This window comes from Cherax quadricarinatus, chromosome 8 (assembly GCF_038502225.1).
Source record: "Cherax quadricarinatus isolate ZL_2023a chromosome 8, ASM3850222v1, whole genome shotgun sequence".
NCBI lineage: Eukaryota > Metazoa > Arthropoda > Malacostraca > Decapoda > Parastacidae > Cherax > Cherax quadricarinatus.
In genome coordinates, this window is record NC_091299.1 from 37960877 (window position 1) to 38032965 (window position 72089).

A 72089-nucleotide genomic window follows, 5' to 3' on the forward strand; every position below is an offset into this window, starting at 1 on the left:
TTTATATTTTGTTGTTAATACATAAAATGTCTTTAGATTCACTCAAGTTCGACAACACCGATAAGCTATTTATTTATTGCATTGCTCTCTCTGTTTATACTATATTCTCAATTAAATATTTGTCTCTGGACTGTGTGCTAGAGTTGTTTGCAATACTTATGAATAATGTGTCCGAAATATTAAGAGTTTAGGGCCTAGCCATAGATGTGGATCAGGTGTCTGCGATAGATGTGAATCAGGTGGCTGATGTAGATGTGGATCAGGTGTCTGCGATAGATGTGAATCAGGTGGCTGATGTAGATGTGGATTAGGTGTCTGCGATAGATGTGAATCAGGTGGCTGATGTAGATGTGGATCAGGTGTCTGCGATAGATGTGGATCAGGTGTCTGCGATAGATGTGGATCAGGTGTCTGGAATAGATGTGGATCATGCAATTGAGGTAGATGTGGATAGTTAAATAACAAAAAGGCACAATACCGTGACTGGAACAATACACAAATAACCCGCACATAAAAGAGAGAAGCTTACGACGACGTTTCGGTCCGACTTGGACCATTGACAAAGTCACACTAACAGAGGTGGAGCCGTCCTGCTCCACCTCTGTTAGTGTGACTTTGTCAGTGGTCCAAGTCGGACCGAAACGTCGTTGTAAGCTTCTCTCTTTTATGTGCAGGTTATTTGTGTATCTGGGATAGTTATTGGCAGAATTTTTATATGAGAAATACACATATGCGATAGTTATGTATAGGTGTTTGAAATGGGTGTCCGGAGGTTGCTATGCTTATGGACCACGCACTCGCGATAGTTAGAAATCAGGAGATTATTTTAAGGCCAAATATCTGCGAAAGATCAGATGTTTGATTATAAATACATACATACATACATACATACATACATATATATATATATATATATATATATATATATATATATATATATATATATATATATATATATATATATATATATATATATATATATATATATATATATGGATTATCAGGTGTCTGATAACTTGTCACCTAATGTTTAACAAAGATAAATGAAGTGTCTACGATAGTTATGAGAAGGCCTGTTTTTGCAAATAAATTATAGCACAAGATTAAAAATCTGTTGCACATATCAGTTTAAAATTCTGCTCTGGCTTGATATTGAGAGATTTTAAACTCTAGCAAGAGGAATATCCCATCACGAAGGTATATGCAATAAATAACTGGCAAATGTAGCGGATACGAGGGCCAGAGCGCCTCTTAGGAAGATTACTCCATGTTAAGTATGTCCTCGCGGACTATCTTAGCTTTAGTGTTGTGTGGGTGAGCCCTCAGTGTTGCGTGGGTCTACCCTCACTGTTACTTGCCTGTGTATTTTGTGTTGCTTACACGATACTTAAGCTCTAAAAGGAGATTTCACGATAACATGGAAGCGAGAAATAATTGTGCAATGGATATCGGGTAGTGGACTTGACGTTCCTATCACAAGGCGCCGTCCTCACCACCAGGCGACGAATGTCGTGTCTTCCAACCTAAGAATCGCACTTGCCCACAGATTTTGTGAAACCTTATTGAGAAGACGATTGATACTTTTAGTTTACTTTGTTCAGGAATTTCAACAGATTGAATGCCAAATACTCCTTATATATGAAATGTTAACTCATGCCCTGCCTCTTCAGCTTTAAAGGAGGAAGTTTGACTTGAAACTCAAGCCATCTGAGGATGCATGTTGGGGGCATGAAGGCACTTGAGAACTCCAGACAACATTGCGTTAACAATCACTAAGTAGAGCAGAGAGCTCCAAGTTTCTAATTGAGAGGAGTTTCAAATTATCACCGAGGATCATCAGGAAGATAATGTCCTCAAGTGATCGTTCCCTTCGCAGCCGGAGGGAAGTTCCCTGACAAAAGAGAGGATGGCATGGTAGAGTTTGAGTTATAAACACTTGTAGAACGAGTCTAGTGCCAGTACTGGTACAGGTGTGTTTGAGAAACAATTGCACTAAACCATCCCTTGCTGCTTGTTTGAAACAGTTACGGAGATAAACCGAGCGACATATTAGCATTACGGAAATTCTTCGTTCAGAATATATTTACTTTTTAAGTATTTTGTATCAGATGGAACAGTTGAGCTTCTTTATCAAGCATTTAATGTATTAGGTAACTTATCAACTAATTTTATGACCGTCCTCCACTTTTCCTTTTGCGTGCACTGAGGTAGAAGACTGGATTTACATAACATGGGGATACCTTTCTCAGATCGCGCAGCGATTGAAATGCCCAAAATTTATAAGATTTGCAACCATTCCACAATTTAGAAAGGACATGCCGCTTTAAAAACAGCCCCAGACGGGCCCAAACGTATATAAGTGTCATTAAAATTGCGGGTCTCTCTTGAACTGTTCCCACAAGGGTATCGTGATTTTTTCAAAGCCGTATATACATTTCATCTAATACACAATAAACCACATAGAAATGCAGTGATATAACTGTTGAGATCATCGCTTGTTGAACGTGACTGTGGATTGTGTACCCCAAGAGAGGCGAGCATAATGTATACAGCAGACATCAAAAAGAAACCCCTTACCTGGGTCACAAAGGCTTATCCAAACAGATGTGATGAGGGTTTTAACCTCATACATAGGCTAAACACATTCAGTAGTTCACAAACTGCCGTTAGTAAACTCAAAGTTGTAAGCCCGCTGCCACCTCCCTAACGACTCCCGCAGCTCTGTGGTTGAGCCCTTAAGTGTCATGTGTTTACGCCCACGACACCGTGATGAGTACACGTCCACGGTACCGTGAAGGATACACGCCCACGGCACAGTGATGGGTACACGCCCACGGCACCGTGATGGGTACACACCTACGGCACCGTGATAGCTACATGCCCACGGTATCATGATAGGTACACAGCCACGGCACCGTGATGGGTACATACCCTCGGAACGTTGATGGCACGCCCAGGGCACTGTGATTAGAACAATTGATCTTGTGGTGGTGCTTGTGGCTCTGATTAATTGGTGTGTGGGTGGTAGTATGTGGGTGGTGGTGTATGGGTGATGTGTGGGTAGTGTGTGGGTGGTGGCGTGTGGGTGGTGTGTGGGTGGTGGCGTGTGGGTGATGGGGGTGGTGTGTGGGTAGAGGTGTGTGGGTGATGTGGGTGGTGATGCGGGTGGTGTGTGGGTGGCGGTGTGTAAGTAGTGGTGTGTGGGTGGTGGTGTGTGGGTGGTGATGTATGGGCGATATGTAGGTAGTGGGTTTTGGGTGGTGGTGTTTGGGTGGTGCCGTGTGGGTGGTGGCGTGTGGGTGATGTGGGCGGTGTGGGTGGTGTTTGAGTGGTGGTGTGTAGGTAGTGGTGTGTGGGTGGTAGTGTGTGGGTGGTGTGTGGGTGGCGGTGTGCAGGTAGTGGTTTGACGGTGGTGGTGTGTGGGTGGTGGTGTGTGTTTGGTGTGTGGGTAGTGGTGTGTGGGTGGTGGTGTGGGTGATGTGAGGGTGGTGGTGTGTAGGTAGTGGTGTGTGGGTGGTGGTGGGTGGTGGTGTGTGGGTGATGTGTGGGTGGTGAAGTGCAGGTGGTGTGTGGGTGGTGGCATGTAGGTAGTGGTGTGTGGGTCGTGGTGTTTGGGTGGTAATGTGGGCTGTGGTGGGTGGGTGGTGGTGTGTGGGTGCTGGCGTGTTGGTGGTGGTATGTGGGTGGTGTTGCGGGTGGTGGTGTGTGGGTGGTAATGTGGGTGGTAATGTGGGAGGTGGTGTATGGGTGGTAATGTGGGTGGTGGTGTGTAGGTGTTAATGTGGGTGGTGGTGTGTGGGTGGTGGTGCGTGGGTGGTGGTGCGTGGGTGGTGCTATAGGGGGGGTAATGAGGGTGGTGGTGCGTGGGTGGTGCTATAGGGGGGTAATGAGGGTGGTGGTGTGTGGGTGGTTGTGGGGGGTGTGGGGGTGTGTGCGGGGGTGGTGTGTGGGTGATGGTGTAGTGGTGGTAATGTGGGAGGTGGTGTATGGGTGGTAATGTGGGTGGTGGTGTGTAGGTGTTAATGTGGGTGGTGGTGTGTGGGTGGTGGTGCGTGGGTGGTGGTGCGTGGGTGGTGCTATAGGGGGGGTAATGAGGGTGGTGGTGTGTGGGAAGTTGTGGGGGTGTGTGGGTGGTTGTGTAGGGGTGGTGGTGTGGGTGGTTGTGTGTTGGTAGTGGTGTGTGGGTAGTGTATGGGTGGTGGAGTATGGGTGATATGTAGGTGGTGATATGTAGGTAGTGGGTTTTGGGTGGTGGTGTGTGAGTGGTGCCGTGTGGGTGGTGTGGGTGGTGTTTGAATGGTGGTGTGTAGGTAGTGGTGTGACGGTGGTGGTGTGTGTTTGGTGTGTAGGTAGTGGTGTGGCGGTGGTGGTGTCTGGGTGGTGGTGGTGTCTGTTTGGTGTGTGGGTGATGTGTGGGTTGTGGTGTGTGGGTGATGTGTGGGTGGTGAAGTGCGGGTGGTGTGTGGGTGGTGGCGTGTATGTAGTGGTGTGTGGGTAGTAGTGTGTGGGTGGTGTGTCGGTGGTGGTGTGTAGGTAGTAGTGTGAAGGTGTTGGTGTGTGGGTGGTGGTGTGTGGGTGGTGGTGTGTGAGTAGTGGTGGTGTGTGGGTGGTGGTGTGTGGGTGGTGGTGTGTGGGTGGTGGTGTGTGGGTGATGGTGTGTGGGTGTATTGTGGGTGGTGGCGTGTGGGCGGTGTTGTGGGTGGTGGCGTGTAGGTGGTAATGTGGGTAGTGGTGTGTTGGTGGTAATGTGGGTGGTGGTGTGTGAGTGGTGGTGTGTGTGTATGGTGGCGTAGGGGGTAATGAGGGTGGTGGTGTGTGGGTGGTTGTGGGGGGTGTGGGGGTGTGTGCGTTGTGTGGTGTGTGGGTGGTGGTGTAGTGGTGGTGGTGTGGGTGATTGTGTGTGGGTGTGTGTGGGTGGTTGTGTGTTGGTATATGTGTGTGGGTGGTGGTGTGTGGGTGGTGGTGTGGTTGGTATTGTGTGAGTGGTGGTGTGTGAGTGGTGTGTGGGTGGTGGTAGTGTGTGGGTGAAGGTGTGTGGGTTGTTGTGGTGTGGATGGTTGTGTGTGGTGGCAGTGTATGGATGGTGGTGTGTGAGTAGTGATATGGGTATTGGTGTGCGGGTGGTGGTGTCGGTGGTGGTGTGGGTGGTAGTGTGTGTGTGTGGTAGAATGGGTGGTGTGGTAGCGCATTCACCTAATTGTTGTTGCAGGGGTCGATACTCAGCTCCCGGCCCCGGCTCTTCACTGAGTGCTACTAAGTCCTCTCTCTCACTGCTCCATGAGCTTTATCATCCCTCATCTTAAAGCTATGTATGGTTCCTGCCTCCACTACCTCACTTCCTAGGCTATTCCACTTCTTGACTACTCTATGACTGAAGAAATACTTCCTAACATCCCTTTGACTCATCTGGGTCTTCAACTTCCAATTGTGACCCCATGTTTCTGTGTCCCATCTCTACAAGTCAAGTGCTTCCAAGCGTTCCCAGTAGTTAAGGTGCTTGACAGAACTTATACGTGCAGTAAAGGATCTCTGTACACTCTTTAGATCTGCAATTTCACCTGCTTTGAATAGAGATGTTAGTGTACAGCAGTATTCCAGCCTAGAGAGAACAAGTGATTTGAAAAGGATCACCATTGGCTTAGCATCTCTCGTTTTGAACGTTCTCATTATCCATCCTATCATTTTCTTTGCACGTGCGATCGTGGCACTGTTGTGATTCTTGAAAGTGAGATCCTCAGACATTACTACTCCCAGGTCCCTTACATTATTTTTCCGCTCTAATGTATGGCCAGAGTTTGTAGTATACTCTGTTCTAGTTATTATCTCCTCCAGTTTTCCATAACGGAGTAGTTGGAATTTGTCCTCATTGAACATCACATTGTTTTCCGTTGCCCACTGGAAAACTTTGTTTATATCTTCTTGGAGGTTGTGTGGGTCGTTGTGTGGGTGGTGGTGGGTGGCTGTGTGGGTGGTTGTGTGGGTGGTTGTGTGGATGGTGATGGGTGGCTGTGTGGGTCGCGGTGGATGGGTGGTTGTGTGGGTGGTTGTGTGGGTGGTGGTGGGTGGTTGTGTGGGTGGCGGTGGATGGGTGGTTGTGTGGGTGGTATGTCTCTGTTCTCCCTAAACTGTAAACTACATTGAAAAGTTATTTAATACGTGTACTTATAATTTTGAAATGGTATTACAACCCTTGTTTATGAGAGAGCTTTAATATTTTGCATTTGATTCAGAGAAGAACCTGAGTTGCGTCACACCATTGAAGCGATATGTATTATATATATATATATATATATATATATATATATATATATATATATATATATATATATATATATATATATATATGTCGTGCCGAATAGGCAGAACTTGCGATCTTGGCTTAAATAGCAACGCTCACCTTGCCATATAGGACAACTGAAAATTTGTGTATGCAATAATTTCGCCAAAATCATTCTGAACCTAACGAAAAAAATATATTTCACTGTGTTTGTTTAGTATTAAATTACTGTAAACAAATCTAAAATATATTTAGTTGGGTTAGGCTAAAATAAATTGTTCTTGTTATAATAAGGTTAGGTAAGTTTTCTAAGATTCTTTTGGTGCAAAATTATAAATTTTTACATCAACATTAATGAAAAAAAATATATCTTTAAACGTAAAAGAGAAAATTTCCGAAAGTACTTAATTTTAAATGAGTTATTGCTAATAGACCAGTTTTATATATTCGGCACGACATATATATATATATATATAGATATATATATATATATATATATATATATATATATATATATATATGTATATATATATATATATATACATATATATTTATATATATATATATATATATATATGTATATATATATATATATATATATACATATATATTTATATATATTTATATATATATATATATATATATATATATATATATATATATATATATATATATATATATATATATATATTTATATATATTTATATATATATATATATATATATATATGCAAAACAACCACTCTGAAAGAATAGAGAAATTCCAAGCGCTTTCGTGACTACTCACATTATCAAGGAACTATGAAAGTGAAGCAACCAAGGAAGCTATATAAGGGGTCGGCCAGCACCTCACTATCAGATCCCACAACGGTTAAACACGTGACGCGCGGCGAGCCAACTTGGACAGGTCCTTTGCAAAACTCACCCCCAAGCTATTTATTTGTCCAGTGTATTATTAAATTCTACCCAAATTCTCCCATAAGAACAGTATCATCGGCAAAAAGTAACTGTGTCACTTCCCACTTTGTATTTAATTCCTCATAATTTAATCCCACCCCTCTCCTGAACACCCTAGCACTTACTTCCTCTACAACCCCATCTATAAATATATTAAACAACCATGGTGACATTACACATCCCATCTAAGACCTATTGTTACCAGGAAGTAGTCTCCCTCTCTTCTACACACCCTAACCTGAGCCTCGCTATCCTCATAAAAACTGTTTACAGCATTTAGTAACTTACCGCCTATTCCATATACTTGCAACATCTGCCACATTGTTCCCCTATCCACTTATATATATATATATATATATATATATATATATATATATATATATATATATATATATATATATATATATATATATATATATATATATATATATATATATATATATATATATATATATATATATATATATATATGTATATGTCGTGCCGAATATGTAAAACTGGTCAATTAGCAGGAACTCATTTAAAATTAAGTCCTTTCTGAAATTTTCTCTAATACGTTTAAAGATATATTTTTTCATTAATGTTAATGTAAAAATTTATAATTTTGCACTAAAAGAATCTTAGAAAATTTACCTAACCTTATTATAACAAGAGTAATTTATTTTAGCCTAACCCAACTAAATATATTTTAGATTTGTTTACAATAATTTAATACTAAACAAACACACTGAAATATATTTTTTTCTTTAGGTTCAGAATGATTTTGGCGAAATTACTGCATACAAAAATTTTCGCTTGTCCTATATGGCAGGATGAACGTTGTTATTTAAGCCAAGATCGCAAGTTCTGTCTATTCGGCACGACATATATATTTTATTTTATTATCACACTGGCCGATTCCCACCAAGGCAGGGTGGCCCGAAAAAGAAAAACTTTCACCATCATTCACTCCATCACTGTCTTGCCAGAAGGGTGCTTTACACTACAGTTTTTAAACTGCAACATTAACACCCCTCCTTCAGAGTGCAGGCACTGTACTTCCCATCTCCAGGACTCAAGTCCGGCCTGCCGGTTTCCCTGAACCCCTTCATAAATGTTACTTTGCTCACACTCAAACAGCACGTCAAGTATTAAAAACCATTTGTCTCCATTCACTCCTATCAAACACGCTCACGCATGCCTGCTGGAAGTCCAAGCCCCTCGCACACAAAACCTCCTTTACCCCCTCCCTTCAACCTTTCCTAGGCTGACCCCTACCCCGTCTTCCTTCCACTACAGACTGATACACTCTTGAAGTCATTCTGTTTCGCTCCATTCTCTCTACATGTCCGAACCACCTCAACAACCCTTCCTCAGCCCTCTGGACATCAGTTTTGGTAATCCCGCATTTACTAAAAAAGAGAAGAAGAAAAACGACATATATATATATATATATATATATATATATATATATATATATATATATATATATATATATATATATATATATATATATATATGTATATATATATATATGTCGTGCCGAATAGGCAGAACTTGCGATCTTGGCTTAAATAGCAACGCTCATCTTGCCATATAGGACAAGTGAAAATTTGTGTATGCAATAATTTCGCCAAAATCATTCTGAACCTAACGAAAAAAAATATATTTGATTGTGTTCGTTTAGTATTACATTACTGTAAACAAATCTAAAATATATATAGTTGGGTTAGGTTAAAATAAATTGCGCTTGTTATAATAAGGTTAGGTAAGTTTTCTAAGTTCCTTTTGGTGCAAAATTATAAATTTTTACATCAACATTAATGAAAAAAATATATCTTTTAACGTATAAGAGAAAATTTTAAAAAGGGCTTAATTTTAAATGAGTTCTTGCTAATTGACCAGTTTTACATATTCGGCACGACATATATATATATATATATATATATATATATATATATATATATATATATATATATATATATATATATATATATATATATATATATATATATATATATATATATATATGTCGTGCCGAACAGGCAGAACTTGCGATCTTGGCTTAAATAGCAACGCTCACCTTGCCATATAGGACAAGTGAAAATTTGTGTATGCAATAATTTCGGCAAAATCATTCTGAACCTAACGAAAAAAATATATTTCACTGTGTTTGTTTAGTATTAAATTACTGTAAACAAATCTAAAATATATTTAGTTGGGTTAGGCTAAAATAAATTGTTCTTGTTATAATAAGGTTAGGTAAGTTTTCAGGTAATAAATTCCTCTCGGAAGTATGAAACTCTGGATGATGAATCTTTACCTTTCCAGGCCTCGTCTAGCAGACCGTCTAATAGATGACTTTACCACGACAGTGCTTCAGAAGAAAAGGTCCGAGTAGCTATGGAACCCTACTTTTCCCAGGGGAAGTTCGGACTCTGTAAAGAGAGGTTAGTAAACATCACGACCTTTCGAGATACTAGCAGCTATCTCTCTTTATTAAGATCAAACCTGGTAAAGTTACCTACTAGTAATGAACCCCGGCTAGACGTATTATTAGAGGCTTACGGAGGCACAATAATAAAGGTCCCTATTATAAGGATTTATGTAGAACTGCCTGGATATGTAGGCTGGATCAATGTGGGACTTTCAGATAAACCTTTTCCCATTGCCGGCGTGGATCTATTAATCTGGAACGAAATTGATCAATTGGAGATACCCAGAGAGCCTCTGGTTTTAGATAATCCTTGTGATGTAAATTATGCATTAGAAGCTTCTGAGGCAGGGCTAGATTTATTTCCCCTTAATGTGGTCACCAGAGCCATGGCTAAGAACTCTAAAAATGTGGATATTCAACAGCCTTCAGAAATGTCCGATGAATTAGGTTTGAACTTCCTGTTTAGCGAAGCAATTCAGTCGAGACCCACAGGTGACAATGTTTTACTAGTCCCTGCGGACCTAGCTAGAAAATGTAATAAAGAAGAATTTCTTATAGCTCTAAAGGACGATAAAAGTTTAACCAATAAGGATAAAGAGGAAGGCTACCTTTTAGATGAAGACGGTTTTCTTTGGAAGAGAAATAATGGTAATGACTCGAGTTCAAAGGGAAACTTGTTAGTGGTGCCATCGTCCTTACGTAATATGGTATTTGAAATAACACATGATAATCCACTGGGAGGTCATTTAGGGTCTCGTAAGACCGAGAAAAAGATTAGGAAATATTTTTTTTGGCCTCAGATGAGGACTTATATTGCTGACAAACTACGGAAATGCCACGTTTGTGAAATAATAGGCAAAACGGCGCACAATCCCGCGTCTGCCCCTTTACTTCCAATAAAATGTCCTGAAGAACCTTTTGAAAGATTAGTTATTGATTGTGTAGGACCGTTGCCCCGCACAAAAAGGGGTAACCAGTATATCTTCACTATCATAAATATGGCAATTCGGTATCCTGATGCTATCCCAATGTCCAAAATTAATTCCAGAAATATAGTAAGAGCTTTAATACGCTTCTTTGCTCAAGTAGGCATACCACGTGAAATTCAATCTGACCAAGGTTCTAATTTTACGTCGAAGGTTTTTAAAGAGGCTATGTCTCGATTAGGAGTAAGACAGATCCTCTCTACAGCATATCATCCCCAGTCACAAGGAGTGCTAGAAAGATTCCACCAAACCCTTAAATCTACTTTACGTGCTTACTGTGAGCAATATTCTCGTGAATGGGACGAAGGTTTACCCTTTCTTCTCTTCGCCCTCCGTGAAGCTGAACAAGAAAGTACTAAATACTCTCCATTTGACTTGATTTTTGGACATCAGGTACGAGGACCCCTAGCCATATTACGAGATTGTTGGATAGGGAAGAGAGGACCTCTTCATACCAGTCCTCTGCTTTGGAAAGAACATCTCTCCAAATTAAAAAGCTTAGCTGCCGTGAATCTGACAGAAGCTCAAGCCAAAATGAAGAAATCTTACGACCAAAAGGCTAAATCTCGTTCATTCTCTCCAAATGAATTAGTGTTAGTTAAAAACTTAATTCAAGGAAATTCTTTAAAACCTAGATATTTGGGGCCATATGAAATAGTAGACAAAGAAAATGAGGTGAATTATCTGGTCCGTGAACCAGGACGTCGTAAGAAAATTAAGAGGTATCACGTAGATAACTTAAAGAAGTACGAGTCTAACTTTCTCCCCACTATTATTACCTCTATTCAACCTACATCCACTGAAATAAGGAATGACACTGTAAGGGAAGTAAAAGAATTTAGACTACATAATTCTGAAGTTTTAAAAGAACTAGACCATTTCCTGGAAGTTCTTCCTACCTCCAAAAAATCTCAAATAAAAGAGTTAATCACTAAATATAACTCCATCTTCAAAGATATCCCTACTCCTTGTACCTTGGGTTTCCACGATATTGAATTGTTAGAAGATAGTCCAATAAAGCAATCCCCTTACCGGGTCTCTCCTGCTAAGCAAGAATTAATTCAGCAAGAAATAAATACATTACTGTAATATAATTTAATAGAACCCAGTTGGACACCTTGGGCCTCTCCCTGTTTATTGGTCCCAAAACCCGATGGTACCGTACGCCTATGCACGGATTATCGTAAAGTAAATACAGTCACCAAACCAGATGGGTTTCCATTACCCAGGATTGATGATTTAATAGATGCTGTAGCCGGTGCCAACTTTGTGACCAGATTAGACTTACTGAGAGGGTATTACCAGGTGCCGTTAACTCCTAGGGCCCAAGAGATTTCAGGGGTTCGTAGTTAAGAACGGACTATTTACATATAAGGTTATGCCTTTCGGCTTGTGTAACGCCGCCTCCACTTTCCAGAGAATTATGAACATTTTAGTCCAACCCTTAGAAGGTGTAGAGGCATACTTAGACGACCTGGTGGTTTTTAGTGATGATTAGCAGTCTCATTTAGAAAGATTAGAGCAACTACTGAAGGCATTGCAGAAATACAGTTTCACTGTAAATTTACAAAAATGTGACTTTGGTAAAGCCCAGATTAAATATCTCGGTTTTAAAATAGGGAAGGGACTAGTAGCCCCCGACCAATTAAAGGTCCAAGCTATTTTAAATTTTCCGACGCCTCAGGACAGGAAAGCCCTCCAACGATTTTTGGGAATGGCTACTTATTACAGGCGTTTTTGCCCAAACTTTGCTCAAGTTGCCTCCCCCCTTACTAGATTGACCAGTCCTAAATATAAATTTAATTGGGGCGAGAATTGTGAACAAGCTTTTAAACGTTTAAAACGTTTCCTTTCCTCCGCTCCAGTATTGCGAACACCCAGTTTCCAAATTCCTTTCACTCTCCATGTTGATGCCAGTGATGCAGCAATAGATGCTGTCTTATTGCAATCTTTCCAAAACAGTAATATTCTACATCCAATATGTTATTTTTCCTATAAATTGAAAGAATATCAAAGATCTTATTCAACCATAGAAAAAGAAGCCCTGGCTTTAGTCTTGTACTTGGAACACTTTGACGTATACCTCGGTTATACTCCTCATGTGATAAATATTTACTCAGACCATAATCCTCTAACTTTCATAAATTCTATGAAATCAAAAAATATTAGAATATTACGTTGGGCTTTAAGGATCCAACCTTACCGGATCTCCATATTTCACATAAAGGGTTCGAGCAACGTTTTAGCCGATGCTCTCTCTCGCTCCTAATATATTTCCTAACTACGGAAATTCTTTGCAGTCTAGCAGTGTTTCTGGTCCAGTTCTAGCAAGTGGATGACTGAGCTTGGAGAGATGTACCTCCATCCCTACACCAGCTGGTTGGTTTCTTCCACACCATCAGCATCTTAAACGCCGAGATATTTGCTTGTGGGCCGGGGTGTCATGCCCCTATGTTTAACCTTTCTTTAATATTACATTGCGGTTATTTCCTTTAATAGCTAAATTGGAAATGAACGTCCTTGTATTATTAAGGCTAATTCTTATTAACAATTATTATAATTTATGTAACATGGCCATAAGTTTAATTGGAGGTATAGTAACATGCCTGCCGCCCGGTGTGCCGGTGTATGATTAGCCGTGATGTTCGATGGTTATACCCCCCTTTTCCCCTTCCCCTTTATGTTCAGCTACTCTACTGAGTGTTGGTGAGTCTCGTCACGTGACCCACTTGACCTGTATGCTCAAGGTTGAGGGACGAGCAGTGAAGAAGTAGCAGCCAACGAGAACACTCTTGCTCGTCTCTGGTAACTGGTCAAGGTTTATTATCCGGACTGGACATATTCTGTTTTATTTTGACTGCTTCCAATTGGGAAACAAGATTTTATACATTAAAGTAATCTCTCTCTATATATATGTTATATCTAGGATCTCCTCCTAATCATCTGTTATGAAAGCCTTATATATTTTGGATATAGAACAAACATGCAGTCTTAACTTATATACGATAATTCGTATATTATTTCTGGCTTTTTGTTGTATTATGAATATACTTAATTAAAATTAGTCATTCCGGAGGATCACTATTACCCTAACCTCTCTGACCAAAGTTGTTATGCTCTAACCAGAAGGAAATAGTGGTTACAATACTTGGAGTGTAACACATACACACACACATATATATATATATATATATATATATATATATATATATATATATATATATATATATATATATATATATATATATATACATATATATATATATATATATATATATATATATATATATATATGTATATATCTTCACTATCATAGATATGGCAACGCGGTATCCTGATGTTATCCCAATGTCCATAAAAAACGGCTGAAGCACTTAGAGGAAAGCACCCTGCCAGGGAAACCAGTGGCACCAACAGTTCCAACACCTCTGTCCCCACTATGGAACCATTGATAGTGGAAGACTCAGACATTTACAAAGCAATAATGTCGTTCCCATCTGGCTCTCCTGGGGGTTACACTGGAATAAGGCCACAGCATTTAAAGGAAATGGTTAATCCAGTTATTGGGAAAATTGCAGAGACACTGCTTTCAGAGATCACAAGGTTCGTCAACAATTCCTTGGCTGGTCTGATTCCTGATGAAATTAGACCTTTCTTTTTTGGTGCAACACTTTGTGCACTTAAAAAGAAGGATGGAGGAATTCGGCCAATTGCAGTAGGCAACACCTTACGCCGCCTCGTATCCAAAGCTGCTGTCCGAAGTATTCGTGCACAGGCAGCCATGATGCTTCAACTAAACCAGCTTGGCTTTGGGGTCTCTCAAGGAAGTGAAGCAGCGGTTCACGCAACAAGGGCGTATATCAACAACCTGCTTGAGGACAATGCAGTGGTAAAATTAGATTTCAAGAATGCGTTCAATCTCCTGAAAAGAGACGTGGTATTAGCAGCAGTAAAAGAACATTTCCCTGGTCTCTTCCCTTTTGTTTCAGCTGGGTATAGCAAGGAATCAATGCTTCTCTTTGGAGAGCATGAAATTACATCATCGAAGGGTGTCCAACAAGGAGATCCTCTTGCACCATTTCTCTTCTGTATAGCAGTTAGGGAAATCACAGTCAGACTGACCAGCGAGCTAAACATCTGGTTCCTAGATGATGGCACACTAGCAGGTACAAAAGAGTCCCTCCTACATGACCTTACACAGGTAATGACACGGGGACAGGAAATGGGTCTCATCCTGAATCCATCCAAATGTGAAATCATCTCAGTCAGTCAACAAGTGATAAATGCAGTGAGATCAAAACTACCAGGAGCAGCAGTCATTGCCCCCACAAATAGTGTTTTGCTAGGAGCACCTCTGGGAAGCAATGCCATTGACACAATTCTCAGGAAGAAATTGGAAGAGTTAAGGAGAATGGAACAACGAATAGGCAATCTGGACACCCACGATGCCATGTACCTTCTCACAAAGTGCTTGAGTCTGCCCAGGTTGACATATTTCCTAAGATGTGCACCTTCATATGATAACCCTATACTGCACGAATATGACAGTATTCTGAGGCAGATTTTTACGAAAGTACTTAACCTTACTCTAGAAGACGGGCAGTGGAACCAAGCTACACTTCCAGTCAGACTAGGAGGCATTGGTGTCCGCAAGTCATCACAGATTGCGTTACCTGCTTTTGTGTCCTCGTGTATTGCATCCAGAGAGCTTGTAGCAGCGATTCTCCCTGAACATCTTAGGGACAAGATTGGAGTCCAGGACCAAAAATTCATTGACGGAGCAATGATCTGGGATAATCTAACGGGCTCTGGAACCAGACCTGCTCCCCCCCAACAACTACAAACAATCGCACTGGGATGGTCCAATAGTGGAAAACATTGCCTAAACAATGCTTCAGAGTGTATCAGGGAAGGATAGAGCCCGCCTCCTGGCAGTGAGAGCCCCTCATGCTGGGGACTTTCTGTTGGCTGTTCCCAACTCCAGCCTTGGCACACGTCTCGACCCACAGACCATCCGCATCGGTGTTGCCCTTCGACTTGCCGCCCCTATTCTCGCCGAACACAGGTGTATTTGTGGCAGTGAAGCAGCAGACCGATTCGGGTACCATGGTCTTGTGTGCCGTAAATCCGAGGGAAAGATTGCAAGACATGAGGAGGTTAATAACATTATCAAGAGGAGCCTCACAACAGCTGGATGCCCAGCAGTAAGGGTGCCACCCCAACTATGCAGATCTGATGGCAGCCAGAAGCGTCCAGATGGTATCACCCTTCAAGCCTGGACAGATGGGAAGCAGGTGGTGTGGGGCTATACATGTGCATCTACCTTGGCTGATACCTATCTCCAATACACCAGGGAGGAAGGAGGGGCAGCTGCCAGCTTCAGGGAGTCCCAAAAATCTAGAAAATATGGAGAACTTGCCCATCATTATATGTTTGTTCCCATAGGCTCAGAGACCCTTGGCTCATGGGTAAAGAGTGCATCTAAATTCCTTAAGGAGCTGGGAAAAAGACTCATCAGGGTAACTAGGGATCCCAGGGCAGCTAGTTTCCTGTTCCAGCGGCTCAGTGCTCCTGTTCAAAGGGGTAATGCCTGCTGTATTTTGGGCACACGCCCCAGCTCTGAGGAGCTGGATGAGATTTTCGCCTTATAATCGGTGATACACACGTAACAACATGCACCGTATATGCCACCTTTATATCAACAATGTATCTCTTAAATCTTCTGTACTGGAGTTTACCTGGAGAGAGTTCCGGGGGTCAACGCCCCCGCGGCCCGGTCTGAGACCAGGCCTCCTGGTGGATCAGAGCCTGATCAACCAGGCTGTTGCTGCTGGCTGCACGCAAACCAACATACGAGCCACAGCCCGGCTGATCCGGAACTGACTTTAGGTGCTTGTCCAGTGCCAGCTTGAAGACTGCCAGGGGTCTGTTGGTAATCCCCCTTATGTGTGCTGGGAGGCAGTTGAACAGTCTCGGGCCCCTGACACTTATTGTATGGTCTCTTAACGTGCTAGTGACACCCCTGCTTTTCATTGGGGGGATGGTGCATCGTCTGCCAAGTCTTTTGCTTTCGTAATGAGTGATTTTCGTGTGCAAGTTCGGTACTAGTCCCTCTAGGATTTTCCAGGTGTATATAATCATGTATCTCTCCCTCCTGCGTTCCAGGGAATACAGGTTTAGGAACCTCAAGCACTTCCAGTAATTGAGGTGTTTTATCTCCGTTATGCGCGCCGTGAAAGTTCTCTTGTACATTTGCTAGGTCGGCAATTTCACCTGCCTTGAAAGGTGCTCTTAGTGTGCAGCAATATTCCAGCCTAGATAGAACAAGTGACCTGAAGAGTGTCATCATGGGCTTGGCATCCCTAGTTTTGAAGGTTCTCATTATCCATCCTGTCATTTTTCTACTATATTATGTAATAAAATATTCCTATTAGTAAAAAAAAAATATATATCAAGATGGGGTGGTAGGGGAAGTGGAATATTCAAACGGCTTCAGGAAGAAATCCAAATATTTTTCCTTGAAGCCTTTTTATCCACTTCTCCGAGGCTATGGGTCCCACAATTTAAACCAGAGGTGGACCCCATTTATATATATATATATATATATATATATATATATATATATATATATATATATATATATATATATATATATATATATATATATATATATATATATTTTTATTATTATTATTAGCACACTGGCCGATTCCCACCAAGGCAGGGTGTCCCGAAAAAGAAAAACTTTCACCATCATTCACTCCATCACTGTCTTGCCAGAAGGGTGCTTTACACTACAGTTTTTTAAACTGCAACATTAACACCCCTCCTTCAGAGTGCAGGCACTGTACTTCCCATCTCCAGGACTCAAGTCCGGCCTGCCGGTTTCCCTGAATCCCTTCATAAATGTACTTTTCTCACACTCCAACAGCACGTAAAGTATTAAAAACCATTTGTCTCTATTCACTCCTATGAAACACGCTCACGCATGCCTGCTGGAAGTCCAAGCCCCTCGCACATAAAATCTCCTTTACCCCTTCCCTCCAACCTTTCCTAGGCCGACCCCTACCCCGCCTTCCTTCCACTACAGACTGATACACTCTTGAAGTCATTCTGTTTCGCTCCATTCTCTCTACATGTCCGAACCACCTCAACAACCCTTCCTCAGCCCTCTAGACAACAGTTTTGGCAATCCAGCACCTCCTAACTTCCAAACTACGAATTCTCTGCATTATATTCACACCACACATTGCCCTCGGATATGACATCTCCACTGCCTCCAGCCTTCTCCTCGCTGCAACATTCATCACCCATGCTTCACACCCATATAAGAGCGTTGGTAAAACTATACTCTCATACATTCCCCTCTTTGCCTCCAACGACAAAGTTCTTTGTCTCCACAGACTCCTAAGTGCATCGCTCACCCTTTTCCCCACATCAATTCTATGATTCACCTCATCTTTCATAGACCCATCCGCTGACACGTCCACTCCCAAATATCTGAATACATTCACCTCCTCCATACTCTCTCCCTCCAATCTGATATTCAATCATTCATCACCTAATCTTTTTGTTATCCATATAACCTTACTCTTTCCTGTATTCACTTTTAATTTTCTTCTTTTACATACCCTACCAAATTCATCCACCAGCCTCTGCAACTTCTCTATAGAATCTCCCAAGAGCACAGTGTCATCAGCAAAGAGCAACTGTGACAACTCCCACTTTATGTGTGATTCTTTATCTTTTAACTCCACGCCTCTTGCCAAGACCCTCGCATTTACTTCTCTTACTACCCCATCTATAAATATATTAAACAACCACGGTGACATCACACATCCCTGTCTAAGGCCTACTTTTACTGGGAAATAATCTCCCTCTTTCCTACATACTCTAACTTGAGCCTCACTCTCCTCACAAAAACTCTTCACTACTTTCAGTAACCTACCTCCTATACCATACACATGCAACATCTGCCACATTGCCCCCCTATCCACACTGTCATACGCCTTTTCCAAATCCATAAATGCCACAAAAACCTCTTTAGCCTTATTTAAATACTGTTAGCTTATATGTTTCACTGTAAACACCTGGTCCACACACCTCCTACCTTTCCTAAAGCCTCCTTGTTCATCTGCTATCCTATTCTCCGTCTTACTCTTAATTCTTTCAATAATAACTCTACCATACACTTTACCAGGTATACTCAACAGATTTACCCCCCTATAATTTTTGCACTCTTTTGTACCCTTTGCCTTTATACAAAGGAACAATGCATGCTCTCTGCCAATCCCTAGGTACCTTACCCTCTTCCATACATTTATTAAATAATAGCACCAACCACTCCAAAACTATATCCTCACCTGCTTTTAACATTTCTCTCTTTATCCCATCAATCCCAGCTGCCTTACCCCTTTTCATTTTACCTACTGCCTCACGAACTTTCCCCACACTCACAACTGACTCTTCCTCACTCCTCACTCCCTGCCTTATACATGAAATCACAGCTTCCCTATCATCATCAACATTTAACAATTCCTCAAAATTTTCCCTCCATCTTCCCAATCCCTCCAACTCTCCATTTAATAACTCTCCTCTCCTATTTTTAACTGACAAATCCATTTTTTCTCTAGGCTTCCTCAACTTGTTAATCTCACTCCAAAACTTTTTCTTATTTTCAACAAAATTTGTTGATAACATCTCACCCACTCTCTCATTTGCTCTCTTTTTACATTGCTTCATCACTCTCTTAACCTCTCTCTTTTTCTCCATATACTATTCCCTCCTTGCATCACTTCTACTTTGTAAAAACTTCTCATATGCTAACTTTTTCTCCCTTACTACTCTCTTTACATCATCATTCCACCAATCGCTCCACTTCCCTCCCGCACCCACTTTTCTGTAGCCACAAACTTCTGCTGAACACTCTAACACTACATTTTTAAACCTACCCCATACCTCTTCGACCCCATTGCCTATGCTCTCATTATCCCATCTATTATCCAATAGCTGTTTATGTCTTACCCTAACTGCCTCCTCTTTTAGTTAATAAACCTTCACCTCTCTCTTCCCTGATGCTTCTATTCTCCTTGTATCCCATCTACCTTTTACTCTCAGTGTAGCTACAACTAAAAAGTGATCTGATGTATCTGTGGCCCCTCTATAAACATGTACATCCTGAAGTCTACTCAACAGTCTTTTATCTACCAATACATAATCCAACAAACTACTGTCATTTTGCCCTACATCATATCTTGCGTACTTATTTATCCTCTTTTTCTTAAAATATGTATTACCTATAACCAAACCCCTTTCTACACAAAGTTAAATCAAAGGGCTCCCATTATCATTTACACCTGGCACCCCAAACTTACCTACCACACCCTCTCTAAAAGTTTCTCCTACTTTAGCATTCAGGTCCTGTACCACAATTACTCTCTCACTTGGTTCAAAGGCTCCTATACATTCACTTAACATCTCCTAAAATCTCTCTCTTTCCTCTACATTCCTCTCTTCTCCAGGTGCATACACGCTTATTATGACCCACTTTTCGTATCCAACCTTTACTTTAATCCACATAATCCTTGAATTTACACGTTCATATTCTCTTTTCTCCTTCCATAACTGATCCTTCAACATTACTGCTACCCCTTCCTTTGCTCTAACTCTCTCAGATACTCCAGATTTAATCCCATTTACTTCCCCCCACCGAAACTCCCCTACCCCCTTCAGCTTTGTTTAGCTTAGGGCCAGGACATCCAACATCTTTTCATTCATAACATCAACAATCATCTGTTTCTTGTCATCCGCACTACATCCACGCACATTCAAGCATCCCAGTTTTATAAAGTTTTTCTTCTTCTCTTTTTTAGTAAATGTCTACAGGAGAAGGTGTTACTAGCCCATTGCTCCCGGCATTTTAGTCGCCTCATACGACACGCATGGCTTATGGAGGAAAGATTCTTTTCCACTTCCCCTTTTCCACTATATATATATATATATATTTATATATATATATATATATATATATATATATATATATATATATATATATATATATATATATATATATATGATGGTGTGGGTACCTCAGAGCTAATTTCATTCTACCCCCCGTTTGGTGTACTAGCCTCCACAAGCAGTATATATATTATTGTAACCACGAACGCGTTTTATTTAGTCAATAACAACACTCCAGGCTCCAGGCTGACATCAACCAAATCTTTCAATGGGCTGCAGAAAAGAATATGAAGTTCAACGATGAGAAATTTCAATAACTCCGATATGGTAAACTTGAGGGAATTAAAACTTCATCAGAGTACAAAACAAATTCCGGCCACAAAACAGAGCGAGAAACCAACGTCGAAGACCTGGGAGTGATCATGTCGGAGGATCTCACCTTCAAGGACCATAACATTGTATCAATCGCATCTGCTAGAAAAATGACAGGATGGATAATGAGAACCTTTAAAACTAGGGATGCCAAGCCCATGATGACACTCTTCAGGTCGCTTGTTCTATCTAGGCTGGAATGTTGCTGCACACTAACAGCGCCTTTCAAGGCAGGTGAAATTGCTGACCTAGAAAATGTACAGAGAACCTCCACGGCGCACATAACGGAGATGAAACACCTCAATTACTGGGAGCGCTTTAAGTTCCTGACCTGTACTCCCTGGAACACAGGCGGGAGAGATGCATGATTATATACACCTGGAAAATCCTAGAGGGACTAGCACCGAACTTGCACACGAAAATCACTCACAACGAAAGCAAAAGACTCGGCAGACGATGCAACATCCCCCCAATGAAAAGCAAGGGTGTCACTAACACGTTAAGAGACAATACAATAAGTGTCAGGGGCCCGAGACTGTTTAACTGCCTCCCAGCATACATGAGAGGGATTACCAATAGACCCCTGGATGTCTTCAAGCAGGCACTGGACAAGCACCTAAAGTCGATATCTGACCAGCCGGGCTGTGGCTCGTACGTTGGATTGCGTGCAGCCAGCAGTAACAGCCTGGTTGATCAGGCTCTGATCCACCATGAGGCCTGGTCACAGACAGGGCCGCGGGGGCGTTGACCCCAGGAACTCTCTCCAGGTAAACTGCGACTGGCCGAGGACTCGAACCCAAGGATTCGAACTCTGCTGGGAGTTACCAATTGAATATATATATGTATATATATATATATATATATATATATATATATATATATATATATATATATATATATATATATATATATATATATATATATATATACATATATGTATATATATATATATATATATATATATATATATATATATATATATATATATATATATATATGTATATATACATATATGTATGTATATATACTGGCAAACAATGCCAGACTGGCTGGGTAGGGAGGCCTCCCCGGCTCACACCGTGCTTACGCGTCCCGGACAAACTACTATTCGCGAGTCAACCTATGAAAAGCGAGTCCATGTTTATGCGAAAATACCCCTATGATTGGCGAAATTTATGATTGCCGAGAACTACGAAAAGCGAGGGACCACTGTATTATATATATATATATATATATATATATATATATATATATATATATATATATATATATATATATATATATATATATATATATATATATATATATATATATATATATATATATATATATATATATATATATATATATATATATATATATATATATATATATATATATATATATATATATATGTATGTATATATATATTGCAGAACTTCGTTCTAAAAAAAGTTTGTTCTGAATTTTTGTGGGTCTTCAGTCAGCGAGTTTCATTGTTCTCGCCGCTATAAAGAGTTCCTCTAAGAGACTTGTCTTAGCGCAATTGTCTCTCTCATTTCCTTTGTGTACCTTTACATTTGTTCCCGGAACAGTTGGCAAAAAACATTAGGAAATTCTTTCAAGAATATAATTAAGAGAAGAGGCGATTAATATTAGCGATGCTTAATGTTTGCCAGTAGTGTTAATGTTGTGGAGGTTGGTGATGGATTGTGTTAGTGATTTATAGTGGTGATCAGTGAACGTTATGATGGTTGTGGTTTTTGTAATCTGGATAAGGATGTTGCTGTTATTTCCTTTATCAACAGTGACACTGGTTCTGTTCTTCAGCAGCATCAGTGTCATCACTACAACAGCTATTACCGCCATCATCACCCTTCACTTGCAACATCATAAGCAATATCACCATCACCACCACCGTCACAACCACCACCAACCCCACTACCAATCTCCCTCCAGTAACATTTAAGACAAGAGTGTCTGGGAAACTTCAATATTTTGAGTTCTTCTAGGGCAGCTTTAAGAATGGTCGACTTGATAGTGGTCGGGGGAGTTGGGTGCTCGAGGAAGGAGGCTTGTCTTGGGGAAGGGAGGCTGTGAAAGACGAGATAGATGAGAGAGTGGTTATAGTAGTTGATGGTAAATGGGGTGCTTTTTATAGTTTTGGGTCAGACAAGGTGTTATTTTCTCCGTGGATCATCTCCCCTGTGATCTGGTCTCATACCTGGCGTAGTTGACAGCTTGGTCAGTCAAGCTACTGGTGCTTGCCGTAGATCTCTTCTTCCCTTAAGAAGACAACTTGCGAACCGACTGTTATTTCCATTACATACTGTGTTAAAAAGTCTTGGACACTTTATGCTTACTGAATTATATACGTGTACATGATGAATAACAGCGAGTCCTCCACCGAAAGCCACAATTCTATGTTATGAAGTGAGAATTAACGCAGTAACCGTTTCAGGACAGAATCAAACGAAGGATCAAGGAGATGGCCACCATACATCTTACTGAGACCACTGAGCAGTTCAATTAAATATACAATCTGGCTGGACCCATCGTTCACATCATCCACGAATCTTACATTGAAAATGTTTCCCACCCCTGGATCCGAATCTTGCCTCCCTGACTTCACCTTCCTGACCTTACCTCTTACCTCACTCCTAGACCTTTCCCTTTACCCAACCTTTGATCTCTCCTGCGACCTCTCTCAAGCTTGAAGTCAGGGTGTTTGTTTGCCTTATAAGGTGGTGTATTTTTTTTTTTTTTGTACGTTTAATGAAGTCCAGTCTTGGACACGACATTGTAACAATAACTTAGGTTCCCTTACAACGCAGTGCCTGTGTCTCCACCTGTGGACTGACGCCATCATTTAAGTTTACTGTTTTTTATCATCTCTGCAGGCATAGGTGACTCTACAGTGGACCCTCAACCAACGGCATTAATCCGTTCCAGAGGGCTTGCCGTTGGTCGAGTTAATTTTCAACATAAGAAATAATGGAAATAGAATTAATCCGTTCCTGACACCCCAAAGTTAGATTTTTTTTTTTTACATGAAATGTACATTTTCTTATATATAAAGGAATGGGACATGCAAAATAAACAATAATTAAATGCCACTTACCTTTATTGTGGAGTTGTTGATGAGTGATGTGCCAGTAGCAGGGGAGATTCAGGATTGTCTATTGCTTGGAAGGAGAATCCCCTTCCCTAAAGACTTCATGTACCCAGTCCTTTGGTGGGGTTACCTCCCTTCTTGTTTTTTAATGCCACTAGGACCAGCTTGAGATTCACTGGACCACCCTCTACCACCATCACTACCACCCTCTACCACCCCACAACCAGCACCACCCTCTACCACCATCACAACCAGTACCACCCTCTACCATCACAACCAGTACCACCCTCTACCACCATCACTACCACCCTCTACCACCATCACAACCAGTACCACCCTCTACCACCATCACTACCACCCTCTACCACCCCACAACCAGCACCACCCTCTACCACCATCACTTCCAGTACCACCCTCCACCATCATCACAACCAGTACCACCCTCTACCACCATCACTACCACCCTCTACCACCATCACAACCAGCACCACCCTCTACCACCATCACAACCAATACCACTCTCTACCATCACAACCAGTACCACCCTCTACCACCATCACTACCACCCTCTACCACCATCACAACCAATACCACTCTCTACCATCACAACCAGTACCACCCTCTACCACCATCACTACCACCCTCTACCACCATCACAACCAGTACCACCCTCTACCACCATCACTACCACCCTCTACCACCCCACAACCAGCACCACCCTCTACCACCATCACAACCAATACCACCCTCTACCACCATCACAACCAGTACCACCCTCTACCACCATCACTTCCAGTACCACCCTCCACCATCATCACAACCAGTACCACCCTCTACCACCATCACTACCACCCTCTACCACCATCACAACCAGCACCACCCTCTACCACCATCACAACCAATACCACTCTCTACCATCACAACCAGTACCACCCTCTACCACCATCACTACCACCCTCTACCACCATCACAACCAATACCACTCTCTACCATCACAACCAGTACCACCCTCTACCACCATCACAACCAGTACCACCCTCTACCACTATCACTACCACCCTCTACCACCCCACAACCAGCACCACCCTCTTCCACCATCACAACCAATACCACCCTCTACCACCATCACAACCAGTACCACCCTCTACCACCATCACTTCCAGTACCACCCTCCACCATCATCACAACCAGTACCACCCTCTACCACCATCACAACCAGCACCACCCTCTACCACCATCACAACCAATACCATCCTCTACCACCATCACAACCAGTACCACCCTCTACCACCATCACTTCCAGTACCACCCTCCACCATCATCACAACCAGTACCACCCTCTACCACCATCACTACCACCCTCTACCACCATCACAACCAGTACCACCCTCTACCACCATCACAACCAGTGCTACCCACTACCACCATCACTACCACCCTCTACCACCACCACTACCACCCTCTACCACCATCACAACCAGTACCACCCTCTACCACCATCACAACCAGTGCTACCCACTACCACCATCACTACCACCCTCTACCACCATCACAACCAGTACCACCCTCTACCACCATCACAACCAGTGCTACCCACTACCACCATCACTACCACCCACTACCACCATCACTACCACCCTCTACCACCACCACTTTCGTATTTTTCTACAAACTTTTTCTTGAATTCTATCAAGTTTCCCACGTCCTTTACCAAAGGACTGGCTCTAGAAGCTTTCTTGGGGCCCATGGTGGCTTATTTAGCGGTTCAAGCATTAGAAACAGTGGAATAATCCAAAATGTATTTGAGGCACACGTGGGAACCGACCGTAACGGCTTGTAAACAATGGCACACTTAGTCTTGGAGTAGCTGGGGACATGTTCCGGACGAACGTCGTTGGTTAAGTTTTTCGCCGTTGGTTAAGGCATTTTTTTCTACGGCAAAAAGTGCCGTTAGACGAAATTGCCGTTACTTAATGCCGCCGTTAGTCGAGGGTCGACTGTATTAGCTAAAACTTCGTGTCCTCCATTACGGAAGATAACAAAATAAGCATAAAAGTAGCCTTAGCAAAAGAGGTAACGATTGAAAGTAGCTGTTAACAAAGTCTTCCAGTGATCAAAGGAAAATAACACGATGTTCGATTATGAGATTTTCAACCTGTTTAGATGAACAAAGAATTAACTGAAAACGAGCACGGGATTTGAAATACAATTAAACCAACCATGTTACAGAACGAAAGGAACTCGAGATATAAACAGAGGTTTTTTACTGCCAGCACAAAATCTAAAAAAGGACTAATCTACTAAAAACTTCTCAAAACACTGAAATTGAAGTTTTCTGAAGTAGAGCATTACATGTTACAATGGTGGTAAATTTTGCATATTTCATGTGATGAAATCCGTGTGAAAAAATTACCGGGTAAAAAAAAAAACGGAAACAAAGAGAAAGGAAAAGGAGGGAGTTAGGGAAAAATGGCATCACCCTGATTTTAAAGTATTTAATCTTCTTTTGTCAGTTGATGAATAACTAGCCACCACTAATAGAAACTAACATTTGAAACGAAAAGTAGATGGAAGAAAAGAAAGCGGTGATAAAAGTTTTATGTAAATATATTATTTCACTGAATACGGCGGACAGAAACAATCGTGCAGTAATAATACGGCGGACAGAAACAATCGTGCAGTAATAATACGGCGGACAGAAACAATCGTGCAGTAATAATACGGCGGACAGAAACAATCGTGCAGTAATAATACGGCGGACAGAAACAATTGTGCAGTAATAATACGGCGGACAGAAACAATCGTGCAGTAATAATACGGCGGACAGAAACAATCGTGCAGTAATAATACGGCGGACAGAAACAATCGTGCAGTAATAATACGGCGGACAGAAACAATCGTGCAGTAATAATACGGCGGACAGAAACAATCGTGCAGTAATAATACGGCGGACAGAAACAATCGTGCAGTAATAATACGGCGGACAGAAACAATCGTGCAGTAATAATACGGCGGACAGAAACAATCGTGCAGTAATAATACGGCGGACAGAAACAATCGTGCAGTAATAATACGGCGGACAGAAACAATCGTGCAGTAATAATACGGCGGACAGAAACAATCGTGCAGTAATAATACGGCGGACAGAAACAATCGTGCAGTAATAATACGGCGGACAGAAACAATCGTGCAGTAATAATACGGCGGACAGAAACAATCGTGCAGTAATAATACGGCGGACAGAAACAATCGTGCAGTAATAATACGGCGGACAGAAACAATCGTGCAGTAATAATACGGCGGACAGAAACAATCGTGCAGTAATAATACGGCGGACAGAAACAATCGTGCAGTAATAATACGGCGGACAGAAACAATCGTGCAGTAATAATACGGCGGACAGAAACAACAATCGTGCAGTAATAATACGGCGGACAGAAACAATCGTGCAGTAATAATACGGCGGACAGAAACAATCGTGCAGTAATAATATGGCGGACAGAAACAATCGTGCAGTAATAATACGGCGGACAGAAACAATCGTGCAGTAATAATACGGCGGACAGAAACAATAATGCAGTAACGATTTCAACGACCTTTCCCTCATCGCCCTCACACTGTACACGAATTCCTGAGAGCCAGAGTCAAGACATACTGCGGCTCAGAATGAGGTGTTTACCCTCCTGGATAAGCCAATGGAAGGTGGGTGTCAGTGGTATGGGATCCCTTGCGTATATTCCTGGGAGAGATGGTATACTTCCACACCTGATCCGCCTCTGCGGTACATTGTGCATTGTGCTGTTCTGACGCTCTGCTAGAACTCTTTGATATTACAGGATAACAGAATTCACTTGGGCCTAAATTTAGCATTAATTTGCAAAGCAAAATGTTTTAGCAAAGGCATATATATATCTTAAAAGTTTAGAATAAAAATAAAATGTATATTTCATTCTAATTTTTTAATTTATAAAAATTATGTATAATATTTCATCTTAATATTATTCCAATATTAAAATAAATTAAAACTGTCCAAGCATTTTTAATTAATTTTCAGAAGTTTTCTGTATTTCAAACTTTTATAGCTACGCTAATTTCCAGCACAGGCTAAGGAATTCAGAAGCAATAGATAAATGAAAGTATCACAGACTTCAGTATTAACAACCTACAAATAATTTCGTTGTTGTTCTTGTATACGAGAAACACACAACAGAACCAGCACAACAAACCATTTCAACCAAGACTGTAAGTGGCCGGATTTTGTTTTCCAGCAGAAGTTATAAATTTTTTCTCGCAACAAGAGTCTCAGTGGTGCTTTTGATCAAATAGAAGATCTGCTGCTGACTTTCCTGTCCACTAAAACTAAACTTCGAATCGTAATGTTTAATGTCTTCCAGTCAAAAAAAAAAAAAATCATGGGATTACATTTAAATGTCTTATAATCAACACTTGCAGCTGATCCACAATACTTTCCCGACCCTAAACTAGGGATATATCTGAAGTGAAGAGTTCTTGATCAGAAACAAAATGAGAAATCCTTCCAAACTTTGGATTAAGTCTTATTTCCTCCCATTTTCTAGTAGCTGCTTGACCATCTAAGAGTTTAGCGCTACCCAACGAAAAGATAATAATAATAATAATAATAATAATAATAATAATAATAATAATAATAATAATAATAAGAAGAAGAAGAAGAAGAAGAAGAAGAAGAAGAAGAAGAAACTGATCAAATGCAACACTCAAAAATTATTTCAATTTTTTTTTCAGTTTATTCCACAAATGAGGCAAATTTCAATCTATATACTCCAGAACCTATCCAGACTTTTCTCTAAGTATGAGTGACCAGCATTTAAGAAAGTAAATTCCATGTAAACTTAGTATACATAACAATTTTTAACAATAGTGTTGAGGGTAAACAGACGTCATAGGCTCAAAGCCAGAACATTATGTTGATTCAACCTCAGATAACTAATTACTTCAGAGAAACCAATTTGATTAATAAAACTGACACATGATAAGTTACACAATTTGACATCAAGAGATTTTTTCTTTCAAGAAAAAGACATTAGCGTTAAAAGTTTAAAGATGCTAGATTAGGTTAGGCAAAATTCGTCAGGAAACAGGACAAATATTTCCTGACGCGAGGCTTAGTCAGATGATGACCCGCCGTTGGAGCTTTTGGTCATCTGACCGAGGCCTTCCGCTGGCTTTCCGGTCCACTCCTTTAAAAATTATGGCCATAGTTATAAGCATGTAGTATATGCATTTTCCAGTTATTCATATAAAAGATTGTGCTTACAGAGCTTAAACCTAAGAACTGTTACATGCAGCTACTAAGCTGGAACAGCTACTGAAGCTTGATGCCGTTCACAATTGTTATGTTTTAATCAGAGATTAAACGTCCTATGGCGCCTGTGGAATGGGAGGCATTTTCAGAATCAATAAAAGCAAGTTGACGATAAGTCCACTTCCTTGGATCAAGAGCCTTTTACCAGCATCATGGCAAATAATGCAATAAGTTCAAATAAATCATTTCGAAATTGAAAAGTTGCAAAATAGCGTCAACACTTCCCATGAAACATGCCAGTCTGTGCAACATTGTGAACAGGACGCCCACGCATGCACAGGACGCCCACGCATGCACAGGACGCCCACGCATGCACAGGACGCCCAAGCATGCACAGGACGCCCACGCATGCACAGGACGCCCAAGCATGCGAACACAACCATGAATATTGCCCAAGATACATTACACAAGCGTTGAACATTTTAAGTTCATTAAATAAGACTCCCTTGACTAGTAAAAGAAAATTTGTGAGAAAACGAACGATAACATCATAAAATCCAGATTTTTTTTTTTTTTTTTTTTGAAGATAACTTTTTTTTTTATTTACATGCATTTTAAAATTATTTGCAAACCTGCAAGAAGATATATTTGATTTGGATTTTTTGAATCCAGTATCATAAAACTGGCCCAAAAAATGTCTATTTTACACACACACACACACACACACACACACACACACACACACACACACACACACACACACACACACACACACACACAAACGCACACACACACACACACACACACACACACACACACACACACACACACACACACACACACACACACACACACACACACACACACAAAAATGTGAATACACACACACACACACACACACATACACACACACACACACACACACACACACACACACACACACACACACACACACACACAAGACGGAAGGGTTAGACTCAGAAGTGTCCCTGTTTGCAGATGATGTGAAGTTAATGAGGAGAATTAAATCTGATGAGGACCAGGCAGGACTTCAAAGAGACCTAGACAGACTGGACACCTGGTCCAGCAAATGGCTTCTCGAATTTAATCCTGCCAAATGCAAAGTCATGAAGATAGGGGAAGGGCACAGAAGACCACAGACAGAGTATAGGCTAGGTGGCCAAAGACTGCAAACCTCACTCAAGGAGAAAGATCTTGGGGTGAGTATAACACCGAGCATGTCTCCGGAAGCACACATCAATCAGATAACTGCTGCAGCATATGGGCGCCTGGCAAACCTGAGAACAGCATTCCGATACCTTAGTAAGGAATCATTCAAGACACTGTACACCGTGTATTTCAGGCCCAGACTGGAGTATGCAGCACCTGTTTGGAACCCTGCACTTGATAAAGCACGTCAAGAAACTAGAGAAAGTACAAAGGTTTGCAACAAGGTTAGTTCCAGAGCTAAGGGAATGTCCTATGAAGAAAGATTATGGGAAATCGGCCTGACGACACTGGAGGACAGGAGGGTCAGGGGAGACATGATAACGACATATAAAATACTGCATGGAATAGACAAGGTGGACAAGGACAGGATGTTCAGGAGGGGACACAGAAACAAGAGGCCACAATTGGAAGTTGAAGACACAAATGAGTCAGAGAGATAGTAGGAAGTATTTCTTCAGTCATAGAGTAGTCAGGCCATGGAATAGCCTAGAAAGTGATGTGGTGGAGGCAGGAACCATACATAGTTTTAAGGCGAGGTATGATAGAGCTCATGGGGCAGGGAGAGAGAGGACCTAGTATCAATCAGCGAAGAGGCGGGGCCAGGAGCTGTGACTCGACCCCTGCAACCACAAATAGGTGAGTACAAATAGGTGAGTACACACACACACACACACACTCGTTCTGGAATAACAGATGTTTGCGCTCGTGAATCTTTAGTAGTTTCTGGCCCAACAAAGCCATTGGCAGGACCGTCGGAAGTTGACAGTGTTAGTGAACATCCCAAGAAGTGTTTCTCGAACTGTCCCAATCAGGAAAGAGAGGTGAAGGCCACAGTTACATAAAAACAATTTGAATCAGTGCCAGGAGTGAGAGTGGAAGGCCATAGGCCTAGAGTGGGTGTAGGTGGTATTGCCACATCCCAATACCACACCAGAATAAGTGAGACAAGCAGGGTGATAAAAGATAAGGATTGATGAGTTAGTGAATACATTGCATAGTGAATACAGTGATAGATGAGTTAGTGAAAACAGTGTAGAAACAATAGAAGAAGTAGGAGCCAAAACGTGAAGCATCGTACAGGAGCAGAGCCAGACGCAGTGCAGTGCTACCAGACGTAAAGTACACAGCCTTTTTGTAGTTGCAATGAGGCTAGGCACTTTATATACTGATAGCTGAAGGTCATTAACCCTGCTCTGGAGAGCTGAATATCATACTAGAGCACTAAACACTTATTAATAGAGAAGCTCCGGAGAGGGGACTGAGTGTGGGACCACATGGCACTGCAGTGTGCGCGCAGGCACTAGATCAGACAAAATACATAATATTCAGTACGTAAAACTATTCAGGTATACACGAGTAAGTGCATGGGTTATTGTACAAAGCAACATATGTATGGAGAACCTGGGATAACCCAAAAAGTCTGATAGTGTGACTCAGTTTATTTAAATCAAGACAACGAGGTTGGCTGGGGCAGCTAGCAAGCGCACACACATGACATAAACAGCCAGCAGGCTGGTGAAAACTGACCGCGCATACCCCCCAACCCTGCCCTTCACTCTCTCCCCACCCATCTCTACCCTTCTTTACTCTGTCTCTGTCACTCTCTCTCTCTCTCTCTCTCTCTCTCTCTCTTTTTTTACACAGGGTTTGACAAGGTTAAGGATCCCTAGCTTTATTGACAGCTATTTACAGGTTAAGGATTCCTAACTTTATTGGCAAGCTAAGAGCTGTTACCTACATCAGCTCATTTGAAAGCATTTTTATTATGAGACATACAAGTAGGGAACAGGATGAAGTTGGAGCCATCTGTGGGCCGGCATTTTCATTTGATCAACTGACTTTATCTCGTTGACATCATTATGCTGTACGAATGTGTTCCATACTCAGTCATCCTGGGTATGTATGATCTCTCTCTCTCTCTCTCTCTCTCTCTCTCTCTCTCTCTCTCTCTCTCTCTCTCTCTCTCTCTCTCTCTCTCTCTCTCTCTCTCTCTCTCTCTCTCTCTCTCTCTCTCTCTCTCTCTCTCTCTCTCTCTCTCTCTCTCTCTCTCTCTCTCTCTCTCCATCTTTCTCTCTCTCATATCCTCCTCTCTTCCTTTCTTTCTCTCTCCCCATCTCATTCTCTCTATCTCTCACCCCCTCCCTCTACCTATCCACCAATCTACCTCCCTCTCTTTTCTTCTCCACCTTCCATTCACCTTCCATTCTCTCTACCTTTCCTTCTCTCTCTCTCTCTCCTACCCCTCCCCCCTGACTTCCCCTCTCACTTCCCTCTCATCCCTAGCCTTCTTCCTATCATTCTCTCTCCCCCCTCTCTCTCTCACTCTCTCTCCCCCCTTTCTATCTTTCTCTCCTCCCATCTCTCTTGTTCTCTGTCTCTCTCTCTCTTTCTCCATCTTCATGCCTCTTCTCTCTCTCTCTCTCTCTCTCTCTCTCTCTCTCTCTCTCTCTCTCTCTCTCTCTCTCTCTCTCTCTCTCTCTCTCTCTCTCTCTCTCTCTCTCTCTCTCTCTCTCTCCTACCCCTCCCCCTGGCTTCCCCCCTCACTTTCCTCTCATCCCTAGCCTTCTCCCTATCATTTTCTCTCTCCCTCTCTCTCTCTCCCTCCTACCCCTCCCCCCTGGTTTCCCCCCTCACTTTCCTCTCATCCCTAGCCTTCTCCCTATCATTTTCTCTCTCTCTCTCTCTCTCTCTCTCTCTCTCTCTCTCTCTCTCACTCTCTCTCCCCCCTTTCTATCTTTCTCTCCTCCCATCTCTCTTGTTCTCTCTGTCTCTCTCCCCCTCCCTCTATCTACCTACCAATCCATCTCCCTCTCTCTTCCTCTCCACCTTCCACCCATTTTCCTTTCCTCCTCCTCCCCTTGGCTTCTCCCTCTTCCATCTCCTCCCTTACCTCTTCCCTCACCCCCCACACACACTCTGAAAATACTTAAGCTTGTTTCTGGGATACAATACATCAACTCCTATCTGTGGTAAAAAAAATAAATGGGTAACCAAAGAGGGCGGAGACCCAGGGGTCTTGCGGATGAACCCGGGAGAGAAGAACCTGGGAGGAAAGATTGGAAGGCAGAGATCAAAAAAAATGGAGGAAGAGTGGGGAAGGAAGCTAGCAGAGTTTGGCAAGAAAATGGAAGAGAGGATAGCTGAGGAGAGCAGGAAGTGGGGACTACAAGTCTTAGCAGCAGAAGATAAGATAAAGTGCTTAGATGAGGAACTAAAGCACCTGAAACAGAATAAAGAGACAAATGACAGTACAGACATGACATCAGGAACTTCTATACCAGCTACAGACAAGGGGACTGTTGGGATCCAGGAAAAGATGTGCACAATTGAGAGATTTGTAGATGAATGGTTCAGAGAACCGACATGTTGATAAATTAGACACATGTGCAACTCTTGGGTATCTTTATTGAGGAAACGTTTCGCCACACAGTGACTTCATCAGTCCATACAAAGGAGAATCTTGAAGAACAGGAGGAGAATGAGGTAATCAGTCCCTCAACCTTGAGTCGATGTGGTCAGTCCATCAATCTTGAATAGAATCTATTCAAGATTGATGGACTGACCACATCGACTCAAGGTTGAGGGACTGATTACCTCATTCTCCTCCTGTTCTTCAAGATTCTCCTTTGTATGGACTGATGAAGCCACTGTGTGGCGAAACGTTTCCTCAATAAAGATACCCAAGAGTTGCACATGTGTCTAATTTACCACAATTGAGAGACCTGTAGACAATGAAAGAGCTATGACATATGCAGTGACTCCAACAGACAACTGCATTGGCAACGAACAGATGAGCAGGAAAGACAGTCCACTGAGCATAGGGGCTACAGCAAGGGCAGGGACTGAAGGCAGGAACATTTCGATGGAAGGAACTAAAACACCTCAGAGGATACAAAGGGGGACACAGTAGGAGGAGGAGAGGGAGAGGTCAGTGCTTGTCTATGGGCACCGAAAAGTCGAAGGAGAAACCTACGATGAAAGAAACCAGAAGGAGAAGAAAGCGATCGAAGGTATCACGAAAGCAATCGGTGAGGGAGACATGACCCAGGTGACAAATTTTCGGAGAATTGGGTGGTTTGCGAGTGTAAGGAAATGGCCGGTGAAGTAATTTTCAAGGCAGAATCAGCTCGAACCAGGATCCTGCAGGAGAAAGCACAACTGAGGGATAATCCAGATTACCGGAGAGTGTACCTCGATCGTGACAAAACACAAAAGAAAGGACGATACTGAGAGAGAGGGTACAAAGACGAAAGGAGGAAAAAGATGCATTGATGAAGATGAGCAGAACCCAGATTCAGGTGGAAGGGCAAACACACCTTACAGAAACACATGCAGAAGTTCTCCAACCACTACAACCCCAAAGCAACTGACCAATCTAAACCAAAACCCACACACTGTTCCCTCTGCCTCCACCCCCCATGTTATAAACCCCACCCCTACAGCAGCCCCCTATCGGCACTCTGCCCCCACCCCCATCACAAACCCCACCAACACTGCAACAACCCCAAAGCAACTGAACAATCTAAGCCAAAACCCACACACTGTTCCCTCTCCCTCACTCCCCAAATCATAAGCCCCACCCCTAAAGCAGCTCCCCATGGGCACTCTGCCCTCCCCTACTATCACAAACCCCACCAACACTGCAAACCCTCACAGACCCCCTCCAGGGCTCCCACTCCCCCAACCCCAATATTTTCACAGGACCACCATGATAGATATGAAGTTGAAGGAGTGGTACACGAACGCAGATGGATTATCAAATAAATTTGAGGAGTGGCATGAAAGAATCAATGAGAAGTCCCCAGACATAATAGCAGTCACAGAAACGAAACTCACAGAGACAATAACAGATGCAGTCTTCCCACTGGGATATCAGATCGTGAGGAGAGACAGAAGGAGCAGAGGGGGAGGAGGGGTTCCACTACTCATAAAAAAACAATGGGGTTTTGACGAAACGGAAGGCGTGGGCGAGATTGGAGAAAGGGACTACATAGTAGATACAATTCAGTCTGGGGAACATAAGGTAGTCATTGCAGTGATGTATAACCCACCACAGAACTGCAGGAGGCCATGAGAGGAATATGAAGAGAACAACAGAGCGATGGTGGTTACACTGGCTGAGGTGACACGAAGAGCTAAATCGTACAGAGCAAAGTTACTGGTTATGGGTGATTTCAACCATAGGGAGATCGACTGGGAAAACCTGGAGCCTCACGGGGGTCCTGACACATGGAGAGCCAAGATGATGGATGTAGTACTGGAAAACCTCATGCTTCAACACGTCAGGGACATAACCAGAGAGAGAGGGGAGGATAAACCAGCCAGACTGGACCTTGTGTTCACCCTGAGCACTTCAAACAATGGGGACATTACATATGAGAGGCACCATGGAGCTAGCGATCACGTGGTTCTGAGTTTTGATTACATAGCAGAGCTGCAAGTAGATTGGGAAAAGCCAAGCTATAAAAAGGAAGACTACACAGGTATGAGGAACTTCTTGCGGGAGGTTCAGTTGGCCAGAGAGCCTTTACGAAAGTCAGTGTACGAAATGATGGAATATGTAACAACAAAATGCAAGGAGGCAGAGGAAAGGTTCATTCCCAAGGGCAACAGAATTAATGGGAAAACCAAAGTGAGTCCTTAGTTTACCCGAAGATGTAGGGAGGCGAATACTAAGTGCATTAGAGAATGGAAGAGGTATAGAAGGCAAAGGACCCAGGAAAATAAGGAGATCAGTCAAAGAGCCAGAAACGAGTATGCACAGATAAGGAGGGAGGCCCAGCGACAGTATGAAAACAACATAGTATCAAAAGTCAAGTCTGACCAGAAACTGCTGTATAGCCATATTAGGAGAAGGACAACAGTCAAAGACGAGGTGATCAGGCTGAGGAAAGAAGGTGGGGAACTCACACAAAATTATCAAGAGGTATGTGAGGAGTTCAACAAGAGATTTAAGGAAGTATTCACAGTGGAGACAGGAAGGACTCTGGGAAGACAGGACAGAGGGGGACACCAACAGGGAATGCACCAACAAGTGCGGGATGACATACACACAAGTGAGGAGGAGGTGAAGAAGATGCTAAGTGACCTTGATAACTCAAAGGCAATGGGACCGGACAACATCTCCCCCTGGGTCCTTAGAGAGGGAGCAGAAATGCTGTGTGTCCCATTAACCACAGTCTTCAACACATCCCTTGAAACAGGGCAACTACCTGAAGTATGAAAGATGGCAAATGTAGTTCCCATCTTTAAAAAAGGAAACAGAAAAGAGGCGCTAAACAATAGACCAGTGTCACTGACGTGTATAGTATGCAAAGTCATGGAGAAGATTATCAGGAGGAGAGTGGTAGAGCACCTGGAATGGAACAAACGTATAAATGACAACCAGCACAGTTTCATGGAAGGCATATCCTGTGTCACAAACCTTCACGAGTTTTATGATAAAGTAACAGAAGTAAGAGACGAGAGAGAGGGGTGGGTTGATTGCATCTTCTTGGACTGCAAGAAGGCCTTCGACACAGTTCCTCACAAGAGATTAGTGCAGAAACTAGAGGATCAGGCGTATATAACAGGAAGGGCACTTCAATGGATCAGAAAATACCTGACAGGGAGGCAACAACGAGTCATGGTACGTGATGAAGTATCACAGTGGGCACCTGTGACGAGCGAGGTCGCACAGGGGTCGGTCCTAGGACCATTGCTATTATTGGTATATGCGAGTGACATGATGGAAGGGATAGACTCAGATGTGTCCCTGTTCTCAGATGATGTGAAGTTAATGAGGAGAATTAAATCAGATAAGGATCAGGCAGGCCTGATCCTCATACTGTATGCTGCATATTCCATACTGGAGTATGCAGCACCAGTCTGGAACCCGCACCGGGTCAAGCACGTTAAGAAATTAGAGAAAGTACAAAGTTTGCGACAAGGTTAGTTCCAGAGCTAAGGGGAATGTCCTATGACGAAAGGTTGAGGGAAATCGGCCTGACGACACTGGAGGACAGGAGGGATGGGGGAGACATCATAACGACATACAAAATACTGCATGGAATAGACAAGGTGGACAGAGACAAGATATTCCAGAGAGGGGACACAGAAACAAGGGTCACTCTTGGAAGTTGAAGACTCAGATGAGTCACAGGGATGTTAGGAAGCAGTTTTTCAGTCATAGAGTGGTCAGGAAATGGAACAGTCTGACGAGCGATGTAGTGGAGGCAGGAACCATACATAGCTTTAAGACGAGGTATGATAAAGCTCATGGAGCAGGGAGAGAGAGGACCTAGTAGCGTTCAGTGAAGAAGTGGGGACAGGAGCTGAGTATGGACCCCTGCAACTACAATTAGGTGAGTATACACACACACACACACGCACACACCCACTCACACACACACACACACACACACACACACACACACACACACACACACACACACACACACACACACACACACACACACACACACACACACACACACACACACACACACACACACACACACGCCAGGAGCTCGGACTCGGGGCCAGGAGCTCGGACTCGGGGCCAGGAGCTCGGACTCGACCCCCGCAACCTCAACTAGGTGTGTACACACACACACACACACACACACACACACAAACACACACACACACACAAACACACACACACACACACACACATACACATACACACACACACGCACACACACACACACACACACACACACACACACACACACACACACACTTACACACACACACACACACACACACACACACACACACACACACACACACACACACACACACACACACACACACACACACACACACACACACACACACACACACACACACAAACAACGCAATCGCAACGCAACTGAGCAACCCAAGCCACAACCCACTCACTGTTCCCTCTTCCAGCAACACCCACATCACAAACCTCATCTCAACAGCTGTCCCTTATGGGCATTCTGACCCCACCCCCCTCATCACAAACCCAACCCACACCACAGCCTCCCATAGGCCCCCACCAAGGCTCTCACTCCGCCAACCCTAATATTCTTGCAGGACCACAATGATACAAAAGAAGCTGAAAGTTTGGTACACAAACGCGGACGGAATAACGAATAAACATGATGAGTGGCACGAAAGAATCAGTGAGAAATCCCCAGACATCATAGCAGTCACAGAAACAAAACTCGCTGAGACAATAACAGACACAGTCTTCCCACCGGGATATCAGATCCTGAGAAAAGATTGAAGGAGTAGAGAGGGAGGAGGAGTTGCACTGCTCATAAAAAACCGATGGGGATTTGAGGAAATGGAAGGCATGGACGTGATTGGAGAAAGAGATTACATAGTAGATACAATTCAGTCTGGAGAACATAAAGTAGTCATTGGAGTGATGTATAACACGCGGGATAAGAGGTAATTCTTGCTGCTTCTACTTACACTTTGGTCACACTACACAGACATGCACACATATATATATATATATATTCAGGTACTACCCTGGCAATATATATATATATATATATATATATATATATATATATATATCCGCAGACATCGAATATATATATATATATATATATATATATATATATATATATATATATATATATAGAAGGCGACTAAAATGCCAGAAACAATGCGTTACTAACCCCTTCTCCTGTATAAACTACTAAAAAGTGAAGAAAACTATAAATCTGGGATATCTGCATGTGCGTGGGTGTAGTGCAGATGAGAGATGATTGCTAATGCTACGAATAAAAATAAGTTGGATGTCCGAGTCTCCAAGATACGATACTACGTGCCGCAAACTGCCCTTCTCACACTATACCATTCACTTATATATCCATACCTCACCTATGCTATCTGTGCTTGGGGTTCAACTGCAGCAACACACCTAAAGCCAATAATAACCCAACAAAAAGCTGCAATAAGAATAATCACTAAATCCCATCCCTGGCAACACCCCCCCCCCACCACTCTTCATAGATCTAAACTTACTCCCTTTTCAGTACATCCACACTTACTACTGTGCAATCTACATCTACAGGACCTTAAATTCCAATATTAACCTTGACCTAAAACGCTTTCTTGATAGTTGTGACAGAACCCACAGGCACAACACCAGACACAAACATCTCTATGACATTCCCCGTGTCCGACTAAACCTTTACAAAAATTCAATGTATGTCAAAGGCCCTAAAATCTGGAACACCCTACCTGAAAATTCCAAAACTGCAGACACATTCATCACCTTCAAAACTACCATCAGAAAACATCTTATCTCCCTGATACACCCTGTCAGCTAATAATACGAATACCACCTGGTGGTTCACACTTACACTCACTCACCCATTTGACCATAAACAGAAATATCAATCTCAATCTCAAAATAATGAATCTTAACTAGTCAAAAGTTGGCCTGTGATACTGAAACTATGTATAGTGCCAAAACAAAAGCATTCACATTGCTAAACTCACAACTAGTATTTAGTCACTTAGCCATAATACCAACTTATCTCATAATTCTGTAACATTTTAAACCTAAGATTTAATATAAGTCTGCCCGATATGCCTAGCCATGCTAGGCGTTCTAGTGGTACACTCTGTAATTATTATTTTACTACATGTAAACCACACAATAACCAAATTCTGTAAACTCAGCATTGTAATACTTATAGAGAATAAAGTTTGAATTTGAATAAGCGAAACAAAGCTGAAGGAAGTACGGGAGTTTCAGTGGGGAGAAATAAATGGGATTAGGATAGGAGTATCTGAAAGAGTTATAGCTAAGGAAGGGGAAGCAATAATGTTGAAGGATCAGTTATGGAAGGAAAGGAGGGAATATAAATGTATAAATTCAAGGAGTATGAGGATTAAAATAAGGGATGGACTCAAGAAGCGAGTCATAATAAGTGTGTATGCACCTGGAGAAGAGAGAAATGTAGAGGAGAGAGAGGGATTTTGGGAGATGTTAAGCGAGTGTGTAGAAACTTTTGAACCAAGTGAGAGAGTAATTGCGGTAGGGGACCTAAACGCTAATGAAGGAGAAACGCTTAGAGAGGGTGTAGTAGGTAAGTTTTGGGTGCCAGGTGTAAATGGTAATTGGGGATCTTTGACTGAATTTTGTATAGAAAGGGGTTTGCTTACAGGTAATACATATTTTAAGAAAAAAAAATGATAAATAATACACATTATATGAAATAGGGCGTAATGACAGTAGTTCGATGAACTGTGTATTGGTAGATAAAAGACTGTTGGGTAGACTTCAGGATATACATGTTTATAGAGGGGCCAAACACATATCAGATAACTTTTTAGTTGTAGCTACAGTGAGAGTAAAAGGTAGATGGGGTACAAGGAAAATGGAAGCATCTAATACGAGAGAGGTGAAGGCTTATAATCTAAAGGATGAGGCAGTTAGGGTACGATATAAGCAACTATTGCATGATAGATGGGCTAGTGAGAGTATAGACAATGGGGTTGAAGATGTATGTTGTAGATTTAAGAATGTAGTGTTAAAGTGCTCAACAGAAGTTTGTGGTTACAGAAAAGATGGTGCGGGAGGGAAGAAGAGCGATAGGTAGAATGATGAGGTAGAGAAAGAGAGTAGTAAGAGGAAAAAGTTATCATACGAGAGATTTTTACAAAGTAGAAGTGATGCAAGGAGGGAGGAGTATATGGAGAGAAAAGGAGAAGTTAAGAGAGTGGTGAAACAATGTAAAAAGAGAGCAAATGAGAGAGTGGGTGAGATGTTATCAACAAATTTTGTTGAAATTAAGAAAAAGTTTTGGAGTGAAATTAATAAGCTGAGGAAGCCCAAGGACGAATGGATTTGATAGCTGAAAATAGGAGAGGTGAGTTATTAAATGCAGAGTTAGAGGAATTCTGAAGATGGAATATTTTGAGGAGCTGTTAAATGTTGATGAAGATAGAGAAGCTGTGATTTCGTGTATAAGACAAGGAGGAATAACACCTTGTAAGAAGGATGAAGAGCCAGTTGTGTGTGGGGGGGAGAAGTGCGTGAGGCAGTGGCTAGAATGGAAGGGGGTAAAACAGCTGGGATTGATGGGATAAAGATAGAAATGGTAAACACAGGTGGGGATATAGTTTTAGAGTGGTGAGCGTTTTTATTTAATAAATGTGTGTGGAAGAGGGTAAGGTACCTAGGGATTGGCAGAGAGCATGCATAGTTCCTCTGTATAAAGGCAGGGATTAAATAGGGTGTAAAAATTTTAAGGGAATAAGTCTGTTGAATATACCTGGTAAAGTGTATGGTAGAGTAATTGTAGATGAATGGTTCAGGGAACCGCCAAGTTGATAAATTAGACATATGTGCAACACTTGTATATATTTAATGAACAAACGTTTCACCACACAGTGGCTTCCTCAGTCTATACAAAGGAGAATGGTGAAGAACAGGAGGAGTTTGAGGTAATCAGTCCCTCAGCCTTGAGTCGATGTGATCAGTTCATCAATCTTGAAAAGAATGCAGCATATGTGCGAAGAAGTGTTTTATATACTGTAGGGAGGAGAGGTGCAGTAGTCGTAGGTGGTATCACATTTGACGAACGTGGAAATAAGTCGCGCCCAAGGGTTAGCCAAGTTAAAGACATTTCTGTATTAAGATGCCAAGATGTTGCTGTGTCAGACAGGAATATAGATGGTAGAGTTATTCTTGAAAGAACTAAGAGTAAGACGGAGAGCTGGACAACAGTTGAACAAGGAGACTGTAGGAAGAGATAGGGGTGTGTAGACCAAGTGTTTACTGTGAAACTTATAGGTGAAGAATATGGATTTGGAAAAGGCGTATGAGAGGGTGAATAGGGAGGCAATGTGGCAGATGTTGCAGATGTATGGAATAGGAGGTGCGTTACTGAAAGCAGTGAGGATAGATAGGCTAAGGTTAGAGCATGTAGGAGAGACGGAGATTATTTCCCAGTAAAAGTAGGCCTTAGACAGGGATGTGTGATGTCACCGTGGTTGTTCAGTATATTTATAGATGGGGATGTAAGAGAAGTGAATGCTTGGGTGCTGGCAAGAGGTGTGGGGTTAAAAGATAATGAATCTAACACAAAGTGGGAGTTGTCACAGTTGCTCAGTGCTCATGACACTTTGCTTCTGGGAGATTCTGATAATAAGTTGTAGAGGTTGGTTGATGAGTTTGGTAAGGTATGTAAAAGAAGGAAATTAAAATTGAATATAGGAAACAGTAAGGCGATGAGGATAACAAAAAATCTAGGTAAAGGAAGATGGATATCAGAGGGAGAGAGTATGGAGGAGGTGAATGAATTCAGATATTTGGAAGCGGACGTGTCAGCAGATGGATCTATGAAAGATGAGGTGAATCATAGAAATGATGATTGGAAAAAGGTGAGCGGTGCACTTAGGAGTCTGTGGAGACAAAGAACATTATCCATGGAAGTAAAGAGGGGGAATGTATGAGAGTATAGTTATACCAACGCTCTTATGTGGGTGTGAAGCATGAGTGGTGAATGTTGCAACAAGGAGAAGGCTGGAGGCAGTGGAGGTGTCACGTCTGAGAGCAATGTGTGGTGTGAATATAATGCAGAGAATCCGTAGTTTGGAAATTAGGAGGAGATGCGGGGTTACCAAAAGTATTATCTAGTGGGCTGAGGAGGGGTTGTTGAGATGGTTTAGACATGCAGAGAGGATGGAACGAAGTAGAATGACTTTGAGAGCGAATAAATCTCTAGTGGAGGGAAGGCGGTGTAGGGGTCGTCCTAGGAAAGGTTGGAGGGAGGGGGAAAAAAGGAGGTTTTGTGTGCTAGAGGCTTTGACTTCCAGCAAGGATACGTGAGCGTGTTAGGAGCGAATGGAAACAAATGGGTTATAGAAAATGACGTGCTGTTGGAGTGTGAGCAGAGCGATGTTCATGAAGGGATTCAGGGAAACCGGCAGGCCGGACATGAGTCTTTAAAATGGGAAGTATAGTGTCTGCACTCTGAAGGAGGGGGTGTTAATGTTGCAGTTTTATAACCGTAGTGCATGCGCGCCTCTGGCAAGACAGTGATGGAGTGAATGATGATGAAAGTTTTCTTTCTCGGGCCACCCTGCCTTGGTTGTGAACGGCGGTTGAGTTAATAAAAAAATAACAAAAATAATATAATAATGATAATAATATCTTCAGGAAGTATTTCCACTATATTCCCTGAACCAATTGACTAAATCATTGGCTCAAGTTAAACCCAGATGGCCGGAAAGAGAGATAAGCCTGCTAAAAATAAAATATTTAATAGAGATGCTATATACATGCGGGTTTTTGTATGAACTTCGTATTTTTACCATATATTTTTCTCATTATCATAAGACATCAGAATTTCTTTCCTCACAGTTTATTGATTTGATTATGCACCCTGATACCCATTCTGCTGGGACTGGGCCACAGTATTTATATTGCTGAGTAAGTTGCAGTGGTAGTGAACTGTTTACATGTTTACGATCTGGTAACAACGACAATGAGTTGTTTATTCAGACATAAATTTAGTCACAGTAATATTACAGTGTAGTTTATACGTGGCTATGAGTTCTTTACAAAACCCAATATGTTATTAAGGTGTGATTGAATTTAGACAAGTTTAAATGGTTATGAATTAATTGTAATAGGCAAAGTGAGGGCAATTTTCCAGACTGGCTTGAAGTATGCTACTGTAGATAAGGTCCTTACATTACTCTTGTTTTCATCAACAAAATATCATATTTCAGTTTATACAGACAGGAGTGTTAGGAACAGTGGATCATGTTATCTGCCACTCTAGTGACAGAGCTGGGAAGCACATGGCTAGGGGCAATTAACGAGCCTCCCACAAACCGATTGTTTGAGTGGAAGTGCGGTTCCAATACTCTTACCTGTTAATGGCCCAATTCGCAGCGTGAGGGATCCTAGCCCAGGAGATTATTCCCTTCAGTACTAGATTGTCACAGAGTGCCACAAGCTCCGATGTAGTATTATTTTAGTTTGTATAGCAAAGTGTCGATATAAAAAATAAGGAGCAGTAACATAAGAGACAATTTTATGCTGAAGTTCATCCCTTACAGGATTAACTCCGAGAAAAAAACCCACTTGCAATGCACACGTGCATGCGTGCGCGCACTCAAGCTCGAGTACATACGTATACTTCGAGGATATTTATTGGGGACAACCAGAATTTTGATAGTATATTTAAAAGCAAGTCTCGCCACTTTCATCCGTATCACTACCATGCTCACCTCCTCATATACTGCAGTTACAGACTTCCAAAGTGTTGTGTGTGTGTGTTATAGACGACAAATAGCTTTGACTTCCCCCATCCCATCGCACATCGCAGTCAACAATGATGGTGTCCCATCTTCGGAAGAGGCAAAAAGTAAAATAGTTTTATTCGGACTCCCTGAACCCCTGAATGTTCTGGTACTAAGTGCAATGAACTCGCAGACTTTCCTGCAGGTTCCACCACATGAAACCTTCCAATATTTCACGGGAATTCCCTTCTCTGACTTTTTCCTAATGCTGCCTCAGCGTCGTTGAGACTGATGGCATAGTTATTGGTCTAAGTCAGTGACTAATAAACTGTTGTCAATTAAACTACAAGTGCGTGTTTTGGAAAGCTTCCCTTAATGAATGGGTATCAGCAAAAGTATTCTCGCAGTTGTTTACTGGACACACGAGGATAACACATTTCAAGAAGAGAAGCTTATCACATCTAAGTCACGACCGCCTCGTCGTCCCGACAGTCAAACATCTTTCAATTGACTTCTTACTTAAGACGGAACACACATTTTCACTTTCCAAGCATCAGTCCTTGCCCTGGCTCACACACCTGTCTTAACCTTATTTTTGGACAAGCTCAACATTTAAACAACATATCAACATATAAAATGTTTGACACGTCATCTGTGAGGCCAACTCGATCTGTGACTTTCTAACCGAACTTTACCTTTTACGACCATTATGACTCCCCTTTCACTTTTTTCCCTTGTGTTAATCCTCCACACCACCACTTGGCCCCACCCCCCCCGGTTAACATAAGACTGACGCATGCACACAAGGACATGCACGATCAAGCACACGCATGTACGCAAAGGAACGCAAAACAAGGTGCAAGCACATGCACGTTGGACACGTTTATACACATGCACGCAAGTCATGACTAGATAAAAATACTCCGTTAACTCTAAGATAATACAATAAAGCACTCCCTTCCTGCCTTCCATCTCGCTATCCGCCTCTCCCTCCATCCCCTAACTTCCCCTCCCTCCATCTCCTAACATGCCTCCCTCCATCCCCATCTCTTCTCCATTCGTCTGGCATTCATTGTAGCAGCAATTAAGGAATTGAGTATAATAGGGCAGTGTGCCGTCTGTGGTTTATGTGCTGAGCTGCTTACCACCCGCCTCCCTCTGATTCATGCTCATACACTGGTTGATGTTCGCTCATTTACACTGGTTGATGCTCATTTGCACTGGTTAATTTTCATTTATAGGTTGATGCTCATTTACATTAGTTGTTCGCTCATTTACATTAGTTGATATTACTTTACACTTCTGATGTTTGCTCATTTACAATGGTTGATACTTATTTACACTACTGATATTCGCTCATTTACAATGATTGATGCTTATTTACACTACTGATGTTCGTTCACTTACAATAGTTGATGCTAATTTGCACTGTTGATGTTCGCTCACTTACAACTATTGAAGGTAATATACACTGTTTATGTTCACTCATTTAAAGTGGTTGACATTCATTTATAAACTTAGTTTCTCAATGAGCAACGGAGACAATACGATGTTTAATAAGACAAATTCAAGCTACTCCGTTATGGGAAACTGGAGGAAATAATAGCTAGGAGTGACTATACTTCAAACTAATCGCACAATAGAGCGGAAAACTAATGTGAAGGACCTGGGAGTGGTAATGTCTGACGATCTCAACTTCAAGGATCATAACAGCGCCACTATCACATATGCAAGGAAAATGATACAGGATGGATAATGAGAACATTCAAGACAAGAGATTCCAAGCCAATGATGATCCTTTTTCAAACATTTGTCCTCTCTAGGCTGGAATACTACTGTACACTAACAGCTCCATTCAGGTGAAATCGTAGATCAAGAGAATGTACAGAGAACCTATACTGCACATATCAGTTCCATCAAACACCTTAACTACTGGGAACGCTTGGAAGCACTTGACTTGTACTCACTGGAGTGCAGGCGAGAGAAATACATCATAATCAACACCTGGAAAATCCTAGAGGGACTGGTCCCTATTTTGCACACGGAAATCACTCCTTACGATAACAAAAGACTTGGCAGGCGATGCAACATACGCCAAATGAAAAGTAGGGCACCATTAGTACACTAAAAGAAAGTACAATAAGTGTCCGGGGCCCAAGACTGCTCGACAGCCTCCCACCAGCCCTGGTTGTCTTCAAGAGGAAGCTGGACAGATACCTAAAGTCAGTGTCGGATCAGCCGGGCTGTGGTTCGTACGCTGGACTACGTACGATCAGCAGTAACAGCCTGGTTGATCAGGCCCCGATCAACCAGGAAGCTTGGTCCTGGACCGGGCCTCGGGGGCGATGATCCCTGGAATACCCTCCAGGTAGAATCCAAGTAGACACTGTTGATATTCGCTCATTTACACTGGTTGATGCTCATTCATTTACACTGATGTTCTCTCATTTACAACTGTCGATGTTCATTTACACAAGTTGGTGTTCACTGACATTAGTTAATTTCATTTATGTTAACTGATGTCCTCTTAATTATAATGGTTGATACTTGTATATGTCGTACCTAATATATGTCGTACCTAATATATGTCGTACCTAATATATGTCGTACCTAATGTATGTCGTACCTAATATATGTCGTACCTAATATATGTCGTACCTAATATATGTCGTGCCTAATGTATGTCGTACCTAATATATGTCGTACCTAATATATGTCGTACCTAATATATGTCGTGCCTAATATATGTCGTACCTAATATATGTCGTACCTAATATATGTCGTGCCTAATAAGTAAAACTTGCTATTTTGACTTACATAGCAACGCACTTTTTGCCGAATATGACAAACGTAAATTTGTGTATGTAATAATTTCGCAAAAATCATTCCGAACCTAACGAAAAAAAAATATTTCATCGTGTTTGTTTATTATTAAATTATTGTAAACTTATATAAAATATATTTAGTTGGATAAAGCTAAATTAAATTCTATGTTTCACAAGGTTATTTTGGTACAAAATTATTAACTGGAAAAAATATATATTTAAATGTATAAGAATTTTTTTTAGAAAGGACTTAATTTTCAACGAGTTGTTGCTAATTAACCAGTTTTACCTATTCGGCACGACTTATATATATCTTGGTTGATGCTTAATAATAGTGGCTGATGATCTCCCGTTATTAATGCTGGTTGACGTTCATTTGCACTTCTTCATTTACATTGATTGATGCTCATTACACAGGTTGATGTTTATTTACACTAGTTGTACTCATTTGCAATGGTTGATGCTCATTTGCAATGGTTGATGCTCATTTAATTGACTGATGTTCATTTATACTGTTTGATGTTCGTTTACACTGCGAGATGTTCGTTTACACTGGGAGGTGTTCGTTAACACTGACAGATGTTTGTTTACACTGGGAGATGTTTGTTTATAATGGGGGATATTCGTTTATGCTGGGAGATGTTCATTCATACTGGGAGATGCTCGTTTACACTGGGAGATGTTCGTTTACACTGAGAGATGTTCGTTTACACTGGGAGATATTCGTTTACACTGAGAGATGTTCGTTTACACTGGGAGATGTTCGTTTACACTGGGAGGTGTTCGTTAACACTGACAGATGTTTATTTACACTGGGAGATGTTTGTTAATAATGGGGGATATTCGTTTATACTGGGAGATGTTCATTCATACTGGGAGATGTTCGTTTACACTGAGAGATGTTCGTTTACACTGGGAGATATTCGTTTACACTGAGAGATGTTCGTTTACACTGGCAGATGTTCGTTTACACTGGGAGATGTTCGTTTACACTGAGAGATGTTCGTTTACACTGAGAGATGTTCGTTTACACTGGCAGATGTTCGTTTACACTGGGAGATGTTCGTTTACACTGAGAGATGTTCGTTTACACTGAGAGATGTTCGTTTACACTGAGAGATGTTCGTTCACATTGTGAGATGTTCCTTTACACTAGAAGATGTTCGTTTACACTGGGAGATGTTCGTTTACACTGGGAGATGTTCGTTTACACTGAGAGATGTTCGTTTACACTGAGAGATGTTCGTTTACACTGAGAGATGTTCGTTCACATTGTGAGATGTTCCTTTACACTAGAAGATGTTCGTTTACACTGGCAGATGTTCGTTTACACTGGGAGATGTTCGTTTACACTGAGAGATGTTCGTTTACACTGAGAGATGTTCGTTTACACTGAGAGATGTTCGTTCACATTGTGAGATGTTCCTTTACACTAGAAGATGTTCGTTTACACTGGGAGATGTTCGTTTACACTGGGAGATGTTCGTTTACACTGAGAGATGTTCGTTTACACTGAGAGATGTTCGTTTACACTGGCAGATGTTCGTTTACACTGGGAGATGTTCGTTTACACTGAGAGATGTTCGTTTACACTGAGAGATGTTCGTTCACATTGTGAGATGTTCCTTTACACTAGAAGATGTTCGTTTACACTGGGAGATGTTCGTTTACACTGGGAGATGTTCGTTTACACTGGGAGATGCTCGTTCACATTGTGAGATGTTCCTTTACACTAGAAGATGTTCGTTTACACTGGCTGACGTTCGTTTACATTCGTTGATGTTCGTTTAATCTGGTTGATACTCGCTCGTTTACTCTTCAAGAGTGGGTGGGGGAGTGCCATGGTGCAGGGATAGTGCTCTTGATCCAAGAAATTAGAGCTACCCTATTCTTGGGTGTTCCTCCCCATTCCCTGGCCTTTTATGACCACCTACGTGTTTAGCGCTTCAATAATACTACTATTATGACAATAATATAATAATAATAATAATAATAATAATATAATAATAATAATAATAATAATAATAATAATAATAATAATAATAATAATAATAATAATAATAATGATATGTTAATAACTGTAATAATAATTGAAATAATAATGATAATTGTAATAATACTAATAATAATTATTATTATTATTAATATAATTGTCAGAGAGGCAGGAGTGGGAATGAGGTGGGACCTGGAGTGGGAATTAGAGGAGAACCTAGAGTGGGAAAAAGGCGGAATCTGGAGTGGGAATAAGGTGGAATCTGAGTGGGAATGAGGTGGAACCTGAATGGGAATAAAGTGGAACCTGGAGTGGGAATGAGGTGGAAGCTGGAATGGGAATGAAATAGAACTTGGCGTGGGAATGCGGGAGGGAAGTGTAGTGGGAATGAGAGAGGAAACTGGAGACTGGAGTGGGAATGAGAGAAAATGCAAATGGAAACGAGAAGAAATTGGAATGGGAATGAAACGGGAGTAAGAATGAGGAGAACCAGAGATGAGAATCTGGGAAAACTGAAGAAAAGTTAACATAGAAATAGAAAAATATGGACTCTGAAAAAAACTGACAAAAATGACGACTGAGATAACAACCTAGTCTTAGGCGTGCTGGGGCCCATATGCTATAGCAGTTATTTGGTTAATGTGCGCCTCAGGAGATATGTCCGGTGTTATACTCATCCCAAGACTCTTTTCCTTGACTGTACTTCGTCTGCGGTCTTCTTTGCCCTTCCCCAATCTTCATGACTTTGAACTTGGTGGGGTTGAACTTCAGGAGCCAGTTTCCGGACCAGGCCTGCAGCCTGTCCAGATCCCTTTGTAGTTCTGGCTGGGCCTCGTTCGATAAAATTCTTCTCAACTTCACATTGTCTGCAAACAGGAACATTTCTGAGTCTATCCTTTCCATCATGTCTTTCACATATACCAGAAACAGCACCGGTCATAGGACTAACCCCTGTAGAACCAAGCTCGTCACAGGCGCCCACTCTGACACTTCGTCACGTGCCTAAACTCGCTGATGTCTTCCCGACAGGCATTCTGTGATCCCCTGCAGCGCCTTCCCTGTTATACCTGCCTGGTCCTCCAGCTTATGCGCTAATCTCTTGTGTGGTACTGTGTCAAAAGCCTTCTTACAGTCCAAGAAAACGCAATCTACTCCCATCCTCTCTCTTGTCTTACTGCTGTCACCCTGTCACAGAACTCCAGTTGGTTTGTGACACAGGATTTCCCATCTGTGAATCCGTCCTGGTTGTCGTTGATAAGCCCATTCCTTTCTAGGTGTTCCACCACTCTTCTAATAACCTTCTCCATGACTTTGCATACTAAACATGTCAGTGACACTGGTCTGTAGTTTAATGATTCGTATCTATATCCTTTCCTAATAACCGGGACCACATTGGCTGTCTTCCATACCTCAGGTAATCGCCCTGTTTCGATAGATGTGTTGAAGATTGTTGTAAGTGGCACACACATAGCGCCTCTGCTTCCTCTCTCAGGACCCATAGAGAGATGTTATCCGGCCGCATCGCCTTTGAGGTACTCACCTAATTGCGGTTGCAGGGGTCGAGACACAGCTCCTGGCTCCTCCTCTTCACTGATCGCTACTAGGTCCTCCCTCCCTCTCTCTCCCTCTGCTTCCTGAGCTTTGCCATACCTCGTCTTAAAGCAATGTATAGTACCTGCCTCCACTACATCGCTTGCTAGGCTATTCCACTTCCTGACGACTCTATGACTAAAGAGTCTTCAGCTTCCAATTGTGATGCCTTGTTTCTGTGTCCCTTCTCTGGAACATCCTGTCTCTATCCACCTTATCTATTCCACGCAGTATTTTGTAAGTCGTTATCATGTCTCCCCTAACCCTCCTGTCCTCCAGTGCCGTCAGTACGATTTCCCTCAACCTTTCATCATAGGACATTTCCCTGAGGTCCGGAACTAGCCTTGTTGCAAACCTTTGTACTTCCTCTAATTTCTTGACGTGCTTGACCAGGTGTGGGTTCCAAACTGGTGCTGCATACTCCAGTATGGGCCTCACGTACAAAATGTACAGACTTGAACGATTAATTACTAAGGTATCGGAACGCTATTCTCAAGTTTGCCAGGTGTGTGTGTATGTGAGTGTGTGTGTGTGTGTGTGTGTGTGTGTGTGTGTGTGTGTGTGTGTGTGTGTGTGTGTGTGTGTGTGTGTGTGTGTGTGTGTGTGTGTGTGTGTGTGTGTGTGTGTGTGTGTGTGTGTGTGTGTGTGTGTGTGTGTGTGTGTGTGTGTGTGTGTGTGTGTGTGTGTATTCACCTAGTTGTACTCACCTAGAAGTGGTTGCGGGGGTCGATTCACAGCTCCTGGCTCCGCCTCTTAAACTGGCCACTACCCGGTCACTCTTCCCGCTCCGTGAGCTTTATCATACCTCTTCTTGAAACTATGTATGGATCCTGCCTCCACTGCTTCACTACCCAGGCTATTCCATTTCCTGACAACTCTGTGACTTAAGAAATACTTCCTAACATCCATGTGGTTCATCTGAGTCTTCAGCTTCCAACTGTGCCCCCTTGTTGCTGTGTCCCATCTCTGGAACATCCTTTCTCTGTTCATCTTGTCTATACCTCTCGGTATTTTATATGTCGTTAACATATCCCCCCCTTTCTCTCCTGTCTTCAAGTGTCGTCAGGTCGATTTCCCTCTAGCTCTCTTCGTAGGACATACCCCTTAGCTTCGGGACTAGTCTTGTTGCACTTTCTCTAGTTTCCTTACATGCTTGGCCACGAGAGGGTTCCAAACTGGCGCTGCATATTCCAATATGGGCCTAACGTACACAGTGTACAGGGTCCTAAATGACTCCTAATTTAGATGTCAGAATGCTGTTCTTAGGTTTGCCAGGCGCCCGTAAGCTGCAGCAGTTATTTGGTTGATGTGCGCCTCGGGAGATGTGCCTGGTGTTATACTCACACCAAGATACATTTCCTTGAATGAGGTTTGTATGCTCTGGCCTGCTAGACTGTACTCCGTCTGCGGTCTTCTTTGCCCTTCCCCAATCTTCATGACTTTGCACTTGGTGGGGTTGAACTCCAGGAGCCAGTTGCTGGACCAGGCCTGCAGTCTGTCCAGATCCCTCTGTAGTTCTGCCTGGTCCTCGCCCGGTTGAATTCTTCTCGTCAAACTCACATCATCTGCAAATAGGGACACTTCAGGGTCTATTCCTTCTGTCATGTCGTTCACAAATACCAGAAACAGCACCGGTCTTAGGACTGATCCCTGTGGCACCCCGCTCGTTACAGGTGCCCACTCTGACACCTCGCAACTTACCATGACTCGCCGTTGTCTTCCTGACAGGCATTCCCTGATCCATTGTAGTGCCTTCTCTGTTATCCCTGCCTAGTACTCCAGCTTATGCACTAATCTCTTGATTGGAACTGTGTCAAACGCCATCTTACAGTCCAAGAAAATGCAATCTACCCACCCCTCTCTCTCTTATCTTACACTCGTCACCCTGTCATAGAATTCCAGTAGGTCTGTGACGCAGGATTTCCCGTCCATGAAACCGTGCTGGCTGTCGTTGAAAAACTCATTCCTTTCTAGGTCCTCCACTACTCTTCTCCTGAAAATTTTTTCCATGAATTTGCATACTATACACGTCAGTGACACTGGTCTCTAGTTCAGTGCTTCGTGTCTGTCTCCATTTTTTAAAATTGGGACTACATTTGCTCTCTTCCATACTTCCGGTAGTCGTCCTGTTTCGATAGATGTTTTGAAGATAGTTGTTAGTGGTACACAAAGTGTCCCTGCTCCCTCTCTCAGAACCCATGGAGAGATGTTTTCCGGCCCTATCGCCTTTGAGGTATCTAGCTCGCTTAACAATCTCTTCACTTCTTTCTCGGTTGTATGTATTGTGTCCAACACTTGATGGTGTACCCCACCTCTTTGCATTTCTGAAGGCCCTTCTGTCTCCTCTGTGAACACTTCTTTGAATCTCATGTTGAGCTCCTCACATACATTGCGGTAGTTTCTTGTGACCTCCCCTCCTTCCTTCCTCAGCCTGATTACCTGGTCCTTGACTGTTGTTTTCCTACTGATGTGGCTGTACAACAGCTTTGGCTCTCGCTGCTATGTTATTCTCGTACTGCCGTTGGGCCTTCCGTCTTACCTGTGCATATTAATTTCTGGCTCTACGACTGGTCTCCCTATTCTCCTGGGACCTTTGCCTTCTATACTTCTTCCATTCCCTACCACACTTGGTTTTGGCCTCCCTGCACCTTTTTGTGAACGAAGGGCTCATCTTGGCTTTTTCGTTAATCCTGTTACCCTTGGGTACAAACCTCTCCTCAGCCTCCTTGCATATTGTTGCAACATATTCCATCATCTCGTTTACTGACTTCTCTGCCAGTTCTCTTTCCCACTGAGCCCCGTTCAGGAAGTTCTTCGTGCTTGCGTAATCCCCTTTCTTGTAGTTTGGCTTCATTCGTCCGGCTCTTTCTGCTTCCTTCTCCACTTCTAACTCTATCATGTAGAATTAGAAGTGGGGTATTTCATGTGTGATGTCCTCTATATCTGCACTACTCAAGGTGACTGTTCTGTCCAATCTTGCTGGTTCATCCTCTCCTCTCTGGTAGTGTCCCTTACGTGTTGGTACATGACGTTTTCCAGTACCACCTCCATCATCTTAGCCCTCCACTTTTCTTGGCCCCCATGTGGCTCCAAGTTCTTCCAATCGATTTCCATGTGGTTGAAGCCACCCATGATAAGTAGCTTTGCCCTGCTCGCATGAGCCCTTTTGGCCACTTCAGCCAGTGCGTGTGTATGTGTGTGTGTGTGTATGTGTGTGTGTGTGTGTGTGTGTGTGTGTGTGTGTGTGTGTGTGTGTGTGTGTGTGTGTGTGTGTGTGTGTGTGTGTGTGTGTGTGTGTGTGTGTGTGTGTGTGTGTGTGTGTGTGTGTGTGTGTGTGTGTGTGTGTGTGTGTGTGTGTGTGTGTGTGTGTGTGTGTGTGTGTGTGTGTGTGTGTGTGTGTGTGTGTGTAAAACCCAATCTGGAGTAAACTTATATCCCACACGCAGAAGGAAAAATTAACCCTCCTTCCTCGTCCTCCCCTCCACTCCCTAAAAATCTTCACAAGCAGCGTTCAGTAAAAAAAATGCAAATACATTAACTCAAAGTTAAAATATCCAGGGAATGAAGCAGCAGCTCTCCTGTAGATGTGAAGGAAGAAGTATTTCTCCTGTTGGAGACGTGAAGGAAGTATTTTTCTTGTTGGATACGTGAAGGAAGTATTTCTCTTGTTGGAGACGTGAAGGAAGAAGTATTTCTCCTGTAGGAGACGTGAAAAAAGGAACAATTCTGCTGGAGACCTAAAGGAAACAGAAGTCCTCCTGCTGGAGACCTAAAGGAAGGAACGGTCCACCTGCTGTAGGGCTGAAGGAAGGAGTCCACCTTCTGGAGGACAGAAGGAAGGAGCAGTCCACCTGCTGGAGACCTGAAGTAAGGAGCACTCCACCTGCTGAAGGGCTGAAGAAAACAGCACTCCTCCGCTGGAGACTTGAAGGAAACAACAGTTTTCCTACTAGAGACCTGAAGGAAACAGAAGTCCACCTGCTGAAGACCTGAAGGAAGGAAGGAACAGTCTGCCTGCTGGAGACTTGAAAGAAGAGGCAATCCACCTGCTGGAGACCTGAAGGAAGGAGCAGTCTACTTGCTGAAGACCTGAAGGTAACAGCAGTCCTCCTGCTGGAGACCTGAAGGAAAGAGCAGTACCTACTGCTGGAAACCTGAAGGAAAGAGCAGTCTGCTTGCTGGAGACCTGAATGTAACAGCACTCCTCCTGCTGGAGAACTGAAGAAAAGAACTGTACCTCCTGCTGGAAACCTGAAGGTAAAAGCAGTCCTCCTGCTCGAGACCTTAAGGAATGAGCAGTACTCCTGCTGGAGACCTTAAGGAAACAGCAGTCATCCTTCTGGAAACATGAAAGTAGCAACAGTTCTCCTGTTGGAGACCTGCAGAAAGGAGCAGTCCACCTGCTGGAGACCTTGAGGAAACAGCAGTCGTCCTGGTAGAAACCTGAAGGTAACAGCAGTTCTCCTGCTGGAGATCTGATGGAAACAACAGTCCTCCCACTAGAGACCTGAAGAAAACAGCAGTAGTCCTGCTGGAGACTTGTAGTGAGGAGCATCTCCACGACAGCAGCAGGAGACAGCTGTTCTGTTAATAGTAAGTAAAAGTGGTAGAGACCCACATCTCATTAGCGGCCGGCAGCTCCTCTGCCTCTTTTAATTAAAGTTACGTCTGCAGTTGTCCTAGCACTTGTGCATTGCCCGAGATTTCCACAGTTATGGGTTGCTTGAGAGAGGCTTAGTGCCAGCTTTAAATTATCTTGTAGAGTTTATATAGCGTTAATTTGGATCCAAGCTAAATGAGGAAGAACTGCATCTAACGAGAGTCTGTGAACTGAAGTAGCTAGTAGAAGTACGATCACCGATGCTATAATTGCCTAAGAATATGTTGCTGAGCACTAAGATGTACTCACCTATTTGTACTCACCTATTTGTGGTTGCAGGGGTCGATTCACAGCTCCTGGCCCTGCCTCTAAACTGATGGCTAATGGGTCCTCTCTCTTCCTGCTTCATGAGCTTTATCATAACTCGTCTTAAAAATATATATGGTTCCTGCCTCCACTACGTCACTTGCTAGGCTATTCCACTCCCTGACAACTCTATGGCTGAAGAAATACTTCCTTACATCTCTCTGACTCATCTGAGTTTTCAACTTCCAATCGTGACCCCTTGTTTTTGTGTCTTATTGGAACATCCCGTCTCTGTCCACACTGTCAGTTCTTCGCAGTATTTTGTATGTCGTTGTCATGTCTCCCCTAAACCTCCTGTCCTTCAGTGTAGTCAGGCCGATTTCCCTTAACTTTTCTTCGTAGGAAATCCCTTTTGCTCTGGAACTACTCTTGATACAAACCTTTGCACTTTCTCTAATTTCATGACGTGCTTGACCAGGCGTGGGTTCCAAACTGTTGCTGCATACTCCAGTATAGGCCTTATGTACTCGGTGTACAGAGTCTTGAACGATTGCTTACTGAGGCATCGGAACGCTGTTTTCAGCGTCCAAATGCTGCAGCAGTTATCTGGTTAATGTGCGCCTCAGGAGATGTGCTCGGTATTATACTTACCCCAAGATCCTTTTCCTTCAGTGAGTTTTGGAGTCCTTGGCCACCTAACCTGTACTCTGTACTGCGGTCGTCTTTACCCTTCCACTGTCTTCATGACTTGCATTTGGCAGGGTTAAATTTAAGGAGCCAGTTGCTGGACCAGGTATGCAACTTGTCGAGGTCTCTTTGTTTTCCTGCCTGATTCTAATCTGATTTAATTCTCCTCATTAACTTCATATCGTCTTCAAACAGGGACACTTCTGGGTCTATCCTTTCCATCATGTCGTTCACATATACCAAAAACAGCACTGGTTCCAGGCGCCCACTCTGACACCTCGTCACGAACCATGACTCTTTGTTGCCTCCCTGTCAGGTGTTCTCTGATTCATTGCAGTGCCCTTCCTGTTATGTGTGCCTGATCCTCTAGCTTTTTGCACTAATCTCTTGTGAGGAACTGTGTGGAAAGCCTTCTTGCAGTCCAAGAAAATGCCATCTACCCACCCTTCTCTCTCGTGACTTACTTCCATTACCTTGTCATAAAACTCCAGTAGGTTTGTGACACAGGATTTTTCTTCCCTGAATCCGTGCTGGTTGTCATTTATAAGCTGGTTCCGTTCTAGGTAATCCACCACTCTCCTCCTGATAATCTTCTCCATGACTTTGCATACTGTACACGTCAGTGACACTGGTCTACAGTTTAGTGCCTTGTGTCTGTCTCATTTCTTAAAAATTGGGGACTTCATTTGCCATCTTCCATACCTCAGGCAGTTGCCCAGTTTCAAAGGAGGTGTTGACAATTGTGCTTAGTGCACACACAGCATCTGTGCTCCTTCTCTAAGCACCCACGGAGAGATATCGTCCAGTCCCACTGCCTTTAAGGTATCAAGTTCACTTAGCAGCTGCTTCACCTCCTCCTGGCTTTTCCATTCCATCCAGCACTTAATGGCATATCCCTTGTTGATGTACTCCTCTATTCTGTCTCCACTGTAAATACTTCTCTAAATCACACGTTGAGCTCGTCACATTCTTCTTGGTCATTTCTTGTGAGCTCCTCACCTTCTTTCCTCAGCCTGATACCTGGTCCTTGAATATTGTCTTCCTCCTGATGTGGCTATACAACAGCTTCGGGTCAGACTCTACTTGTGAGTGTGTGTGTGCGTGTAGGTAATACACACACACACAAACACAAGAAGGGCTCATGCGAACAGCGAACAGCTACTGATCATGGGTGACTTCAACCACGAGGAAATCTGTTGGGAGAACTTGGAGCCATATGAGGGCCAAGAAATGTAGTTTCAAATTTAAGTTGGATAAGTACATGAGTGGGAGGGGTTGGATTTGAGTGGGACTTGCACATCAGAGCTTATTTCTTGGGTAGCATTGAAAATTGGGTTGGTCAAATGTTTGTTAGTGGGATGAATTGTAAAGGACCTGCCTAGTATGGGCCAACAGGCCTGCTGCAGTGTTCCTCCTTTCTTATGTTTTTATGTTCTTAAGATGACGGAGGTGGTACTGGAAAACTTCATTTAACAACTCGTAAGGACACTACCAGAGAGAGAGAGGAGAGAATGAACCAGCGAGACTGGACCTAGTATTCACCTTGAGTAGTGCAGATATTGAGGACATCACAGATGAAAGACTCCTTGGGGTCACCGATCATGTGGTTTTAAGATTCCAATACACAGTAGAAGTACAAGTGGAGGGGGGAGCAGGAAGAGCTAGACGAATGAAGCCTAACTACAAGAAGGGGGACTACGCGGGAATGAAGAACTTCCTGAATGGGGCTCAGTGGGACAGAGAACTGACAGGGAAGTCAATAAACGAGATGATGGAATACGTGACAACAATATGCAATGTGAGGAGAGCTTTGTAACCAAGGGTAACAGGAATAATGAAATAGCCAGGATGAGCCCGTGGTTAACCCAAAGGTGCAGGGAGCCCAAAACCAAGTGTGCTAGGTAATGGAAGAAATATAGATGGCAAAAGACCCAGGAGAATAAGGAGAGCAGTCGTACAGCCAGAAATGAATATGCACAGGTAAGAAGGAAGGCCCAACGGCAATATGAGAATGACATAGCTGCGAAAGCCAAATCTGACCGGAAGCTGTTGTACAACCACATCAGGAGGAAAACAACGGTCAAGGACCAGGTAATCAGGCTGAGGAAGGAAGGAGGAGAGATCACAAGAAACGACCGAGAAGTATGTGAGGAACTCAACATAAGATTCAAGTAAGTGTTCACAGAGGAGACAGAAGGGACTCCAGAAAGACGGAGAGGTGTGGGTACACCACAAAGTGTTGGACACAATACATACAACCAAGAAAGAAGTGACGAGGCTATTGAGCGAGCTAGACACGTCAAAGGCAATGGGGCCAGATAACATCTCTCCATGGGTCCTGAGAGAGGGTGCAGAGGCGTTACGTGCACCCTTAACAGCAATATTCAACACATCTATTGAAACAGGGAAATTACCTGAGGTATGGAAGAGAACAAATGTAGCCCCAATTTTTAAAAAAGGAGACAAACAAGAAGCACTAAACTACAGATCAGTGTCACTGACACGTATAGTATGCAAAGTCATGGAGAAGATTATCAGGAGAAGAGTGGTGGAACACCTAGAAAGGAATGATCTCATCAACAGCAGCCAACACGGTTTCAGGGACAGAAAATCCTGTGTCACACACCTACTGGAGTTCTATGACAGGGTGACAGTAGTAAGGCAAGAGAGAGAGGTGTGGGTATACTGCATTTTCTTGGACTGTATGAAGGCGTTTGACATAGTTCCACACAAGAGATTAGTGCAATAACTGGAGGACCAGGTAGAGATAACAGGGAAGGCACTACAATGGATCAGGGAATACCTGTCAGGAAGAAAGCAGCGAGTCATGGTACGCGGTGAGGTGTCAGAGTGGGCGCTTGTGACGGGTGGGGTTCCACAGGGGTCAGTGCTAGGATCGGTGCTGTTTCTGGTATTTGTGAACGACATGACGGAAGGAATAGACTCCGAAGTGTCCCTGTTTGCAGATGATGTGAGGTTGATGAGAAGAATTCAATCGGACGAGGACCAGGCAGAACTACAAAGGGATCTGGACAGGCTGCAGGCCTGATCCAGCAATTGGCTCCTGGAGTTCAACCCCACCAAGTGCAAAGTCATGAAGATTGGTGAAGGACAAACAAGACCGCAGATCGAGTAATCTAGGGGGCCAGAGACTACAAACCTCACTCAAGGAAAAAGATCTTGGGGTGAGTATAACACCAGGCACATCTCCTGAGGTGTACATCAACCAAATAACTGCTGCAGCATATGGGCGCCTAGGCCATATGGTGTATGGAGTATGCAGCACCAGTTTGGAACCCACATCTAGCCAAGCACATAAAGAAACTAGAAAAAGTGCAAAGGTTTGCAACGATACTAGCCCCAGAGCTAAGGAGTATGTCCTACGACGAGAGGCTAAGTAAAATCGACCTGACGACACTGGAGGACGAGAGAGATAGGGAGGACATGATAACGACATATAAAATATTGAGAGGAATTGACAAGGTAAACTGAGACAGAATGTTCCAGAGATGAGACACAGTTGGAAGTTGAAGACACAGATGAATCGCAGGGATGTTAGGAAGTATTTCTTCAGTCACAGAGTATTCAGGAAGTGGAATAGATTTGGAAGCAATGTAGTGGAGACAGGATCCACTCATAGCTTTAAGCAGAGGTATGATAAAGCTCGTGGTTCAGGGAGAGTGAGCCAGTAGCGGCCAGTGAAGAGGCGGGGCCAGGAGCTATGAATCGACCCTTGCAACCACAAGTAGGTGAGTACAATGGAAATAAATGGTATAAAATACCGACACAATGGCAATATAAACACAAATGCAGTATAATGTGATCCTTTATTGACTTCTGTTTGTGACTTGAAAAAGCCCACTGTGTGGGCGAAACGTAGTCAATAAAGGATCACATTATACTGCATTTGTGTTTATATTGCCTAGGTGAGTACAACTATGTGAGTACACATACACACACACACACACACACACACACACACACACACACACACACACACACACACACACACACACACACACACACACACACACACACACACACAAACATCATGCACCCAGCAGAGCGGGCCGCGGGGGCGTTGACCCCCGAAACTCTCTCCAGGTAAACTCCAGGTAAGAGAGCATTCTTCCTCATGGAACTCGCTGCTGCAGATTCTGACTGCGCGCAGGAAGAAGCCTATAATTACACCACGTTTAGTTTTGGTGTCGTGGTGAGAGTAGAAGTGGAGAAGATCGTTTTGGTTGGTAGGTTTTTGATAGAAGTTCATGGTCAGCTTTGCAGAGAAGAACATCAAGGAAAAGAAGAGTGTTGTCGACTTCTTCTTCTGGCGTGAAATGGATTGACGGCTCGACCTGGTTGAGCTTGTGTTGGAGAGCTTGAACGTTGAAGCGTCTGGAAGTTATGATGAGAATGTCGTCAACATAACGGAGCCAGGTGACAGAAAAGGTAATAATAGTGGAAAATTGCTCGGCTTACAGATGTTCCGTTTATAGGGTCGCCAGGACGGCACTAAGTGACGAACCCATGGGTAGTCCGAAAGTCTGCTAAAAGAGGTGAAACACGTAAAGCCAACATATAGTTCAACAAGGTAGATGAAATCGCTGGCTGGAACGGGAAGATCAAGGGAATCGTCAATTTTCCTGCGTAAGAGAACGATGGTTTGTGTAATAGGTACTTTGGTGAATAGGGAATTTACATCAAGGCTAGAGAGTTTCTTGTTCCTGATGTTGATACTGCGAATGCGACTGAGATCACCCGAGTGTTTGAGATGTGCTGGACTGATTGTGCCCAAGAGTTTAGAGAGGTGTTTAGTGAGAATCCCTGAGAGTTGGTGGGGAGCACTGCCTTTTCCCGAGGATATGGGCCTTAATGGGATACCAGGCTTGTGAGTTTTTGGCAGGCCATACAATCTGGCTGGTCTGGGGTTCAAGTTCTCCAACACAAGCTCAACCAGGTCGAGCCTTCAGTCCAGCTCACACTAGAAGAAGAAGTCGACAACACTCTTCCTTTCCTTGATGTTCTTCTCTGCAAAGCTGACCATGAACTTCCTTTTAAAGCCTATCGAAAATCTACCAACCAACACGATCTTCTCCACTTCTACTCTCACCACGACACCAAAGCTAAATGTGATGTAATTACAGGCATTTTCCTGCGCGCACTCAAAATCTACAGCAGTGAGTTCCATGGGGAAGAATGCTCTCTTATTGAACAAGTATTTTCTAAACTTCACTATCCTCGTCACTTCATTAGAGACTGCAGACGACGGGCATTAAACATCTTTACACACCCAGAGAAGACACTGCCGAGAAGAGATACATAGTCCTCCTCACCAGCTCCATTGCTAAACAAGTTTCCAACATCTTTTCCTATACCTCATTCCAAGTATCTACCTCCACATCCACCACCATCAAGGACATTACCAGTAATAGGCAGGACAAACTTCAATCCTCTGCAGGGGTATACATAATCCTTTGTAACGACTGCAGCAAATTATGCGTTGGCGAAACATCCAAAGACCTCCAAACACGTATTTCCGAACACCAATACGCAGGCAGATTTGACCATCCAAAAATTCCTGTGTTCAACACCGAAATTCACACAACCATTTAATCAACTACAGAAACGCAAGACTTATCGCCGGAGAAAACAACACTCAGTACCGAAGAATCATGGAATCATCAATTATCTGTATATCCAACAACTTCAACCTAAACAACTGCTTCTATAACACAGCTGAACCCCTTGTCAAGAAACTTCTTCAACGCTTTCCCACATAAGAACATAAGAATGGAGGAACACTGCAGAAGGTCTACTCATATACTTATCCAATCTCTTTTTAAGCTACCTAAGGTTCTAGACTCTATTACTCTACTAAGAAGATTGTCACATGCAACATTCTCCACCTGACCCAGCATTCTCCACCTGACTCCATCCTATAAATACTATCGTACCTTTTGCCCAGCTGGATCTGTTTCTAACTTGATAAAGCCCACTGCGTGGGCGAAACGTAGTCAGTAAAAGATCTCATTATACTGTTTAAGTGTTTATGTTTTTACTGTGTCGGTATTTTATACCATTTATTTGCATCGCCTCCTCCTTTAGTTTATAAATCTTCACCTCTCTCTTACTTGCTGCTTCTATTTTCCATGTATCTCGTCTGCCTTTTACTCTCACTGTAGCTACAACATAAAATGGATCTGATGTATCTGTGGCCCCTCTATAAACATGTGCATCTTGAAGTCTACTTAACAGTCCTTTATATACCAATACGTAGTCCAACAAATTGCAGTCGTTACGCCCTACATCATATCTTGTATACTTATTTATCCTTTTTTCTTAAAATATGTATTACCTTTAACCAAACCCCCTTCTATACCAAGTGCAATCAAAGGCCACCCATTACCATTCACACCTGGCGACCCAAACTTATCTTTCACACCCTCTGCAAGCTTTTCTCTTTTAGCATTTAGATCCCCTGCCACAATTACTCTCTCACTTGGTTCAATAGTTCCTACTCACTCACTAAACATCTCTCAAAATTTCTCTCTCTCCTCTAGACTCCTCTCTCCTCCAGGTGCATACACACTTCTTTTGACCCACTTTTCGCAACCGACAGTTATTTTAATCTACATAATCCTTGAATATATAAATTTATATCCCCTCTTCTCCTTCCATAACTGATCCTTCAAGATTATCGCTACCCCTTGCTTAGGTCTAATTGTGTCAGATACTCCTGACTTAATCCCATTTATTTCTCCCCACTGAAACTCGCCTACGCCTTTCAGTTTTGTTTTGCTTAGAGCTAGGACATCCAACTTCATTCTACCATCCGTTCTACATCCACGTACATTCAAGCATCCCAGTTTTATAAAGTTTTTCTTCTTCTCTTTCTTAGTATTTTCTACAGGAGATGGGGTTACTAGCCCATTGCTCCCAGCATTTTAGTCGCCTCATACAATACGCATGGCTTACGGATGAAAAAATTTTTTCACTTCAACACGGAGAACAAGAAGAACATATCATAATTGTTGGTGACCTCAACCAACACCTTATACAGAGGGACTTGGATGACCTTCTTGCAGTATTTGACATGAGAAACTTCGTTGATTTCCCTACTCACATCTCTGGCTCCTCCCTTGACCCAGTAGTGAGTGATCTGGCAGAAGGCATAGTCACTTGTCAACCCCTCGGCTACGTTGGATCGTCTGACCACAAGGCTGTTTTTACGACACTTAAGATCCCAACAGAACGAGGTGAGGAGTCCACACGCACAACCTGGCTATGGGAAAGAAGTAATTGGCCAGCCCTTTGCTCTGAGCTCGCCACCACCGATTGGAATGCACTTCTCCAAGGGGATGTTGACAACCAAGTGAAAACCTTCACTGGACACATCCTTAATCTACAACAAGAACACATTCCTCACCGGCAATATGTGACGAAGCCTACAGATCAGCCTTGGTTTGGCTTTCGTTGTAGAGAGGCTGCTACTGCTAAGTACAAAGCATGGAGAAGGTATAAGAGACATCCTACCACCTATAACAGGAACTTGCACAGGCAAGCCTGTAAGCATATGGGTGACGTTCAAAAGTGGGCCATTGGAAAATGGGAGGTGGACACAAAAAGAAAGCTAGCATCAGGTAGGGTAGGCTCCAAAACCTGGTGGCCCCTGGTCAAGGACAGACAAGGTTATCTGCCCGATGAACTCATTCCACCTCTAAATCGACAGGATGGGACCACCTCTACTAGTAGTCAAGAGAGGTGGACCTCTTTGCTGAACACTTTGCTACCAAAATGCAAGTTCCTGATCCAGCTAGGGACCCTCCTTGGCTAGCTGCAAGAACTGTGTCAAAACTGTCAGTGGTGATGATAAGGCATGAGGAGATGCATTTCCTTCTTAAATCGCTTGACCAAGAAAAGGCTGTGGGCCCAGACAAGTTGAGCCCTAGATTGCTGAGAAGATGTGCAGACCAGCTAGCAGCACCTCTAACTCGCATATTTCAGCACTGCCTAGTACAGTGTAAATGGCCCTCTCTGTGGAAAGAGGCAAATGTAGTCCCTGTTCACAAAAAGAAGAGCAGAGCAGAAATCAGCAACTACAGACCAGTGTCACTCCTGTCAATCACTGGTAAGATCCTTGAGATAATAATCTCAAGACAAATGACAAAGTTTTTTGACTGCCACTCACTACTTTGTGATCGTCAATATGGCTTCAGGAAAGGTTACTCTGCTGCTGATCTGTTGTTAAACCTCTCCACTAAGTGCCACCAGTCACTGGATGAATCCAAAGTCAGTTGTGTGATAGCACTGGACATTGCTGGTGCTTTCGACCAGGTGTGGCACCAGGGCCTCTTAGCAAAGCTTCAAGCACTGGGAATTGCAGGCTCTGCGCTATGTCTCCTCAGTGATTACCTTCATGATATCTAAGTGTAGTTCTCAATGGAACGGAATCAGCAAGACATCCTATTGGGGCAAGTGTTCCAGAAGGAAGCGTGCTGGGACCATTGTTATGAAATGTCTACTTCAACGACCTTCTTCATCTCATCCCAGAATCACATGCATATGATGATGACTGTACACTGACATTCACTTATCCATGAGAAGATATGCCAGCTGCTCTAAGCTACATCAATCACCAGCTAAGACCTATATCAGCTTGGGGAAATAGATGGCAAGTAACATTTGCACCTGAGAAAACGCAAATGATGATCGTCTCTCGGCACCATGATGGTGATGCTGGTGCAGTAGTAAGGATGAATGGGAGGGTGTTGGCACCTGGAGAAGAAGTTGATATCCTTGGTGTGAAATTTGACTCCAAACTAACCATGAAGAACAATATTGTAAATCTAGCAAACAAGGCAGCCAGGAAGCTTACAGCACTTCGCCGTATCTCGCATCTGCTTGACAGTAGGGGTTGCAAGATTCTGTACGAGGCACAAGTACGCTCACACCTTGAGTATGTTCCACTTTCTTGGTTTGCCTGCCCCCCTCTCATCTGCGACTGCTTGACAGAGTGGAGAACAGAGCAAGACGTCTCATCTCACGCCTGGACCCATCCTGGATAGATCTGTCATTTCAGCAGAGCCTTCAACATAGGAGGGATGTGGGTGGCCTTACTGTTATGTACAAGGCCAATATTGTCAAAGTACCACACTTGGATCCACTTCGAGGACAGCGTGAAACAAGCTTTTATGCCACAAGACGGGCAGAAAGCAGCAACTTCACTGTGGCTGTACCCTTCTCCAGAACATCACTCCATCTGAGATCGTATATACCCAGGATGACTCGAGTATGGAACACATTCGTACAGCATAATGATGTCAATGAGATAACGTCAGTTGATCAAATGAAAATGCTGGCCCACAGATGGCTTCAACTTCATCAGTACGCTGAGGTCAGTGGTCACCTACTGTCATACCTGCCTAAGCTCTTGGGAGTTAGCGTGGGCTGTTACCAAGCACCATGGCTTGTTGTAGTATTTTAGAATCTCAGGTTCAAGTGTTGAAGAAGGAGATTCTACTTCTTCAGGAGGAAAATAGGAGGCTGAAGCTTCGCATAGATGAGTTTGGGAGCGAGTGTGAGAAGGATTTAGCTGGTAAGGAAGGAATGGTCACCAGCAGTGATAGTGGCAGCCGCTTTAAGTGGCAAGTGGTTCACAGTTCAGGAAGAAGGAAGATGAGGAGAGTTAATAGAGAAGATGCGAAGGTAGGAAATCAATTCTCTGTTCTCCAAGACTAGTGTACTTCAGTGGTTAGTGAGGTTGAAGGTACCACTGATTCCCCTGCTAATCAAGGTAAGAATATTTTAATAGTAAGCGATTCTCAGGTAAGATATATGGACCGTGCATTTTGTAACAGAGACAGAAAGGTCAGACAGAGATTGTGTCTTCCTGGAGCTGGTGTTGGTGACATAGTCAGCAGGTTGGATAATATTATGGCAGGTAAAGGGAACAAGCCCATTGTCTGTCTTAGTGCTGGGGGTAATGACATTGGGAAGGGCAGGAGAGAGGAGCTGCTGGATAAGTACACATCAGCCATAGAAGTAGTTAGGTCTAAGGGAGGGATCCCAGTCATATGTAGCATCTTGCCTAGAAAGGAAGTGGGCAATGAATGGATGTCTAGGGCAATTGGTATAAATTGCTGGCTAGACAGGTATTGCAAGGAACTTGCAATCCCATTCATTGATAACTGGGACCTATTCTTTGGCAAACGTGATATGTATGCAAGGGATGGGGTTCATCTCTCTGGGGATGGAGTGGTTGCATTAGCCAATTCAATTGAGAGGTTAATCGATGACTTGTCTAGGAATTTAAACTGATAGATTATAGAGGTATGGGTGTTTGTGGGAAACAATCAGGCTGCAGCATTAGGGTTAAAAACAGCAGTTATTACTGGGATACCTCAGGGATATGTTTAAAAGACAATATTCAATATAAAGTTACTAGTAATGGCAAATCAATTGATCAACACACAAAGAGGGATAGTAGAGGGCAACGAGTGACTAGCTCCTTTAAGGTTTACTATACAAATAGTAGGAGTCTAAGAAATAAGATAGATGAGCTAAGATTACTTGCAAGTGTAGGTAATATACATATTATTGGTATAACAGAGACCTGGTTCAACCTGAAAGATAGAGAAATGCCTTCTGAATGCAACATACAGGGTTATAAACTATTCCACACTGACAGGATCAGTAGGAAGGGTGGTGGTGTGGCAATGTATGTCAGAGAAAATTTAAATTTTTGTCTTAGACATGATATAAGATTAGAAACATCGAACACAGAATCTGTTTGGCTACAGTTTCTCGAGGGACATGACAAATTAATTTTGGATGTGATTTATAGGCCCTCAAACCTTGATAGGGAGGGCAATAAGCTGTTATGGGACGAAATTCATAAGGCATCTAGATATGAAAATGTTGTGATAATGGGAGATTTTAACTTTAGACAAATTGATTGGAACAATATGACAGAAAATCTTGAGTCTAGTGACTTTCTTGATACGGTTCAGGATTGATTTTTAGAACAGGTTGTGACAGAACCAACTAGAGGAAACAATCTGCTTGACTTGGTTCTTGCCAACAAAGATTCACTAATTAATAATCTTGAGGGTAATGATGAGCTTGGGGTAAGTGATCACAAAACGCTTAGTTTTAATATATCATGGAATTACCCAGATAACTGCAATAAAATCTCTGTCCCAGATTTTCGCTTGGCCGACTTCATGGGACTGAAAAATTACCTGGGTGGGCTAAATTGGGATGTCCTGACTATGGGCCAGGTAGGTGATCTTGGTTGCCAATAAGCCGTTTTTCAGAGCATAGTTCTAGCTGCCCAGACAACTTTTGTTCCGAGTAGGGAAATTAGATCTAACAAAAATGATCCCAAATAGTAGAACAATAGATTAAAACTTCTCATTGGTCAAAAGAGAGGCATATATAGGCTTATCAAAAGAGGGGATGGGCAGTTAAGAAATCAATATATTCAATTAAAGAGAGAAATAAAGAAAGGAATAAGAAAAGCAAAAAGGGATTATGAGGCTAAGGTCGCAAGGGATTCAAAGACTAACCCAAAAGGGTTCTTTCAGGTATACAGAAGTAAGATTAGGGACAAGATTGGCCCACTTAAGAGTAACTCTGGTCAGATCACTGACAGTGATAAGGATATGTCTGAAATTCTCAGTACCTACTTCCTCTCAGTTTTCACCCAGGAAAATACTAGCGATATTCCTGAAATAATAGATTACGTAGAACAGGGCGATAATAATCTATGCACGATTGCGGTAACTAGTGACTTGGTCCTCAGACAAATAGAGAAACTAAAACCTAACAAATCCCCAGGCCCTGATGAACTGTTTGCAAGGGTGTTAAAGGAATGTAAAGAGGAACTTAGCATACCTTTGGCTAATCTTTTTAACATATCACTACAAACTGGCATAGTGCCTGATAAGTGGAAAATGGCAAATGTAATACCTATTTACAAGGCAGGTGACGGGTCCTTGGCTTCGAACTATAGACCAATAAGCCTTATCTCCATAGTGGGAAAATTTGTGGAATCAATAATTGCCGAAGCAATTCGTAGCCATCTTGACAGGCACAGATTGATTAATGATTCTCAACACGGTTTTACAAAAGAGCGTTCCTGTCTTACAAATTTACTAACTTTTTTCACTAAGGTGTTTGAGGAGGTAGATCATGGTAATGAATATGATATTGTGTATATGGACTTCAGTAAGGCTTTCGATAGAGTTCCACATCAGAGGCTATTGAGGAAACTTAAGGCACACGGAATAGGAGGAGAAATTTTTTCCTGGGTAGAGGCATGGCTGACAAATAGACAGCAGAGAGTTTGCATAAATGGGGAGAAATCAGAATGGGGGCACGTCACAAGCGGTGTTTCTCAGGGGTCAGTGTTGGACCCGTTGTTGTTCACGATTTACATAAACGACATAGATGAGGGAATAAATAGCGACATAAGCAAATTTGCTGATGACACCAAAATAGGCCGTCCAATTCATTCTAATGATTACACTAGAGCACTCCTGGATGATTTGAATAGACTGATGCAATGGTCGGAGAAGTGGCAGATGCAGTTTAATATTGACACATGCAAAGTCCTAAATGTTGGACAGGTAAATAACTATGCCACATATAAACTAAATAATGTATATCTTAATACTACTGATTGTGAAAAGGATTTAGAAGTTGTGGCTAGCAGTAATCTAAAACCAAGACAACAGTGCATTAGTGTTCACAATAAAGCTAACAGAATTCTTGGCTTCATATGAAGAAGTATAAATAATAGAAGTCCTCAGGTTGTTCTTCAACTCTATATATCCTTGGTTAGGCATCATTTAGACTATGCTGCTCAATTCTGGTCACCGTATTATAGAATGGATATAAATGCTCTGGAAAACGTAGATAGGAGGATCACAAATCTTCCCTATGAGAATAGACTGAGGGCCCTGAATCCGCACTCTCTCGAAAGGCGTAGAATTAGAGGGGATATGATCGAGGTGTATAAATGGAAAACAGGAATAAATAAAGGGGATGTAAATAGCGTGCTGAAAATTTCCAGCCTAGACAGGACTCGCAGCAATGGTTTCAAGTTGGAAAAATTCAGATTCAGAAAGGATATAGGAAAGCACTGGTTTGGTAACAGAGTTGTGGATGAGTGGAACAAACTCCCGAGTACAGTTATTCAGGCTAAAACGTTGTGTACTTTTAAAAATAGGTTAGATAAATACATGAGTGGGTGTGGGTGGGTGTGAGTTGGACCTGAATAGCTTGTGCTGCTGGGTCTGGTGCAGTGCTCCATCCTTGAGTGGAGATGATCAGACTGGATGGGTCATTGGGATAATCCGGGGGGTGGGTCATTGGTTTAATCCGGTGGGGGACATGGACATGCTCCGCATGGGTCAGTAGGCCTGTTGCAGTGTTCCATCTTTCTTATGTTCTTATTTATATATATATATATATATATATATATATATATATATATATATATATATATATATATATATATATATATATATATATATATATATTTATATATATATATATATATATATATATATATATATATATATATATATATATATATATATATATATATATATATATATATATATATATATATATATATACATATATGTCGTGCCGAATAGGCAGAACTTGCGATCTTGGCTTAAATAGCAACGCTCATCTTGCCATATAGAACAAGTGAAAATTTGTGTATGCAATAATTTCGCCAAAATCATTCTGAACCTAACGAAAAAAATATCTTTCACTGTGTTTGTTTAGTAGTAAATTATTGTAAACAAATCTAAAATATATTTGGTAGGGTTAGGCTAAAATAAATTGTTCTTGTTATAATAAGGTTAGGTAAGTTTTCTAAGTTCCTTTTGGTGCAAAATTATAAATTTTTACATTAACATTAATGAAAAAAAATATATCTTTAAACATATAAGAGAAAATTTTAGAAAGGGCTTAATTTTAAATGTTCTTGCTAATTGGTCAGTTTTACATATTCGGCACGACATATATATATATATATATATATATATATATAAATATATATACATATATATATATATATATATATGTATATAGAATGGGGTCCACCTCTGGTGTAAATTGTGGGACCCATAGCCTCGGAGAAGTGGATAAAAAGGCTTCAAGGAAGAATATTTGGATTTCTTCCTGAAGCCGTCTGAATGTTCCACTTCCCCTACCACCCCATCTTTTAATATATATTTTTTTTACCAATAAGAATATTTTATTACATAATATGGTACAGAAGATTTAAGAGATACATTGTTGATATAAAGGTGGCATATAAGGTACATGTTGTTACGTGTGTATCTCCGATTATAAGGCGAAAATCTCTTCCAGCTCCTCAGAGCTGGGGCGTGTGCCCAAAATACAGCAGGCATTACCCCTTTGAACAGCCGCACTGAGCCGCTGGAACAGAAAACTAGCTGCCCTGGGATCCCTAGTTACTCTGATGAGCCTTTCTCCCAGCTCCTTAAGGAATTTAGATGCACTCTTTCCCCATGAGCCAAGTGTCTCTGAGCCTATGGGAACAAATATATAATGATGGGCAAGTTCTCCATATTTTCTAGACTTTTAGGACTCCCTGAAGCTGGCAGCTGCCCCTCCTTCCTCCATGGTGTATTGGAGATAGGTATCAGCCAAGGTAGATGCACATGTATAGTCCCACACCACCTGCTTCCCATCTGTCCAGGCTTGAAGGGTGATACCATCTGGACGCTTCTGGCTGCCATCAGATCTGCATAGCTGGGGTGGCTCCCTTACTGCTGGGCATCCAGCTGTTGTGAGGCTCCTCTTGATAATGTTATTAACCTCCTCATGTCTTGCAATCTTTCCCTCGGATTTACGGCACACAAGACCATGGTACCCGAATCGGTCTGCTGCTTCACTGCCACAAATACACCTGTGTTCGGCGAGAATAGGGGCGGCAAGTCGAAGGGCAACACTGATGCGGATGGTCTGTGGGTCGAGGCGTGTGCCAAGGCTGGAGTTGGGAACAGCCAACAGAAAGTCCCCATATATATATATATATATATATATATATATATATATATATATATATATATATATATATATATATATATATATATATATATATATATATATATACGCACTTGTATAAGCAATGCACACGAAATTAGTTTGCAGTTTTATTATGCAGCCTACATCCACTGTGTCTGTGGTAGTCAAAGTATTATAGAGGCACACGATGGGTCAGGGGCTGCGTAACT